Source organism: Haliaeetus leucocephalus, unplaced genomic scaffold, assembly GCF_000737465.1.
Source record: "Haliaeetus leucocephalus isolate CR32 unplaced genomic scaffold, Haliaeetus_leucocephalus-4.0 Scaffold173, whole genome shotgun sequence".
Taxonomy (NCBI): domain Eukaryota; kingdom Metazoa; phylum Chordata; class Aves; order Accipitriformes; family Accipitridae; genus Haliaeetus; species Haliaeetus leucocephalus.
In genome coordinates this window covers 1,082,635-1,143,746 of record NW_010972609.1, presented here as the reverse complement: position 1 = coordinate 1,143,746, position 61,112 = coordinate 1,082,635, and the positions used below count along the sequence as shown (strand labels likewise).

At 35.8% G+C, this 61,112-nt stretch overlaps 1 protein-coding gene across 1 annotated transcript; it reads left to right on the top strand.

Moving 5' to 3' along the window:
- The first annotated feature begins 386 nt into the window (after positions 1–386).
- On the top strand, positions 387–57,508 carry PPFIA1 (protein tyrosine phosphatase, receptor type, f polypeptide (PTPRF), interacting protein (liprin), alpha 1). Its single transcript, XM_010563680.1, has 30 exons — positions 387–908; positions 2,021–2,284; positions 21,393–21,494; positions 22,156–22,320; positions 23,191–23,265; positions 23,755–23,856; positions 24,113–24,334; positions 25,154–25,300; positions 26,265–26,399; positions 27,440–27,523; positions 28,112–28,243; positions 30,630–30,692; positions 31,987–32,066; positions 32,323–32,455; positions 33,114–33,337; positions 33,718–33,952; positions 36,862–36,891; positions 37,711–37,862; positions 38,643–38,815; positions 39,614–39,707; positions 46,098–46,179; positions 46,319–46,519; positions 47,359–47,421; positions 47,944–47,970; positions 49,804–49,979; positions 50,064–50,161; positions 51,745–51,920; positions 52,506–52,574; positions 54,389–54,554; positions 57,225–57,508. Exons 2-30 carry the CDS (start codon positions 2,021–2,023, stop codon positions 57,248–57,250), a joined length of 3,696 nt encoding a protein of 1,231 aa, XP_010561982.1. The 5' UTR covers positions 387–908; the 3' UTR covers positions 57,251–57,508.
- Positions 57,509–61,112: the final 3,604 nt, after the last annotated feature.

Here is a 61,112-nt window from a genome sequence, read left to right as displayed (position 1 = left end):
GGGGGGGGGGGAGAAAGCAGAAAAGCCCCGTCTCCTCAGCCAGCATCTTTGTTTGTCGGGCCCTGCCGCGGGGAAGAGGAGCGGCGAGTTACCGGTGCCCCCCCCCGTCTCTCTTCGGGGCCTTCCTCCCCCGCCTGTGCTTCCCGGGCGCTGCCTCCGTTCTCGGCGGGTTTGTTTTACCCCCTCGCGGCTGGATATCTCGGGTCCGGAGCATCGTCGGTGGGACCGGCCGGGCCGAGCACGGGTGGAGGACTAACGCGGAGGAAACAACAGGTCTCCCTTCTCGGCTTCCAAAGCGATACCCGCGCCTTGCTCTTGGGATTATAAATGTTTGAACTAAGACCCAGGGAACTGGAAGGAGAGCCTCCCGTTGGAATTAACAGAAGAGAAAAGAAGGGAGGCTTTTCCAAATCCTTTACGAGAAAGCTCGTGCCGACTTCCCATGCTGTCCGTACTCTCTTTAATAACGCGATTGTGACCTGAGTGGAATTTATGAGCGATGAACTATTGAAGCTTGTTGCACCACTGCATCAGACTACGGTTTTGGTTTTTTCTTTTTTTTCTTAGCACATGATTCCCCCATCCCAGCTGTTGCAGGACCTATGGGCCAGTAATAGAGGGATGGGAAGCTGAGACGGTTGATTTTCACATTCTTGTGTTCTGGGGACTTGGCTAGTTAGCTGAAGCTGCTGCTGCTTTTTACTGGATCTGCTCTTTTCTCGGCAGGTTTATTTGTTTTCACGTGCACGGGGTGTTTCAATTAAACAGATGTTGGACTAGAGCTGAATGGATGCTTTGCAATCCAAAGGGGTTTTTGGGATAACTAAAAACTACTAAAAACAGAGAAGAACTGGTACGGCAGGAAACCTGGGGCCTGTTTTCCAAGCCTTTTTATTTTATTGAGCAAGGTAAATAACATAGTGGTGTTGAAAATACAGGGCTGATGGTAGTCATGCATGAAAATGTTACAAAGCACTTCAGGCTGTTCCAAGTCCTTCAAGGGATTGAGGGGTCCCACAGTAAGGCTCGGAATAAGTTTAATTGTTCTTTAAAATGTTCAGATACGAGTGTGAAATTTAAGGCTGAGAACAAATGTTGTGGTACCTGAGAGGTTGAGTGCGCTACTTTTTCTGATTTGCCTTAGGTTCTTGTAGGTTTGTGGTGTTGAGAGAGGCTGTCTGAAGAACTTTAGAAGTCTTAGTGGTTCAGTGAGAGCATGCAGTAATTATATTAGTGGTTTTTTCCATGCTTTTTTAAAACTTGATGCCTTGGCCTCTTGTAAGGATCTGTTAGGATCTCTTAAATTCCTTCCAGTTTAACAGTACAGTACTTTTATTTATGTTGTTAACTGTATTCATACTCTGCCTTTAATTATTTTTGCTTACCTTTGCTTTTGTTATCCACAGTGACAGCTGCTACCATTTCATAATGAATTTTTTGCTTTTTATCTTCCTTTACGTGTGTATCTCCTGAATTGGACTATTTGGATTTATCACTAATTTACATGCATCACTTTTACCATAGACTTTCTACAGCCAGCATAAGCTCAAAGTACTGTTTTAGATACTATCTTTGTAAGTTTCAAGCGTTGGAAGAAGCAGATAATGAGTCTCAAAATATGCACTGTAATCAGTTACTGCTGTAAGTGTATAATTTTTGGTGGCATGCTGCATGCCTTATCTTTGTTTTTTTAAAGTTCTCAGAAGCAGTTTACTCTTAACAAAAATATAAGTCCATTAAAATGAGATCACAGTTTGAAACGTAGCTGTAAAAATCTGGTTTTGCAAGAAGTCACAAGATTCTCATTATGAAGTGATGCCTTGATTAAATTGATTGTACACCTTTTCTCCTGCAGTCTTAATGAAATAGTGGCAAGCACTAAGGTGTTGGCAACCTTTGCTGATGCTATCATTGAGAAAACTAAGTTGGTACTATGGGTAGTATCCAAAGCTCCTTTGCTTATCCTGTTTAGATTTGACTTTAAATTTATGGTCTTTGTTTTGTCTTATTTTGTTTCAAGATGATGTGTGAGGTGATGCCAACCATCAGTGAGGCAGAGATTCCCTCTGGGGGAAATGGAGGCCATGGTTCAGGTTCCCCGTTACAGTCAGATGCTGATTCCCATTTTGAGCAATTAATGGTATCCATGTTGGAAGAAAGGGATCGCCTTCTGGAAACACTAAGAGAAACTCAGGAGACGCTAGCATTGACCCAGGGCAAGCTACATGAAGTTGGTCATGAGAGAGATTCCTTGCAGAGGCAGCTCAATACTGCACTTCCACAGGTATGGACGTTTTGAAAGGAAGGTATCTTTTGATATTTGTATTCTCTGTGGTATTTTGTTGGCTTTTTGTGTATTTAATTTACTGAAGCGTCAGGTCATGTTAAGGGAAGATGAATCTAGCTTAGTACTTTCCTGAAGTACCTGTTGGTCCTTGCTCACTTTGAGAAAGATGCAAAAGCAGGGAGCATCAGCCCTTTCCCTCCAGTATGCTTTCCCAGTTTCTGGCATTTCTTTGGCTTAGCCTGAGTGTGAAGTCGTATCTACATCCTTTCGTTTAATAGAACTTCATAGACTTTCTTCTGTCACTAGTATTTTTTTTAATGTTGTTTCTAACTGCCTTATTCACGTGCTTAAGAATTACATACCGGCCATTCTGATACTGTTATGGCCTTTGATTTAAAAACCTGAAAAGTTTAAGACTGCTACCTTGTGAATACTTGCTGAGTTGTCATGGCAGTGTAGAAGCCCAAGTGTGTTGTTCAACTCATTTAGTTCTTTAGTTCCTTTTGGAGAGTTTGGATTTGTTTGTTTGTTTGTTTTTTGTCTTGTTAGGAGTTAATAATATTGACTCTGGGGGATGCAGTGTACCAACATACAGCCTGTAGTGTAAATATTTTACATAGGGCAGTAGTGCATAGTTAGGAAGGGTGATCGGTGTCTACAGAACGTCTTGGTTTTTATCCATTCTAGTTAAAAAGAATACAACTGAACTTTGAACGCTTGGAAAAGCATTTGTTTGTAGGCAAAGCAGAGGCTGCTTTCAGGTGTCAGTTAACTGTTGATAGCCTTGCACTTTCTAGCGTGGTCGGTTGTCCCAAGTATGTCATGATGATGTTATACTTGCATACATTATTCCAAGAATACTTGTTATTTTTACAAATGTTTACATATCCTTTAATATTGTAATTACTGTTTATACCCTCTAAAACAGTAGTTTTAAACCCTTCTGACCCTTCTGTTTCCACTGCTTTCGTTATAATGTAATCACTGTATGACTCTTGGTATGGTAATTGGTACTGGCAATTACTAAGGGATAGAAACTAAAAAGTAATACATGTTAATCTAGTTGTGTTACAAGGGTGTGATGGAAATCAGAAAGGAGAACTTTCCAACCTTTGCTGCTCCCTGTGTTAAATCATGTGCTGCAGGCAAAAATCATTCTTTGTTTTTTTGTTGCAATAATTGTGGCTTCTCTTTAGCCGCTATTTCAGGTCTGCTACATTAATGGATGCCATTAACCAATTGTATGATCTGTAGACTGTTATACTTGAATTTGTGGCTGAGTAGAATCACCCAAGGTCTAAACTGTACTGTTCCTCTTTTCTCTTTTAAGTTCTTAGCTTTTCTTCCTAAATCTAGTAAGCTACTTATATGTAAACATTTCTTTCTAAACGTTTCTAAAAGATTAATGCAGTTAAAAACAATTCCCATTTTGTATGGGTTCATGTGAAATCTGTAGGAAAGCAAGTCTCATAGTTCGGTTGAGAGAGAAATTTTACTGCAATTTTATATAAATATACAGCAGTGTATGTATTTTTGTAGATTGCTGTTGAAAAATACTGTTGTCGTGGTGTGAAACTATGCCACTTTTGTCCTCAGTGGTGCTTAAGCTCAAATGATTGTGGAAGGTGATGATGGTGCTTTCAAAAGTCAAAAATATTTTTATTATTCTTGCTACAATCAGAAGTAGCTGCTGTATTTGACAAGTTTTTGTTGTTGTTATGGTAAAGAGTCAGTTACTTCATAGGTGTAAATTTCTGGCGAGGAGAAACAATGTTTGTTGTTTTTTTTAAATTCTAGTAAGTGTTCACTAGGAAAACTTTGTGGTGACTGTAATACTTGAAACTATTCAAACTTTTTTGTTAATTATTTCAAGCTGAGCATTCTTTTGAACTGCTGTCTCAAATGACCCATTGTTTAGCTGTGGATTTCAAGGAGGGGTAGAAGCAGGATAACTTTAAATTTACTGACAACTGTGTTATATTTTTTTTTTTTCAGGAAAGAAGGGATTTAGTAGTGTACATTTTTTTTGAAGTTTTTTTTATCATAGTAGTTATTTTCAATTTAGTAGAAAGAGATGTGAAGATCAATTTAACTAGTTGTACAAATACCAGTATAACTGCAGGAATTACTAGGTCACTATGTAACCAATGTATTATTTTTTCCCTCAGACTTGGCATATACCTTGTAACATGTCTTTGTAGTTGATTTGGGAGTACTTTATCTTAAGGAGTATTAAATTGAATTGTTTGTAGGTACACTTTTCCTGTTTTATATTTTTAGCTGAATCAGCCAGTTAGAAAGTTCTGATGACTGATGGAAACTCCTTGTATAAAAGAAGGAATGCCAGATCGATTGCTTCTATACCAAAACTACTTCTCTGTCTTTAATATGAAGACACTCAATTTCTAATGGCATCCCTCTACTTAATTCCTTATATTCACTGAGTTTCTGTGTGTAAGGAAGAGGCTCATACTGGTGTGTGTATAGTTAAAAAATGGCAAATGGGTACTTGTGTATTTGCACATCTTTTAGATGATAAAAGTAAATGCAATTTATTCTGCAGCAGTGATGTGCATTTTCTGAAGTGACAAAGAAGCAGACTTTGTACATACAAGAGCACATACTTGTAATGTGGTGGTCAGCTAATAATTTAAAAGCCTCAGTTCTAGCTCACATAAACCTGAAACAGGTATTTAGAGTAAGAAGACTTTTGTTGTGGATGTCCAATTCACAAAGGGAAGAGCATTCCAATCGTATAGATGTGCTTTATCTGTTACATTTACACAGAGTAAAACTGACAAGTTTTTCTTGTATGGACAGCTGGAAATGAAATACATCAACATTGTCTTGATAAAATAACTGGATTCTTGGCAATGCTTTTTGTTTTCTGGGAGTTACCTTCTATTATAGCTTACCCTAGTCAAACTGTACTCTGACCTTGGAAGATGAACTTGATGAAATCAAATTGCTGTGCAAGAACTTAAAATTAATTTTACTCTTCCTGGAATTTAAATTTATACTTTGAGAACTTAGAGAACTTTTATTTTTAATGTAAACACATTCAGTTATGATTTATTTATGGTCTTAGTGGACTTAATTATGCCCTTTATGTGCCTTCTAGAGTATATTCTACAACATTCAGGGTTCAAAATTTTTAAGTTAATCTGCGAAACATGCAGGATGCTACTGCATTTAAAAGTTAAGTTTTGAACTTAAGGTAGATGAGTTCCAAGTAACTGCCACTTCTTGCTATTAAGGTATTGTAGGTTAGGGTTCATTTTGCTGGTAGAATTTCATGTAGACGTTTCTGTAAATGACAACAAGATATTTGTTTTGGATGGAGAACACTAGAGTTTAATTTACAGAGACTCTGGTACCTAGCACAAATAAAAGCACAGTTGATGAATTCACAGCAACTGTTATCGGGATGACAATTTTAATATGTATGTTAAGAATTTTATAAGCTGATGTACAAATATTATGCTTCTATAATACAACAACACTCTTATTAAGATCCATCTTAATCTTGCACTTCTAATCTTTTGGTCTTAAATTTATCATGCTTTATTTTCATTTCTGTGCAAGGTAAGTAAAATAGAAGTTTTTTCTGTATTTGTGATGGTCCTGTTCAGAATTTCTGTATTCAGCAAGGTATATATAGGGGCAGATGAGAACTTTGTCAGAGGCTGTGTGTATCTGTGTGTAAATAAGAGCACTTTACTGTAGTGTGGAGTTAAAGGTGGAAAAAAAAGCTGCCTATAATTTTGGTTTGGCTTTGGCTTTACTAGGTTGCTCATCATATCTTCATTTAAAGTGAGTCCGCAGCAAGCCATCTTTAGTTGCTTTCTATCTATAGTAAATATTTTATCACTACTGCACGCTTCAGTTAGAAATAGTGTGTGTCTGTTTGTGTTCACTTAAGTTCAGGTATGTCTCTATAGAATGATCTTCCTTAGACAATCTCAGAAATACTGTTTGATGTCTTGCTTGTAAGAAATATCTACACACTTGGTCTGAAGACTGCCCTGGTATTGTTTTATAATGATGAACTTAAGGATTTACTTGCCATTTTAATAATGGTGGTGTTTGGATTTTCTCCAGACAAGTTTTAAATAATACAGGATGTCATAGATGTAGAAATGAGTGTACGTAATGTGAAGAAAACAGTTGCAGAAAGGACATTAAGTAAAGGGCTTGCCAAACTTTGCAGCAGCTGAAATTGCCCTAGCATTTTAAGTGCAACTCCATTTACAGTATTCACAACTGTTAAGCCTTGAGGTGTCATAGCTTATACTTCTTACTCTAGCAAGATGTGGTACTGACTTCTAGATAAATGACATTAATCTTAGCAGAGAGCCATGTATCCAGAAATGCTAGAGATCCAGAAGGATTTCAGCTGTGCAAATGTATGTCAGAGCAGACGTGTCCTCCATTTCTCTCATCCCATTCTGACAGCGAAGATGAATGTGACTCTTCCTGTTGCATTTTCAGACAACTATAATTTTAGTCTTGTCTATGCTGCGTTTCAGTTGCTAAATCTTTCTTGGCTCTTACTGTTAGTAAATTACTGAATAGATTTGTCTTTATCTACACCAGTTTGTCAGATGGAGGCAGGAGTTAATGTTCAGAATTCTTCACTGACTATATCAATAAACCTCAACTTCCGTAACATTTCTTTCGTAGCAAGGCATAGAAACAGACAACTTTTGTCCAAAACCTTCAAAATATGAAGTTATCTGAAAGTATGCTCTACGACTGGGCAAAAAGAGAGAGGAATAGCTACACTTAAATAATATAATGGAGTATACTGAGGACCATGTCTCTAGCATTTGTTCTGACTTCTTAGTTTCTCATTTCAATATGTTTGGGTGAGTTTGTTTATTGAAACATCCCACCCCTACACAGCAGACAATCTGCTTGTCTGTTGTTAGCAACTTGCTGTTTATACTGTGCTTTTAATTTAGGCTACCTTGATTATAAATAGACCTTTTAGCTAGATTAAATTTAGAATTAGTTTTAAGTTTTCTTGTATTTGAGTATGGACTTTAGTGCTGTTAGGATGTCCCATCAATCCCTTTAATAAAAAGATTTTATGAAGTCTAGAACTATTGTTTTTATTTTCCTTAGTTTATATGTGGGAAGAATGTTTTGGTGATGACACAGAAATGCTTTTTGTTTGTTTTTAATAGTGGATGTAGCCCTGAAAGATGAGCTAGTGATTATTTTTTCCTACTTTTCTGTTACTATGTACAAATGTCTGATAATGTGTTTATTAATATTTGGTGTGCTGTAGTCTAACTTGCAGTCTAACAAACAGGCTGTATATAAGCTTGGGTGAAAAGAGCTATAATCAAAACAAGTTGTTTTAAAAATATAAGGTGAACTTCACATATATACTCATCTATGCTAACTCACCTGTAGCCTCTTGTACAACAGGTAGTGTTTATTCTGGTATTCTGAGAATTCTTTGTATGCAAGCCCTTCTATTTTTTCTGGGTTCTTTTTAAGAGTATAACTAAAAACTCCTTTAAAGGTACTTGTTAGCAACACTTAAAGACTGAGTTTGGCTACATAGTTGCAATTTCCATCTAGATATTTAAAAAAAAAAAAGAAAAAACTTTTTTTTTTTTTAGCAGGTAAATATGAATTAAAAATACATTTCTCCCCCCTTACAAGTTCTTAGTGTTTTAACATCCACTGGCCTCTGACTTTGGTTTCTCCTTTCTGGTATTTATTTAGGAGAGGTGGATGTTTGTTTTAGTCACTATAGGATTTGATCTTAGAATTAAGAGTGCACATTTGTTTGTGTTTTGATATATGTAGATCCCTTATGGTTAACAATGTTATCAGAGAACCTGAATCTTTGGAGAGAATATTTTAGCTGTCTATTAGTAATTTTGTTTTTTGCTCTTCCTCAGTTAGCTCTGCATCGCAGAACTCAATTAATATACTTCACATTTTAACTTCATTTTGCTTTTTTTTTTTACTTTTCCTGCTTTAAATGAATATGGCAGAGGTCTTCATGTAAGCTGCTTCTAGCAATTTAGGGAGCTTAAGTCACTTTAAGTCTGTAAGACTGACTGGTATCTGTTGACATATATTAGAAAATACTTATCATAATCTCTTGCGCATATGGATCTCAAGCCACAAACATTGAGAAGGGATAAATTTGCATTGTGTGTGTCAGGTAATCTCTATGTTATAACTTCCCAAGTGTATTTTTTGTAAGCCTGCCTGTGGAGTCTCCAAGTGTAAATGGGGAAATGTGTGGCAATTCTTGCCAGGAGAAATGCTTTCACATTCTCCAGGCTGAAAGAAGAATTATTTTGCTGTCCAGTGGAGTGAGTTTTTTATTCAACTTGACTTTTTCACAGGAGTGCATGGAAATACTGTTTCTGCATTTTGTAAACTCCAGATAACTGTGTAGTGAGCTGAATACATATCTGTAGGTCACTTGAGGAGATTACTCTTCTAGTTCATATATTCAGAATTAGAGGAGTACTATGATCACAATGCTTGTTAAAGTTAATGCTCGGTTTCATTCTGATGTGTTGTTTTCCTTTAGGTTCTCTGTAAATTGATGTGAATAGTTGGTTAACTTGTTTTTTTTGCCTATGACCTTTATCTGTTTCAGATGTTACCTTGGGTTTCGTATAAGCTCTGTGGAAAATCAGCGCCTTTTCTTCTGATCAGCATGACGTGGCTCTGTGGCCTGTTCCTACAGTGGCTAGAGCTGTAACATTTTTAGAAGAGAAGCTTTGTTGCTTAATCTTCTCTTCTGCTATTCCACAGTGGCTAGCCTTGAACTTTTCTCATGTGTTTATGTTTGTGTCTACTCAGGGATATGGTTTTTGAGGATGGTAGTGAAAATCTTAACGGGAATATAATTTTGGTTGCATCTGAAATACTATGACTTTTGATGGGTACATATGAATAAGAACAGTCAACATATCTTGTACTGTAGTTCAGCTGTTTTATGGCTATGTTTTCAGAAATGTATAGATATAGTATTTTGGTTTAGAACTTCTATGAGATGCTCCAAGATTCCTTAACAAAAAGATCCTTATACTACCAGTATTAAGCAAAATCAGATACCTTCAGGACAGATCTTAAACAAGGACCATCACTTGTTTAAAGGGCCATGTGGAAAAAAGCTTGAGAAATTTGATATGCGCATCCTTCTAGTTTTGTTGAGGAGAAAAAAGAACTTCCACTTGGAAGATAAGCAAGTGGTTTCTATTTGTTGTGATAGGAAAATGGACAGCCTTTGTGGTTTTTTTGTTTGTTTGTTTATTTTTTTTATTTTAAAAATTTTTTTCTTATTTCCCCCCCCGCCCCCCCCCTCCCCCCCCATAGAACAGTAGTCTCTGTTTGGGTATGCTCTGGACCATGCCGTGTTGTGCCTTACTCCTATTGCTAGTACATGGTAGAGTTTGGTATCTAGCTCTGTTTCACATCTAATCGTCTGGACATATTCTGAAGCACAGTGCTTGTTTGTTTGTTTGTTTTTTTTAATCCTACCTCCCATATAAATAAATCTTGAATTTGGTTCTGTTCAGTTTAAATTATGTGTAGGGAAACGTTGTTTTTAAATGCATATTTACCTTTTATAAAGAATTGCAGGGTAGAATATCTGGTAAAAATGAGTAAAGAATGTAGGCCATGAGTTAATAAACTCTTTGCTGTTGAAAGAAGTGAGATTGGTGGGTTTTTTTTTTCCCACCTCAAATTTACAGAACAGTGCACAGTATAAGGACATAATTATATAAGCTTAGGTAGCTGAATAATTTATGTAGTTAAAAAAACCAAAACAAAGCCACCTTAAGATGTGCAGCTTAAACAAAGAATTTTTGTGTTGACCTATACAAAGTTTAGACTGGCTCGATGTATAGTTCAAAGATATAACTATGAATGTTCATCTAGAGAACCTTGCAGTTGGTGAAGTTTATTCATCATTGTCTTAACATTGACCGTTTCCTGTAATGAGAAATGGTGTTTATTTTGAATTACTTGGAAAGGAATTTTGGCTGCCCAAATCCTTGGTGTAAAAGCTGAAACTTTCTTTAATGTGGAGAGGGCTCACTCAATAAAGAGGATTGTAAATTCCTGTTATTTTAATGGTACTGGATCTATGGTTATGTCAGTAAATAGTAACCAATTTTTAAGCTGTTGTAGTACTATTTCTGAATTTTCAAGTGTGATCATGAAACAAGTCACTGAAAAGGGAGAGAGATATCTGAAAGTGGACTTGCTTGTTTGTTTTATTGTATGTTTCACGGAATGCTTGATACAAAAGTTTTCTCACTGTGTAATTCAAAATTGTTTTAGAAAAGAAAATTGGGGGAAAAGGGAATTCTGCTGTATGCACCTGAAAGGACTTCTGTCTTGATCAATGGCAGAATTTAAATTGTCAATTTCTGGGTTTGAGTTGTGGATTCTCAAATGTCTTATGTGAGCCCGTCACACAAAATAGTTTAGCAATATATACTTTTGCCAATAGAATGTCATAGTCAAAACTCTCCTTTTCTTTGCACTGCTATCCATAAATGGGAAATGTGCTAGCTGAAATGGTGCTCTGTAACATGGTGGGGTTTGCAGGTCTCTATTAACCTTGCCGAATGAATAATACTGGACCTAAATTCTCTTACTAGCTGTGGTTTTCACTGTAGTTTGTGCTTGAGTAAGACTTGTGGATTTACTGTTCCCAGTGGGAACCTGAACTCTGTGTAATTTCATATTCTTTAAGGTTCTGTTGTGTATTGTGTTTAAAGTCCTGACTGACATCTCACACTTGAATCGCTTGCTTCTACTAGGATTTAAGGTGTGGGCTGTCTTTTGTGTTTTAATTTGGAAACCCAGAAATAAAAGAAACTTTTGACCCAAATCAGAGTTCATTTAAAGATTTAAATGGGATTCTGTTTTTGAAAGAGTTACCTGTAGTAATAGAAGTTCTTCAGATAATCTAATTATGGGTGTAAAGGCTAACTCTACACCTGAGAGACCAAGGTTGGAACAGCAGAGCATGTATGGAGAGCTGTCTTGGATGTATGGGTGAATCTGGTTGGGGTTTTTGCATGTTTATGCATGTCTTAGGTAAACTTCTAACTTTAGAATATCTCTTCAAAGGTCTCTCTATTTGCCATATTACATTCAGCTGAATGCCCAAAAGTTTGGTGTAAATAATTTCAGGGATGCCTTGGGATACCACTGTGAATTTTTTTTTTTTTTTAATTCCAGAGTAATGTATTTTTCATGCAGTATTATCACCTTTTTGTAGTTCATGGGGAAAAGGCTTAGAAGGTCATAACATTCTTTTGGCTTTGTGTTGAAGAGCATGAGGCAGGTGCATCTAGTAATTTATTTCATTTAGAACATGTAGCTTGAGTTTTCAGAATGTCTTTTGAGGGTGTGGTTCAACAACATTATCTTCCAAAAGCTGAGCCTTTGTTTTTAGAAATCTGGAATTACTTTACTTCATGTAAAGTGGAAATAAAAAAGCTTTTTAGGATTTTAGCTCTCACTACTTGTCCATGCAGGAAAGCAGCTGTCCTTTTCCCCTCCAGTAACCTTATTTATTCTGATACTTACATTGGTGTAACTCTGATCCCCTGTTGGAACCGTAGTCTTTAGAGACTGCATAACACTCTTCTGTATTTTGTGTAATTGTTGTAAAAGATTAAGTCCTGGGAGGTAGTAGAGGAGAAATGGGCCAAGCATGCCTTTTCTCTCAACTGAATAGGAGGCTGCAGGGTTTCCCAGTTGCATCATCTTTCCCTTGTTTGTAGCCCAGTGTGGAATAGGAGCTTCTTCCTCTCCTTAGACCAGGTTCCTCACCAATCCATCTTTTGCTTCTGCATTTCTTACTGGTTACAGTGTATTAACAGACTGTCCTTGTGCCTTTTTTTTTTTTTTCCCCCCCCCCCCCTCCTTCCCTGCCTTTTAGTGTTATTCATACCCCTGGTTTTGTTCTGTGATGTACCAGGCTTTTTGGGTTCAGGTAGTTTCGAAGTTTGGAACTGTTGACTAGGGATATCTTTTGTGGCAGGCAAAAAATTTTTTAAAAAAAACGCTTCCCCCCCCCCCCCCCAACAACTCTTTGACACTTAATCTGTGTTGCTGAGTTAAGTTTTTGTGTGTTTAAATACCAGACTTCTCTGTTCTAAGACCTAAGACTATACTCTTTTTGCATGGGCTTTAGAGTTGACTTTATTTGTAAAAATTGAGCAACTTTTCCATGGAATGGTCCAGTTGCATTTATTCCGAATATTGCTGATTTGGATATATTTAGCTTCAGTTAGCCCAGTAAATTCACTTAGCATGTAAACTGGGGTGATAGAGTACAAAGACAAATAAAATGTAAAGAGCCTGTAAGTTGAATTTCCTGCTGAAGGCATCTGTCTGTCTTCATTGAGTATTACTTGCTTAAACAAGTTTGAAATTATAAGACTGAAGTGTTCATCACTTGGCAAAAAAAAAAATAAAATATATATAATAGGAGAGCACTGAAGGGGAAGTACATGTTGATGCTTGTTTAATGAGGGTGCCTTGGCCAGCCTTATTCAGATATTCCCAAGCATTCTCTTTTAACATAGTGTGAAAAACGTACTTTACAACTACTAGCCACAGAACTAAACCTGACAACTAGAGGCCTAGATGAATGATTAGAATAGGGCAGGGCAGTACCTCAGCTGCTGCTTACAGTTTTTGCAAGCAGGAGTATCTTGTCACTGAAATAATCATGCATGACTGATCTTGTCCTGGGTCTATTTCAAAAAAATAGTGAAGTATTAGTTATGTGAGGATTAATTTTTTAAACACACTAGAACACAGTATTTAGGTTTAAACAATTTTTAATTCATAAAAGTCATAGGAATTTAATATTAAATGTCAGCTGAGCCAGAATTGTGCTATTTCTTGCGAGTGCAGTATGTTTAGAGTTGATATACAGGGAAAATGCATACTTTTCCTTGCCCAAGGAAACCGACAGTTCAGTGTTGTTTACAACTTAAAAGGTCTTGCTATAGCTTTTGTAGTAGCTGCTTAGCCTTCATAATGGGGGGTCCCAGGAAAAATACTGAACTTATTAAATTTAATCAGCATCGTGCAGTTGTTTTACAGTTTGGCATTTTTGAGGAGCATTGTATGCTGTGAAATCCTGTATAGGATCCCAGGAAATCTTGACCAGCTTTATGTGGAGAGGAGAAACTTCAGTGAAATCTCTATAGTGTCATATTAAAGATGGAGACTGGTTTTGTGCCATATCTTGTCGAACTGGTCATGCAAGATTCTTCCTCTTTAATTAAGTACAACTGTATTCTCCTTTTGCCATAGTGGGTATGGGTGTGGGTAGGTTTCTTCACTGCCATGGACTCCAAAAATGGAGATGCCTAAAGCTACAACTAAGAAGTTGTGCTACTACTTACTGTATTAGTTACTAATCAAAATAGACTAGGCTAGGGGTGCAGGAATGTGGTAATTCATATTGTGAAACCCTTAGAATTCACTGATTCGGAGTGTAACTGAGAGGCATTTGTTTTTCTAACACCTGCCCCCATGTATTGTAAACTTATTTCTGTGTTAAGGTAAATGATTCTTCTGGAATATTGGTACTTGGACTGGTACAGTATTGGGAAGGATTACTGTGTTATTGACCAGTCTCAACAGTCACAGTTCTGCACAAAGTAGCGAGACACATCCCAAGTTGAAAAGCCTGTTTTTCAATGATGACTAAAGTTTTCCTGGTACATATTTTAGCTGATTGTGTACTTTTTTTTCTCCGAGTTGAACAAGCTTGGTATGGTTTTGAATACTTTTGTGCCATATCTGCCCTTTCAGGGGACATATTCATGTACATCCAAGAGCAGCTAAGGTGGAATTCTGCATAACCACCACAATGAAAAGACTCTAGTTATGTGATGGAATAAGGTTTTCAGCCACCATTGCATATGAATAGATGCTAAGTTTCATGCAAGTCTGAAGAGCGCTTCTGTATTTCCTATGCTTGCCGCTAGGCAGCTGTTACCCTACAGCTGTTGTAGTGGTTCTAGTTTTGGACTTCCTTACTCGGAAGAGTCACAATGTTGCCTGAGTAGGGACAACATTTAAAAGTATTTTACAAAGACAAGAGAAGAAAATAGCTTAAAACTAGAAACTAGTGTTTCTAGATAGTGCTCAGTTTGTTCATTTCTTGTTAATCCTCTGTGCATTCTGTTAAATTGCAGGGTAAATCCCCCAACTGAGTATTTGGAGAAAGCCTTTGGGAAGAATTAAGTACTTTGGTATAGTTGTTCACTGGTTCGATATGTAATCTTTGATACACATCTGTAGCTTTAAAAGTAGTTTAAAAAGCTATGGTAAAAATGGGTTGTGTCCACTCCGGCTTAACTGAAAATATACCCTGTGTGATCTACCATACTTTGAACAAGCCTCAAATGCTGGCAATGATTAAGGATGATGAAAAGATTAACAAACTACCTGGAGAAATTATGGATTTTTAATCTTTCAAAGATCGCAAGGCTAGTTGCCCTACAGGAACATGCTTAGCAAACTGTAAGTTGTTAGATTGAAAGAGGAGTAACTGGATGAAATTTGCTGACTTATTTAAACAACTTCATGTTCTCTTTCCTTAATTTCACAGACTTTCACAGAAGTTGTAGGATGCAGCTGTGGCTTAGTTTTGACTTCCAGCACATTATCAGCAAACAGTCTTGTAGATATCATTTGTTGCATATACGATTATTGTATTCACTCTGTTGTATGTAGGTCTAATTAACGGTGGAGCTTAGAAGATGCTCAGAGATCAGCATGTGTACCTTGCAGTGCAAAGTACAGTATATAATCAGTGACTGTTGGCTGTCCACTGATGCACGAAGATACATTTTTGCATGAAGCTTTGCCCCTAGTGTTGTATACATAACAGCACTGTTTTGCTGGGTTTAGAAAAAATGAAATGCAAGAGTATAGGTGGTAATGATTTTGCTAGTCTGGGTGGTTTATACAGGCTGTAGTTAATGATTTGAGTGTAGGTGGCTCCTGTTCGCCCCTCTTCGACTTATGCTTTGCTCTGTGTACTAGAGTTTACAGGCTCACTTTCCAAACTGTTCGTAGTGTGTATAAAGTTTGAGCATTGATTAATGTGGTGAAAGGAGAACCTCTGATCCTTCGAGGAGTGAGAGGCTGGATCTAGCCATGTTTGGTTTCCAGTACTTTTATCCCCCACACCCTAAATATGACATGTCTATCAGAAATGTGTTAGAACAGGGAAGAGGAGCTACAAGAGGGAGAACATGGAACTGGTGCGTTTCTACCTCTCTTTTCCTGTTACTTCTGCATTCCTCTTGCAAAGCTGCCAAATACCACCCTTCCTCATTTATGTTTTCTTGCACTTCAGCAAGCAGCGCTTCCTGACAGCTGGTAGCAATGAAGTCCGTATTTAGTGTTTTGTAGTTCAGGCTCAGTGAACGCTGTGCATAAATTTAAGCAACTCACTCGGGATGGTAACTGGAAACCTATTTATTACCATGGAGACTTGGTCTTACTATAAGCTTTTCCATTTTGCTCTTGGGCATATGTTTGGTACCTACTGGCTGTGAGTTAAGAGTCCTTTTGCTCATTGCTTGTCAAACGCTAGGCAGTTGATTGTACTTTCAGCTCCAAAGAGGACTGGAAACAGCGAGTTTCATTCCAGACCAATAACATTATGCAACTGTAAACACTTTAAAACTTAATTGCCTGTTTAGGATTGAGCAGTGTTAATGACGAAGCCTAGATAGGTCAATCCAAGAAGTAAGCTTGAAGAATACTGTACTAAAAAAGAGGGCTGGAATGATAAAAAGAAACTCAGGTTTAGTATTAGTCACTGACTGTCAGTTGGCAGCAATATTCACTTGAGTTCATGCAGTGTTAACAGTTTTTGCTAAAGGAAAAAAAAGGTATGTTTTCTGAGTCAAGGAAAATATAAACTTCTGAGAGTTGACCAAAGGTGGTATTAAATGTTTTAAAATATCTCAATACCACTAGTTGGAATGTGAGAATTTTTTTAATACTAAAGAAATCTGCACCTGTGTTTTGGTAGTGGTCTTTTGAGTTCTGAAACATCTTATGCATAAGGAGAAATAGGAAAGGAGGTTGATACATTAATTATATTATAAGCTACAGTGTATTCTTACTCTAGGGGGTAGTTAGCTCTAGTTGGAAAAACAACTACTTTGAGCATGAAAAACCTTTCAATGCTCTGAAATGCAAGAGTTTGACTTAACTGTATTTTACCATGACTTTAAGTATTTTCTTACATCCCCTTTTAAGTTGTTGGGGTTTTTGAAAACAAAAAATAAACTTACTTCATAGAACTGATTCTCTTAATGCTTGAAATAAGTTATATGTTTCCAGGTTAGAAAATTGAGGCTGCTTGATACTTAATGGAAATTAATTTCACTAGGTGAAAAGCAAAATATTTTTCTTTACCCAGTCTAGGCTGATTTTTCTCTTTCCCATTAGCACATGCCAGGGGTCTGGAAAGGTTGAAAGCAATCTGATATATTAGGCGGAACAGGCAGAGCATAATTTGTGTTGGTTGTTGTTTCTTCTGGATTTGTTGTTGTTAAAGTGTGTATAACTGTGTTTTCTTGGAAGGCTGGATTTGATGATTAAAACATGTCAATTCTTTCCGGTTTAAACTCTAAATACCCTTGAACTATTTCCTAATTCTGACTGTTAGCTTAAAAAAACCCTAACCTAAACTGGTATGACTTAATAGGTACAAAAATTTGCTTGCTAGGAACTTCCAGATGTATTGGGGATATTGGTCACTGTGTGCTACCTAAGGCCCTTAGGTTTGAAATGAAGAGGCTATGAAATACCCTGTTAAGCGTAGATATTTAGGTTTTCTTTGTTTTGTTTAAGACTGTGTATTTGTCATTTTCATGCATGCATCATTTGGAATAATTGTGGTTTATATGTAGTGTAAATAATGTGATGGAAACTTATCTCAGGTTCCATTGGTTTCTCATCCCTGATGGCCTGCACTTTCTCCAGTTGTTCTTATGCTCTCTTCAGCTTCTCAGATTTTTGAGTGGGTTGTTTAATATGCAGGCTATGGAACAGAATGTTAACAGTAAAACAAAGTATTACTTGGATATTAAACAGATAAATTCCACTCATATTTCTGGCAGAGATTGTCCTAAAGATGCAACAGTCGCATCTTCATCCTTGTATTGCCAGATGATACTACTTTAATAGTATTTCATATTTTCTTTGATGAATTTAAAATAGGTTTCTTTTTATGTCTTCATCCTTTAAATAAGCTTTCTGGTCATGTTGTTGCCTGTAATCCATGATTCCTTATCCACTGAAGAGTGGTGTGGCATTTTATTGTGGAATAATCTTTTTTGCTTGAGTAAATTCCAAACAAACTTACAGTTCTTTGTCTGTAGAGCGTGTACTATCTATAAATTACACTTGTAATAAACACAAAGAGAACCTGAAAGCTGTAATGTTCCTGGACCGAGATCTCGCAAGTAACCAAATGGCTTGTCAGCTAGACACCAGCAGATCCAACTTTTGGAAGGATGTTTATGTTGTGGCCTCTAAAATACTAAAGGTTGATGGTCGGTTCTGAAGGTTGATGTAAAAGAAACTATTGCTTTAAAAAAGTCACAGAGTTTGTGGACAACCACCCCCCCCCCCCCCCCCAAATGTATTACTGAACAACAGCAAACTTAATGGCTCAGTTTAGCTTTTTGTTGAGTTATTTATTTCTGGCAGCAAGAGTGTCATACTTGGAATGATTCAGTTGGTTCAGAAAGTTACTTTCTTCAGTAAACATTTCAGTTTAGCTTACAGTATGTGTGTTTGTCAGTATGTTCTAATCAACAGGGGATATTTACTTAGTATATTTGGCACTTTCTGACCGATTCTTGCAAGTGCTCTAAAGTGCTTATTCTGAGTCCCGTTCTTGTCAGTCTTCAGAGTTGGGTATTTATTATTTTGATGGCAGCCAGAAGCAGAGCAGAACTTCATTCTGATGTTCTCAATCTTCTTCTTAATTACAGAAAAGTAATACAGCTTTGTGAATAAGTAGGAAAGTTTCTCAGGGTTTTTCTTTTTCCTTTAATTCTTTCTGTACGTTCATCTAATGCCAAAGAAGAAATTATGAGACAACTCAAAGTTTTTTGAGATGATAAAGTTGTAAATAGTTTTTCTGCTTTTGAACTGCTTGAGAAGATCACAAATTGTCTACTGTTGAAGGTGAGTATTAAAACTAGAAAGGACATGTCTTTTGGCAGTGTCAACTGAAACTAAGGACATTCGAGTGTTCTTTATTAGGCAGTTTATGGGACTCAAAGCAACTATACTTTGTCAAAATAAACAGCAATGGAGGTATTATGCAATGCCAGAAATACATGGCAGTCTTTTTATGCAGCAGCAATATAAATTCCTGTGTGAATTGTTCTTTTTTGGGTCATCTGACAGTGTGATGGTTCATGTCATAATTATGGTATATTTGTGCTAAAATTTATATTTGCACAGAAGTATGCAATGGAATAGAACTGTATGTACTATAATTATTTGAAGAGTGAATAGCCTTCATTTCGAATATACAGCTGTTTTTCAGAAGGTGAAGCTCATACATGTCTTAGATTAAAAAATGTGTATTAATGCTATATAGTGAGAAAGATAATGAAACAGCTTCTGGTAGTCTTTACTGTTTTCTTTATCCTGTTCTCAAGACTTGAGGTAGAGACTGGAAAAGTATAGAATGTTCCATGTCAGCCTGATGTCCTTTGGAGAATTGTGAAATGTTGATGCTTGTAAATGTTGATGTTGGCATTTTGAGGGTATTTTTATTTTGAAAAGGGCAAAAACACCACCAAGAAAATAAGTTCATATCAAGCTCTTTTGTGAATACTTTGAGTCTATTAGTACTTCTAGTAGTTTCAGAAGTACTTAATTATCAAATACATAAAGATAAGCAGGGAAGGCCTGTGAAATACTGCAGTGAAATATTTATGAGAGCGTAATTATTAAATTTTTTAATTTTTTTTTTTTTTTTTTTAGCAATTGAAAAAGGAAAAGGAATTAAGGCTTTTTTGCAGTCATTTGCTGATTAACTAGGGGAACTATACTGAATCTTTTTTTTCCAGTGAGCAAATTTTTATTTAGAAAGAGGGATTATGGAGGTGGATTCTGCATCTGTGATAGTGGTATTACTATCTTTTTCATAGCAACTTTTAAAAGCCTAATACGTTAGTAAAAGCCTAATACATTAGTAATTCCAAAGGAGTTCACTGTAGGTATATGTTGTGCAACAGTATTTTTTCTCTTTTCAGTCACATGTATGTTTTAGAATAAAGTTTACCAAATTAATCTTGGAATTTGCAGACAGCGTCTTTTGACTATGTCTGCTTATTTTAACTGCATGTTAAAATTTGCAGATGTGCCAGTATAATTAGTTGATGTGTCCTTTTGTTTTTAAGCATTTGTTTTCTGTCACTTTGAATTTTACTACAAAACAACTCCATCTTAAGCTTTTACTTGATCTGCAGCTGCTGTCTGTTAAGCAGTATATGTCACAGAGTTTGGAAAATTTAGAGAAGCAGTGTTTGTGCACTCGGTGTATTTCCACAGTATTATGTTGTTCTTAGTTGGCCGTTTGTCTTGTTCATCTTGTCTTTATCATCACCAGTTCAGCTGTACTAATCTACTGTTTATTAGACATGACTCTTGTTTATTAGAGGGTTTTCCTTATTTGAGACAATAGAGAAGACTAATTTATTTACTAGCATTTCGATGTTTTCTTATACAAGTGCTTCTGAAGCGTTCACCGGCCATTGGAGTGATGGATGCATATTTATTTTCACATCCTAAGTTGCACTGATGATGCAGGATGTTTTTTTTCCCTGTTTCCTACAAAGCCGTCTTCTAAAGCATAGAATTCTTCACATTCACATTTACTGTTAATAATAATTTTTATTGTGGTTCAGATTACAACTTAAATTTTGCCAGAGTAAGTAGGTAGATAAGGTTATGTCAGTATTTGCTTATAAATGTGGTGTATAGTTACATCTTTTATTCTATCCAGGGTATGCTCACTGAGTTGATAGAAGATTTAAATGCCTTTTATGTTGAGTATTTTTAGTGAGGCTGTTGACAGAGAGTGGAAATGGTTTAGGATGTACTGGCTCCTTCAGATATACAGTACAATCGTATCTTCCTGACAGAAACCCCAAAATGTAGAAATACATTCTTTAATATTGACTGGTCTCAGTGTTCACAGTAGTAATAAAGATACAGTTACTGCTGTGAGTTAGCTTAGTTCCTGTTGCCTGATGACTTTGTACTCTATGTACTATTTCACTTTAGTTGAGTTTTGTTCAGTGAAAGCTTTATTGAATTTGAAGGGAAAGGCTTTTGAGGGCTTTGAGCCCAAGGGCTCAGCTTTTAGAAAATTCTGATTCTAATCCTCCGAGATTTCTGGCAGAACTGTAGGGAAAGGGCTGTTTCAGTTCTGTTTTGTGAGATATGAAAGTAGGTATAAATGAAATTCCTGTATGTAGCTTAAGTAGAGAAATACAGTAGCAGAGCTTCAAGAATGCTCTATTACTGTAAAGAAGTAACCTGTGTATTCTGGTAGATGCCAGGGTTATGCATTGTTTCTCACAATTAAGTACAGACTTGAAATTTGTCATGATTTGCTGGCTTCTGTATTTTACTGTGCTTAGTGCTCTGTTTTTTCGTATCTCCCTCAGTAGTCATTTAAAAAAAAAAAACAAAACCAACCACCACCAACCAACTTTTTGAAACCATAACAAAGTGCATTACAAATAGGTCTTTCCCTTTGCTTACCAGGGATACCCCAACTCAGATAATTGCCTTGAGAGACAAGGAGTTTTCAGAAGTACTGGTCAAACATCTTTTATCTTTACAGTTGACAGTGTAACGATTTTAAGTGTTTAGTCATGCTAAGCAGGCTTAAGTTTGTACAACTGTATTTGCTTTAGACATCCGAAATGAATACTTCAAGAAATCATGTCAAGTGTTCATAGGAATCCACTCTCGCTATATTCTGATATTTCATGTGCTTATATTTCTGCCTGGTTTATTTCAGGAATTTGCAGCGCTTACAAAAGAGCTAAATGTATGCCGGGAGCAGCTGCTTGAAAGGGAAGAAGAAATCGCTGAACTGAAAGCAGAAAGAAATAATACAAGGGTTAGTTCCTTGTCTTCTCCAAGATGACCCTTGTTAAAGCATCCAACTACATGGAGAAAAACATTGAATGTTGAATTTGAACAGCTAAAAGTATTTTTTCCCTGGTATTTGCATGAGTCCCCCTGGAAGTGCAAATATGTGTTAAGGAAGTTTGGAAGCTTATGCATAGCTCCCAATACTGCTGTGCAGGGTCGGGAAAAGCTTGTAAGACTGCACTGCTATCTGTCATTCAGCTTTCTTGTTAAAGTTTGTAATCATTCAACACCCAAGATCAGAGGAATAGAGTGGGCAAACTGTAGTGATCTGTTCCAGCAGCTTATGCTGCTGCCAGCAGAACAGTTGCTCTCCGATTTAGAGCATTTCCTATGTGTATCCTTCTGACAAGTGTGCAGTTCCTCAGACTGGTGGTGGAACTGAAAAGACCTGGTTAAGTAGAAACCTCATTTCAAAACTAGACTGGAAGAGAGGGGTAGGAAACGCGTCAGCTCTGATACAACTTCAAACATGGGTGAAATGTTAAAAACAGGTCCTTATGCTTGATGCTGTACTCTTTGGCTCTCAGATTTGAAGTTTAGAACTCAAAACTTGATGTTTTAGGAGGCAAAGTTTTCTGCAGCTATGCAGAACAGGAATAAACTTCGTTCCTTTTTTTTTTTTTTAGCTATTACTGGAACATTTGGAGTGTCTTGTCTCCAGGCATGAGCGATCTCTCAGAATGACTGTTGTAAAGAGACAAGCTCAGTCTCCAGCAGGAGTTTCTAGTGAAGTAGAAGTTCTCAAAGCACTAAAATCTTTATTTGAGCACCATAAAGCCCTTGATGAAAAGGTAATGAAATATGGTATCTAACATCTCTTCCTGTCCCCTCTGTCTTTTGTGTGGACCATGCAGTTGCTCATACTAAAGTTGTAGAGGTGTCTGAAGTTTCTCTGTATTAAGAGAGGCTTTGCTGTAACTGCATCAGTAAGTGCTCTCCTAAATTAATATGTTGCACTAAAGCAAGGTGCTGTAGTTTATGCTAGTACTTCATTAACTGTGCTAATGTAAGCTAAGCATGATTCAGGGGCAATATATTTGTTGTAGGAATGCATACAGTTGCTTACATGTATAATATCAGGATTTAGCCTTTTGATTATGTAATACAAGAAATGGACTAGAGAGAACTGGAGGAATCTGCTTACACTGTGATATAAAGTAAAGCTGAATTAAAGGAACTCCACCCTTTAGTTGTGTCTGATGTTGGCAGCAGGATATGCAAGTGGTAAAGTTTACTTTGAATTTTACTGCCAACTCAGTTTGCCTAACTTTTGTGACCCTTGTGTATAAAGTCTGGCAAATTATTTTAAGTAGAATTCTGCCTCTTCTTTCATGTTGTAAATAAGCAGAAGCATACTCACTCTGTGCCTTACAAAAGGATAAGCAAATTCTGGATATGTTTAATTCTTGCCTAAATGTACAGGTCATGCTGAGATATGATTTGCTTGTGATAAAAAAGGAAAAGCTATATTTTAAGATATGCATTGTTTCTCTAGGAGGTTTTTTGTAGCATATGTTGTAATTCGTACTGATTCAAGATCAACCAGGTCTCTAAGTGTAAATGAAATAGTGTCATTTATTATCTGAAACTGCATGGCAATAAGTGAAATTGATTTCTTTTTAATTTGAATGATTTAAAATTATTTGGAATTACCCTTTCAGGTAAGGGAGAGGTTACGAGTAGCACTTGAAAGATGTAGCTTATTGGAAGAAGAACTAGGTACTACGCATAAAGAGGTAGGTTTCTTTTTTTTAAAAGAAGTCTTCATGTGTGCATGGTGGGTGTCTTAGTCAATATTTGTACACAGTAATTTATTCAGTTATTAAGGTTCACTTTCACTTTTTATGTTTGATTTTTTTTTTTTTTTTTTTTTCCAAATGGGATAACTATAATTTTTAACTTGATCACTGTGAAAGAGCAGGAAAGGAGAAAAAAAGCAAAACCAAACAAAAAAACCCACCCCAACCCCCTGCCCATTCCCCCCGCCCCCTCCAACCCAACCAAAAAACCCCAACAAAACAACAAAAAGAGTTCCTGTGGCTTTAAAATAAGAATTTTTGGGTTGCAGTGGCATAAGTTTTTGAGTGCCTGTACCATATTTTATTAATACATACCTTGCAGTAGAATCAGTAATTGTTGTTTCGCTTTTGCAGCTGTTCCTTATATAATTGGTGAGAAAGGAATTGACTTGAAACATATGTATGTAAACTTTTATTTTCTTTTAGTTAATGATTCTGAAAGAGCAAAATAATCAGAAGAAAACACTTCCAGATGGGATGCTGGATATAAATCATGAACAAGAAAATACACCAACTACAAATGGGAAGGTACAGCCATTTGCTTTTTTTTTTGGCTGATGTCTGATTTTTAATCATTCACTATAATATTTTAATTTTAAACTATAATAAAATATTTTTGAGGGATGATTTAATTCAAAATTCTCAGTTACCACAATTCTGATTTTTGCAGTCTATCCAATAATAAAATTATCTTGGGGAAGGGGTGCTTACAGGTAAGTAACAGTTTGTTTTTCAAATTTCTGTGTAACATGCAAATTCTTTTTTTTTTTTTCCTGTTTAATAGCGATCCTCTGATGGTTCTTTATGCCATGATGAAAACCTTGCTAAAGTGATTGAACTCCAAGACATTATAGATAAGCAAAACAAAGAGCAGACACAAATGAAGGAACGTCTTACTGCTTTGTCTAGCAGAGTAACAGAGCTGGAAGAAGATCTTGACACAGCTAGAAAAGACTTAATAAAATCTGAAGAAATGAATACAAAGTTACAGAGAGATGTACGAGAGGTGAGGAATAAACTGTCAAAATTCGGGTACTCACAAATGCAACTGCTCTATGAAATTTTCAGTGTCACTGATGCTCAGTCACAGCTTTATGCTTTTGAATATCTTTGCTTTGATAGGTGAGAGGAAAATAGTTTAGGGCATGATGGTGCTATTTTTTGTTTAAAAAACCAGTTGCTTAAGAAAATTTGTCTTCGGAATAAATCTATGACTAACTAGATACTTCACAAATATATTAAATTAGAGATTTAGCATTGTGAACTTTAACGTGTTCTTGAAAAGATGCTAGATCTTACCATAAATGCTAAGGTTATTCATGAGTAAGTTTGAATTTTTTAATTTTAAAGATGTTTGTAGTTGAGGAGTTCAATTTCAGTGGTGTGATTGACAGTTCCTGTTACTGATCAATCACTAACCTCCAAGGTCCTATGTATTGCAGTGTACTGTATCTTTATGAAATAGAAAGGGAGCTTAGTTAAATCCAAGAACACTCTCTGACCGTCCCCAGGAAGTAAAGATTTGCTGTGTTTGTGCCATTGAAAATGTAAGTAGCAGATCTGTGGTGTAATATAATAAAGACCAATCTTTTGAAGCGTTCACTGTTTAACACCCCCCCCCCCCCCCCCAAAAAAAACCCCAAACCAAAGTCATTGAACTTGTAAGGTTAAGACTATTCTTTTAACTTCATTTTTTACTGAAATAACAGAGTATATCTGATTTTTAAAAAAATCATTATTATTTTTGGTCTGTCGGTTTTCCCCCCAGTTTGATCGCTCAGTAATTATCCCTTATATTCTAAATTTTGTCTTATTTCTTTCATAGACTATGGCCCAAAAGGAAGACATGGAAGAGAGAATTACAACTCTTGAGAAACGCTACCTCGCTGCACAACGTGAAGCTACATCTGTGCATGACCTCAATGATAAACTTGAAAATGAAATTGCCACTAAAGACTCCATGCATCGACAGGTTGTAATTTGAAATAAGATAAAGTACATTTTGCTCAGCATAAAACTAATGTAAATAATTAATGTACATACTGTACTAAAGCACTTTGCTTTTAGGAAGATAAATATCATCTGTAATATGCTATTGTTAGCAATTGTTTTTCAGTAACTGGAGGAGTGCATTGTGCGGAGTTTTACCCTGGAAATGAAGATGAGACAGTTTACTGGGGGGGGAAATGGTTTTGAGCGTTTTAGTGCACTTGATCATGGTGCAGCAGGGCTGTTGTCCCTATTAATTGTTGACTTTTTTAAGTTGTTATATGTGTATCCAACCATCTTTAGTTTCATGTGTGAGAATTACTCATTCTAAACTAAAACAGTCTTTATATTTGTGTAGTGTGTGGTGATTTTTATAGCCTATAACAGAAATAAATGTTGCCTTACTGTGGGAGGAAATCTGACGTATGCTTGACATGAAGTAGTCCTGCTTTATAAACCAGAAATGGTGGTTTAGCCAATCACTTTCTAACTAGAGGCAGGCAACTCTTAGTCAACAAGTCCCTTTTAGTAAAATTCTTAAAAGAAGTTGTACATGCTTTAAATTAAAATAAATTTTGCAATAATATCCATAGTGTTATTTAAAATATGAAAGATTTTTTTCCTTGATGTAACTCAAAATCTTAGCACAGCCTTGACATAGAAAATTCACAACTTGTTCTGTGCTGCTTCCCATACCGTAACTGTTTATTTGGTGATATAGCTGCTTTCAAAATACACAAAATTGTCTGCAGAAAACCATCTGTAGAGAAAAAAATTTTCTCATGTAATTGAAGGGGAGGATGCAACATCTTTGGTTACAAAACCAGTTTTGGACAGTTTGTTCTCCATAGGTCTAGTAAAGGCAGTAATCTTTATCCTTACCTTCCTCTGATGAAAATTAATTACCATTTTAACACTAAGCATTTGCTGATCATAATCCTGTGTAGAGTGAAGATAAGAATAGACAATTGCAAGAACGACTGGAACTAGCTGAACAAAAGCTGCAGCAGACTTTGAGAAAAGCTGAAACTTTGCCGGAGGTGGAAGCTGAGCTGGCACAGAGAGTTGCTGCACTTTCAAAGGTGAGTTGGTTGGACAGTGTCCTCAAGGTTCTCTTTTCTGTTGGTGTCCTGCTACACAAATCTGTTTTTAGTGTTGGTTACATTGTGTTTCTGTTTTTCCCCCAACTAGTTCAGAAAATGTTTCTGTTTTTCTGCATTTTCTGTTCATCTCTCTAAACATGCTCTGATTTACTTTTTTTTTTTCCCTTTTTTAAAAATTTCTGCTCTTTGGAACTTGAGCAGGTTTTCTGTTAACTCTTACCTTATGAAAATGTCTCTCTGAATTATTTTGTTGCTATTTATTAAACTACATTCAATAATAGGCACGAAGTCTTCTAAAACAAGAACTATTTCTGAAGGGGAAACCCAAATTTCTTCCACTGTTAACCAAGAATGTGGGGAGAGAGAAGTAATGGTACTCAATAAGATTTTTAGAAGGCTGCAAATTGAATAATGAAGTCTGAATTATATGTAGTAACTACAGATGAGCCTTTTCAAGTGCGTGTGTGTGTTTTCTTCTGGAGTCTTAGTTTCATTTCTTTCCCTGTTATCTTTCCTGTCCCTAACTGGCTTTGTAGTCTGACCTTTTGTCTCCTGGGAACTCTGCTGCTAAAGATGCTAAAGTATTGGAACTTACCACCAAGCTTAGGAAGGTAGAATTTGTATATTAGTCCTTGTTTCTGCTTGCTGCTTTCTGCTTTGTCATGATTACTAACAAAGGGTCATATTGTCTAGGCTAGTGAGGAAAAGCTGAAAATGCTTTTTTTTTTTTAAATTTATTTTTTAATTTGTGGGGATATGAATGAACTTCTGCTGTTGCAAGCTCATTTGCAAGTAGTAGTTGATTCATGGTACTTAGGGGTGAGAGGCTTCATCATTTTGTTACTTACCATATGAACTCTTACTAGGTTCTTTTAGTGACAGAAAGGCATCTCTTCTGCATTGTGTATTACCATAAATGGCAGTTGCGCAAAGCATGTTAGATACATTATTGTGCTTCTGTGCTTTTGCAACCTTTTTTTAAAAAAACCCAAATTCTAATTTTGTTTTCAAATTGACAGGCTGAGGAAAGACATGGCAATATAGAGGAACGATTGAGACAGATGGAAGCACAGCTAGAAGAAAAGAATCAAGAACTGCAAAGGGTACTGTACATACTTTTGGCAAAGATAAAAAGCTGAAAGAAATAATCTAATCCCCTTCATAGCTGCCGACCATTCAGCAAAGCTGTTTTTATTTATCATCTCTAAACTAAAGCCAGAGTTTAGACTGGCTGATAGTTGAGAGATTTGAGCCACTGTACTATGGCTAACCTTAAATCTCAAGAAAAAGCTGAGTCTCCAATGGAAGTTTGAAAATATGTTTGGAAATACCTAACTGCTGGTCATATTTTCTGATGAGGACACAGATCAAAAACTTGCTGAATTAAATGACTATGGAAAAATTGGTTCCTGGGTTATAAATAATGGAACTGGTTCTGAAGTCTGCTTTTTTTAAAGTGTAAGCTCAGATTTTCAAGCTTCTGATCTCGGAACAGTTATTAAAGTCTTAAGTGTCCCTTATACTCCCTTGCAGAGTCATGGAAGCTACATGCAGTATTCCTTATTCCCTTCAAAAAATATTTCTATCAAAGAAAATGCATTTGGATTCAAGAAAGCTTACTGTTTTTACAACCTGGAAATTGTTAGACATTGTAAATTTTAAGTTATTTCAGTAGCTTTTATGTATCTTAGGCTAGACAGAGAGAGAAGATGAATGAAGAGCATAATAAACGTTTGTCAGAAACTGTTGATAAGCTTCTGTCTGAATCTAATGAAAGGCTTCAGCTTCATCTCAAGGAGAGGATGGCTGCCTTGGAAGATAAGGTAACAAGTCACATTCCAGCATATACATTAATTAGATGTTCAACATTCTGTAGTGATCTGTGTATTTTGCAATGTGTCTGTAACTTCAGTAAGTAAATACAAAATCCTTATTAATAAGTAGTTTCTGTTAAGGCTCTTTTTCTAGTGTGGATTTTGAAAATATGTTCCTAAAATTCTTTTTTTTTTTTTTTTGAGGTTGTCCCTGGGCATTGTACTACAGTGCTGAGAAGGCATCTTTTAAGAAGCTTTATTCTTTCTTAGCTGACTGGTGTGGACTCATAAATAGGGTCATCCAGTGTAATACAGGAAGTCTAAAGAATTAGGACTAGAACTTCGACCTTTTCAGTTCAGTTTCTTTTATTTCCCACTGCTTTTGTCTGTACCAGTTATCCTGAGTCATTGTGGGATTCTTGCAAGCTGAAACAATCTTGCATTTTCTTCCCAGGTAGATAATTTTGAGACAGGTTATGTGAATGTAAATGGGCTGTCCCTGTGTTGTCAGTGCAAATCTCAGATCCTTCCTCTGTATTCAATTCATCTTCTAACTTGTGACATACTTTACTCTGTTTCTTTCCTTTTTGCTTTTGGATCTAGGTCCTGACGGATTTTTCTTCCATGCATGCCTTTAAGTTAGATTCCCTTATTTTCCATCGAACAAAGCAGTGTCTTCTAAAGTAGCGCTTTACTTGATGGTGACTTTGAATTGCTTTGTCTTGGATTAAAAAAATACTTTGTTTCTTTTACTGGAGAGTGAAATGACCATCTGGGGAAATGTTTCAATAAAAGCTGAGTGGCTTTTGTTTTAAAGTCATGGCAATAAAATGCTTCAGTTGCAATATATAACGATGTATTCAGACTTTTATTAAATGTTTGCTTTCTCTTTCATACATGTCAACTCAGTTCTCATCCCTAAACCATCAGTCAGGTATCTGACATGTCCTTCCAGAATTCCAGGACTGTGCTTCCCTTAGATCATTACAAAGATGTAGTTTGTTCTTTCCCCTGCTTTTGCACTCTTGGAGCTGCGAGGAATGGAGTAGTGCAGAACAAATATAGGTCCTACTGATTCTCGTCCTTTCAGTTAGTGATAAAGGTGCTTATCATCTGGCACCTAAGGTTGCAAACTTTGTCTTCTGGTTTTTAGTTAACATCACTATTTCCAAGATCACCAACTGCTCCTAATACTTCAGAAATTCTTGTTATGGGCCTTGTTATGACATCAACAAGGCTGCTCTAACAGTGTTTATAAATTCAGTTTCTGAGAAGCAGCTGACTGCTTTTTTGTTTGTTTTTTTTAAATAAAATGCTTGAATGTTGTGGGGGTGTCTCAGGGTTGACCCTAACTCCTGTTTACCTTCCAAACCCTAACTATGTAGATGAATAATGAGGAAAATCTAGTTGCCCTTTGCTGTGAGTAACAGCTTCTAGAAAAGCATTCTTGCTGTGGCTTCCAGCTCATTCTTTTATGATAAGTTGGGAAAAAACATGCAGGTAAAATGTTAAGACTTTCTTCTGATCACTTGGGCTTTTTTCCCAGAATGATTAGTTTGTTCATGTATGAAACTTTATTTGCATCTTAAACGTGTGATAATGGTATTACTTATCTCAAGGAAATGTGCTTAGCAGAACTTTTTTGACAATGGTGGAAATGGAAAAGAAAGTGATCCAGTTATAAGTTTCCTGTTAGAAGGGGAATCTCTCTCTCTTTTTTTTTTTTCTTTTCCCTTGGTATCACATACTACAGTCTAATATAATAGTTGAAATTCTTTTTGATTGTTGTAGCTCTCAAATGTTTCTTAATTCTCAGATGATTCTTAGTCTAAATTTGGAAACTGCTTTGAGTAGAGATTGTAGTAGTCATAAGTATTTATATTTACTGGAGTTGTTTAGAAATAAAGATGACAGCTTTGATGTTAATGAAGGCTCTTAAGTCAGTGAATGTTGCAGTTCTAGAGGTACAGTACATCCAAGAAATTACTGTGTAGTAGTTTTGTAGGTCAGGCAAGTGAAAATAAAATGAAAACCTAATGATAACAGGCAGTAATGCCTTAGTAACCACTCAGTGAATTACTTTGAATTATTTTAGCTGCCTAATTATTTTCTTTTTTTTTCTTTTTACTAGCTTTGTCAGAGCTTTGAAAGGCTAGTATTAGTATTAAATTTTTATGGAACTTGTACTCTTACTAAATCCATTATTTAGAAGGCTGTACACCTGAAAGGATAAACCTTCAACTATAATCAAAGTGAAATGATGTAAGCAATAAAGTATCTGTAACTTAAGATGCATCTGTATAGTGTTGACTGAATTTTTTTGATACTTATGTTGGTTATGGTTTGAGTTAGAAGCTTTTATGAGTAACATAATTTGTGATATGTTTTATTTTAGAATTCACTTCTTCGAGAAATTGAAAATGCAAAAAAACAAGTAGAGGAACTTCAGCATGAAAAGGTATAATACACATTTCTGAAATATTATATTGGAAAATAATTGCTGCATTGCTACATAGCAGGACCAGATTTGAATTCCCCCATAAAACTTAACATTACCTGGTCTGTTTAAAAGTAGGGAGCTGTTATTGCTCATTTTATGGTATTGTGTGCCTCAGTTTTATGATGATTTTATAGGTAATACATAGCTTTTTTTACTCAAAGACTTAGCATGCTTCTGAATATGTAAAGTGGCTGGATATGTTGGCAACTTGCCAAAGTTTAAGGATTGTGCAGAATTTTTATACTGTTTTATGTATGACCTTGAACAGTAAAAAGAAAAGAGAAATACTTTTAATGTTGGGTATTTTCCCATAAGTTTTTTGTTAAAGCATTGGGTATCATGAAATGTTCTTGTTCGACTGATAAAATTGTTTTAAAGTTTTAAGAATTGAGGGGCAGGGAGAGAAATATTTATTAGACTTGGCTGCTCCTTTGCAATAGCAGCTGTCTGGTCTTTTGCTTGTCCTGGAACTGACAAGTTCTCTTCTTGAATAATAGTGGTAGGGCCTTTCATTTCTTTGCATTCTTAAGCAGTGGCAATTAATTTTGTTGTCACACTATCTGTTCTGAAATAATACTTGTTATTGCTTATTAAATCACAGGTGTACTGCATCTCCCCAAATCATTCTAGTAAGTAGCTAGGTCAAACTGTAGAGGCTGTGCTTCTGTAATAAAATGAATAACGCATTCAGAATATTTTGCAGAATGTGCTTTGAATTTTTGTATGTGTAGGCCAGCAGTTTTCACACAAGGCACAGATGTTCATCATCAGCCACTTTTTATTAGTCTTTCATTGTTTTCTCATTCATTGGATTTCTCTGTTGTTAAATTCTCAGTTTCTAGAGCATGTAAAAAATGTCCAAGTTAAAAGTGAATGCATTTAGAACCTTTTGTGCACAGAGCCTGAAAAATCTTCTTGTTTCTTATTAAATATTATCACTTAATTATAGTAAAGTTAGTAATATGTGAATTTGATTTCGTAGCTGTTTTTAAAATATATATTGTCATTACCTACAGTCACAGTGTAGAGAGACAACAGAATTATTCTTGGATGCCCTTTTGTGATGGTGCTGTATTGTGTGTAGCGAAAATCATTTTTACGTTTTATGTCATTGAAGGGTATGTTTTAAAATATGTTATTTCTGAGTTTCACAGAAATGAGATCAAAAAACTAAATGTTAGTTTATAAATCGGTATTTGACACTGATTTTTTTAAGTGTATTGTTATGTATTTTATCTTTTTATTTTTACAGGATCAGCTTGTATTAAATGTTGAAGCATTAAGGGCTGAAAATGACCAAGTGAGACTCAGAGCCACATCACTTCATCATAGGTATCAGCACTTAATTGTAGTTTATTTTTTTCTAATTTCTTTAAAGTCACTTTTGCTAAATATAATATTGTCTATTATAACTGAAAATACTTTAGTTATAACTATAAAATGTATTCTTGATAGAGCATATAAAACAGTTTTTATACTCCTTAAAAAAATTGGCACTGGTGGGACAAGAAGAATCATTTGGGTGGGTTTTTTTTGTTTTCCCCTTCCCCCTACCTTCATAAGGATAAAATGTTTCTTCATGTTCTAGCCGACCAGATTTCAGATACCCTATCACATCTTCGTCTGTGCCTGATAGTCATACAGACTCCTATGGCACCTCATCAGTGCTAAGGCGTCCCCAGAAAGGACGTTTGGCAGCTCTCAGAGATGAACCTTCAAAGGTAATAGAACTCTGAAATCAAAATGAAAATAGAACTTTGGCAACAAAATAGATTAAATGAGGCTAATCTATGGCAAGGAGTTTTTGGAATAGGACTACATAGCAATAAACTGCTAGATTTTATATATCCTGTTTTACAAACTAGTGCACGGCTACTAGTCTTTTTAATTGTTAGCAAGTAATTGCAAAATTATAATTTTGAAGTCCAATTTGTTTTAAGTACGATAAGCCTGTAAAATACAATTTAAAACAGTCCTACTTTTATGTCTATACACTAAATTAACATGTTACTGTTCTGCAAGCAATTTCAAGTCCCTTTCAGGACATATAACTTCTCATTACATAAACCTGATTCCAAAATACCCATTGGATGTGATAGCAAAATTCTACTCTTAATTTATAGCGTATATAGCCAAGATATGTGATGTTTTAATTTATTCAATGGGCCTGTCCATTTTTAAATTTGACTAAAATGTAAGATGCAAAGTTTTCTACATTATAGCTTTTTTTACGTTTCTCTAAACATTGCTGTCTTGATGGATGCATTCAGCATGTAAGTGGGCTTTTAAAAAATTATTTTAAACATCTTGAAAAACAGTAGAAATGTCACATTTTTCCCATTTGAGTTTGGAATTTTTTTTTTTAATTAATTCTCTTAGGTTCAAACTCTGAACGAGCAGGACTGGGAGCGAGCCCAGCAAGCAAGTGTATTGGCAAATGTGGCACAAGCATTTGAAAGTGATGTTGATGTCTCAGATGTTGAGGATGATAGGGAGACTATATTCAGCTCAGTTGATCTGCTATCACCAAGTGGTCAGGCTGATGCTCAAACTTTGGCCATGATGCTTCAAGAACAGCTGGATGCAATCAACAAAGAGATTAGGTATGGTCTATCTGCTGTTAAGGTTTTGATAAAAATGAGTTTCTGTGACACTAGAAATCCTTTTTGTGTGGTTACTTGGAAAATGGTGGTTGCCCATTCAGTTTCCTGGTGGCGGGATTGACAGAAGTAACTAGTTTGCTTCAGGTTCTCTGTCTTCAGCCCTATTTATGGAAGGGATTGTGTATTACTAGTTTGACAGAATCCCCTGCATGGTGGTAATAGCCGTAGCGTTTACCACTTTTTTCAGATTGGATTAGAAGATTTTTCAGTGTGGCTGTCTTGTCTGATGGGCATTAGAAAGAAGCAGTACCTGAGTCAGCCATTCTGTTTATATGGTACTTGTCTGAATGTCATGTTCCTTTGAAACTTTTTTCTTTTAGACTTATACAAGAAGAAAAGGAAAACACAGAGCAGCGTGCAGAGGAGATTGAAAGCAGAGTGGGTAGTGGAAGTTTGGATGCCCATGGCCGTTTCAGGTCCATGAGCTCCATTCCTCCTCCCTACGCAAGTGGTTCACTTGCTGGTTCTTCACCGCCTGGCAGTGGCCGCTCTACCCCAAGGCGGATTCCACATAGTCCGGCTCGGGAAGTGGACAGACTAGGTATCATGACACTGGTAAGTATCCATTAACTTTCATTTTTGGAAGAGTGTTCCTTTTCTCTAGGAAATCAGTTGTTTGATTTCCCCTTCCCTTCCGTCTTACTCAGCTGTATTTTTCCTTTCTCTAGGTTTTTCTACTGCTTCCTTTCAACTTCTATAAAAAGTGTAAGATACAGTTATAATGATTAGGAAAAACGTTCAGAACTCAAGTCTATTATTTGGTCAACATCTCATGCCTAAGTATTCCTTCTGTTGTTATGGTCTTTCTTCTGACTCCTCTTCCTAGAAGAAATAATATTTTCTTTTCAACCCCTGGTACAGCAACCACTTTTTCCCCCGCTTTAAACTTTATTTTTAGCGGTCCACTATTCCACTAAATATTCAGCTAAAAAGTGATTTGCATATATTGCATTAATGTTGAAGATTGTGAAGGTATCACAGCTGTTTTAATATTAATGAGTGCTAGTGTCTTGTTTTAGCCAGTTAAGAGTGGTAGGTAAAAGAAGTATCTGTTAGACCTAGTAGCTGATGAAGTAGTAGCTCGGGCTTAGCAGTTCAGCGAGTAGAGAAAGATGGATCCATTCTTTTGACATTCTTACGACTGCTTAGAAAAATTAATACTTCTAGGAGCTGCTTTATGCCTGTAAACCTATCTGTAAAAACAAGATACAAGTCTTCCACTTTCTTGTTTTTACATAAATGTTAAGCAAACCTAACAGTTTCTCATATTTAGGATACCTTTCACTAAGGAGCATTCTGGATATGGGTATTATTTGCAAGCACTCTTCAGGAAGAGCTCCTTCTGTAATTTAGTTATATATATATATATAGCCTTATCTCCAGATTTGCATATGCATTTGGAAGCTGTACTTACTAGTTGTCTGTGCAACACCATACTTACTATACCTTATTGTCTTGGATTACTGTACTTTTATCATGCCTATATCATGCCGATTGGTAGACAAGGGATGATATCCATCACTGTAAGAGCAGGTGGACTGTAAATGACTGACTTGGCTCATTTAGGTCTCTTATAGGTGTGTTTAAAAGTAAGTATTTCGGCTAACTGCTTTTGCTGGCTTTTTAAGATGGATGTGTATGTATACCAAAAAGTCTATTTTTTTTTATAATGGAAAAAAAAAAAAAATCATTATACTAGCTCTAGCCACATATCCAGGGCCAAGCACACTTCTTTTACAGAAACTAACAAATTTCAAAATGTGGAGTGCTTTAGAATATAAAGTTTCCCAGTAATAAGTAGTTAAACCAAGTACTTCTCTTACAGAAAACCATATACAAATTTAAGTAGCTATTTTCATGAAAACTAGATCAGAAGAATCTGTGTCTTGTATTAAAATCTAATGTAACTGAACAAAAGTAAACTGTAATTAAGTCACTTTAGATCATAAGAATTGTGAATCAAAGACACTGGATCCGTTTTTTGCAGTTGCATTTCTCTGATGTTTTCATACCTAGCAACTGATTTGTGAAAGCATGAAAACAAGAAGGTATGCTTCTAGAATTACAGAACAAGAGCTTTCTAGAAACTTTCAAAATGGCTATTATGAATTATCAGACTGAATGAGTTCTTGTGGGTTTTTTTCCGATGATTTAGTAGAAAGTTGGCAACATTAGCTTAATGCTAACTGCAGTAGTGGTGTTAGGCAGTTCAGTTAGCAGGAAAATGCCTCATGATTAAAATTAATTAAAAAGCATCAACATGATAAATTGTGAAACCTGGAGCTCTCTTGAACAGTAAGTTCTTGTGGACAGTTTTCATTTCATGTGGTAAATATTTTCATTTTTATGGGTTATCAAATTTAATAGCTGAAAGACCCAGCAAGGGTAAAATGAGTCATCTGTGCCTTGTCGAAGAACTTGGGGAGGGACTAGATGTTATTTAAAGGTCCCTTCCAACCCAGACTCTTCTAGGATTCTCTACAGTCAGATTGAACAAAACTTTACATAGTAATGTTGCATAGTTTACATGTATTCTAAATAAAAAAATTATTAAAAGTTGTCATTTATGGAAGGGGAACAACACACAATTCCCCAACTGCAGAGGGGACTGACTTTATTTTTGGTTACAGCCTTTTGAAATAATTTTTTGCCAAATGCAATGATAACTGTTAAACAGATTATCTAAATTAAACTTTTGTCAGCATCAGTCAGAGTAACTTGATAACTTGTTTACGTGAATCAAGGTTGCTGCCTTGCTCTGTGCACTGGCAGAGGTGAGAAGTACCTAGGAAGTGAGGTACAGTGGCTTCTGGAGTAGATGGAGGATAAAATAAAACCGATGGTAGACTCTTGCTGAAACATTCCAGCACTTTAAACTTAGTAAAAAGAACAGAATAGTGTTACTGTATAGAAATCAGCTATTGTTGGCACTCTGTCTTTTGAAGTATGGCTGCTTTTTATGCTATGTAGGAAACAACTGCAGAAATCGCTAAGGTGTGAGAAGAGACTAGTGCAGACAATGTATTAAGCCTGCTGTGGCCACCATGTAGGTTAGATAGTTCAAGGCAAGTTCTTGATACATGACTGGAAATCCTCTCACCTTTTAAAAGCAACACCTTACACCCCTGTGTGCTTGACTGGTTTTCTTGCTGAAGATAATGCACATTTTGTGTGCTAATTTGCCTATGATACTAATACATTCAAATATCGACGGTACTTTTGTAGATAACCAACTATAAGTCTTGATTATTTTTTTTCTTCCCTTTCCGCTCTTCAGGGATGCATTTAAGTAATCTGTGATTTGAAGAGTACTTCATACTGTGTACCTTTCTCTGTGCCATTGCTGTAACTGTTATTTATATTATCCCTAGTATGTTTTGTCTGTACTAGTTGTTTCAGTCTGTGCTACAGTTTACAATAAATACAGCTTTTCCAAATTTCTTTTCTTTGCATGCATCTATCAGCCTAGCGATTTAAGGAAACATCGTAGAAAGGTAAAAATCTTTAGTTTATTTACTGTTGTGCGTCTTCATCTCCTTCCCTGTCCCCAAACTGATTGATGGATAACAAGAACATAAAAGAAAGCATTTGCAGGGTAACTCTATAATAAAGCAAGATTATATGCTCTTTGATATTAAATGTAAAATGGTTTATCTTCTTAACATAAGTGTGGGCTTGTTTTTTGTGGGTTGTTTTGTTTTTTTTTTTCTTGTTTGACTTTTTTGCTGGTGTGGGGGGCTGTTGCATTGGTTTCTGTTTGTAACCACTATTTTGCAATCTTCATGAAACAATATGTAATTTTAAATATCTGTTAGTGTTCACACAAATAAGTCTTAATTTCTGTTATTCAAACTTTGAGATAAACTGTAGCCACAGGTATGTAGAAACTGACTTCGTAGAATCTTGCTAGTGATTGTCTAAACACATAACAGTGAGAATTAGGATGCCTTCTTTTCACAGGATCCTCTGGTTTTCTGTCTCTGCACTGGCTTAAACTGAAGTCAGGTATATTAGTTTTATGGTGGTGAAGACATTACTTTAGTTCTTAGCTCTATGAGTGAATAAAAGATGAATGCTTACTTGCTCATTTCACTAGCTAAGACTGAAATTTAGTAGTTTGTCACTGAAGGTAACAGAAAATCCAGAAAATAGTTAAACCAAAATGAGGCAACTGCAGAATGGTAAGGGCAAGAGTAATGCTTTAACACTGAAACAATTGATTTTTCCTTTCAGTATTTTGTGTAGTGTTGACATTGCATTCATGTTTTGCCATTTCCAACTAACCCCTCAGGTTTTCATTTGTTTTCCATTAGTCTCCAGCTTCTAGAGAAGAGGTACGAGATGATAAAGCCACAATAAAATGTGAAACATCACCACCTTCTTCACCTCGATCTTTGCGTTTGGACAGAGTCCAAAAAGGAGCTTTGCATACAGTGAGCCATGAAGATATCAGGGACATAAGAAAGTAAGTAGCTGTGAATAAGTCAGACCTACCAGTAATTTAGTATTTCAGATTATCAGAATGAAATCCTAAATCTGCAAAGCTGTTCAGCCTATAGGGTTTTAGTCTAGATATTGAAGTGTTTCTCAGAAGTAAGGACTATGAAGACATAAGTGGGTGATTATGTTACATAAACAGTAAGAATACAGATTTTGTTAATGATCAGAAATAGCTTTATGTGAAGAATTCTTCTGGTACTCAAGGTCTGTGTTAAGTTTGCTTCAGAAATGCAAGATGTACAATTCCAATCTTCTTTTATAGACTGGAATTTAGCTATGAATTCAGAAATAAGTTGCAAAATTACCATCATTTTGGTTGACAGATGTTCTTTTCAAAGTTCCTAAATATCTGGGATGGATTCCACTCAAGTATTTCAAACTTCTGTTGTCTAGCTCAATTTGTCAGGAACTTGTGTTGTCAACTTTGGCCTCTGTGAATTGCACTTTAAACACTTGAATTCTTGTTTCTTAAAGTGAGAATTGACTTGTTACATGCTACAGTATATGAATATTCTATCCCTTCCTTTCTTGCATGGTTTAGTTGTTTCCACTGTTTTTTCTGTTTAATGACATGTATTTTGGTAGATACGTTTCTTTTCATGACTCATTAAAAGCTGAAATTAGATGTCATTAATGAGTTACTGAGCTTTTGTTAACTTGCACAGAAACCTGAACTTGTCTCTCACTATGTTATGCCAGTGAATTTGTTGTACATGTGCTCCTTTATAACTCCTTTTTTGTAAAGTTCAACAGGCTCGCAAGATGGGCAAACAAGTAATCCTAGTAGCAGTAATAGTAGCCAAGATTCTCTTCATAAAGCCCCCAAAAAGAAGGGGATTAAATCCTCTATTGGCCGCTTGTTTGGCAAGAAAGAAAAGGGACGACCTGGACAAGCAAGCAAGGAAACATTAGGACAAGGTTGGTTTGCCCCCTTTTTTTTTTTTTTTTTTTTTTTTTTTTGGCACAGTAAAAGAGAGAGTGAAAGACTGAATTTTATGATGTGTGTATCAGTCTGTGCATATTTATGATTATTTTGATGCTTATGTACAGCATTTTTTGGAACTAGCGACACTGAATCTTCTGTAGGTCCTTCTATGAATGTAGGATCCAAGTTCAACTAGTCATGTATTGCTGTCTTTTAGTCTCAAGTAGCCAGGTTATTGAACCTTACTGAATTGTTACAGCTTGTTTTGTGAAGCAAAAATTTAAACTGTATCTCAGAAGGGAAAGAGGCTTTTGTTAGTATTAACACCAACAGTCATGTCTTCAGTTTGTACCCAAAGGAACTCTCTTGAAACGAACCCAGGTGGCTTAGGAAATACTACGGTTACCTTTCTCTCTTGTGTAAATCTTTGCATAAAGCAGTATCCTTGATGTTGACACCAACCATAAGTGATATGGGAACACTAATAATTCACCTTACAGGTGGTTGAAACATGAGATTCTCTGTGTGACTCCAGCTGGTTTTAGACAGCACCTATTTGAGTCCATAGCAATCTGATTTTCCTATGTTTATGCACCATTGTGATGGGTATGTATTCAACTAGAGAATGACGTGGTAGATGGTCTTGGAGGTTTGGCTTTGTACATTTCTGATCAGTAGTATTACAAAGGATTAAATAGTTTTGTTCAAGAAAGCAGTAGTGATTTTTGAGTTACAACTGGCCAGAACTGAGAAGATAACAAGACTGGTTTTTGTTTTGGGTTTTTTTGTAGTTGGCATGGCAGAAGCAGATAGTTCCTCTCAGGATGCATTAGGTCTCAGCAAGCTTGGAGGTCAGGCAGAAAAAAACAGGAAAATGCAGAAAAAGTAAGTTATCAAATATTTTTAATCCTCTGTTGTTAAGGTATTGCTTTGTTTAAAAATGTTTTGTTTTCTTTTTTTGTTTTGTTTTGTTTTCAGGTGTTTTTGCCTAGTATGGTGCTATGGCTAATAAGCCTCTAGAATTTTTTTTACTATTTTTTTCCACAACTTTAATGGTAGCATATGTCGTGGTAACTTTGAAATGAATTTCAATGCTGAAAATTTATTGTTGAAATGCTGTAATAAACAAACATGGAGATAAAATTGGACTCTTATCAAACCCTCCCCCAAATTTGTTATATTTAGTACCTGCTTTGGGTTTAATTCATTTGGAAGATTTCCCAAAGTTGCCTTTGGCTGTTACTTGCTCTGGAGTGTGAAAGAGTTGACAGAATGAAAGCACGAGATGTTCTGTACAGACATCCTTCTGTATGCATTTGCTGGTTCCTTTCTAGCAGGTGACTGAAAGTGTTTCCTTTTGTGTTGCAGCTGCTAACTGCTGCTGCGTTCACCGATTTTTTCACTTCTATTTAAGGTTGTCTTTGTGTTTTCTCTCATACATTTTAACAGCTGAAATCTTTTTTCCTTGCACTATATAACCCTGACTTCCTCTTTTTTTTATAAATTGTGACTATTTCCTTTGTAATGGCACCTTCTAGGTACGCAGTTACCTTTTACTAGTCACAAGAATTTTTTCAGTGTGTGTCCAAGAAAATCTTTACTTTACTGTTCAACTTTTGAGTATCTATTGCATGCTTTGTTGTTCCCAGACTTGGAAAAGATGAAGCAAAGACTATAATCATAGGTGAAGAATAGATATCGCTACTAGTAGAAATCTTGACTTGATACTTATATGGTAATACAGGAAACACTCAAATTTATGTAAATAGGATCAGGCATTCTTTGCATTTTTCCACTCAAAGCTGAGCCATATACCTTGAACTTTTGTTGCTTCTGTTCTATTCAGCTGTCTTTACTCTGTGTCAAAAAAGCTGACCAAGATCAGACATGCCTTGCTTTTTTACTTGCCTTCTGAAGACAGAATAGTGAATGTTGAAAAGAAAGTGGGCTAATTTTCTCTTTGTGAGAGATTTCTTGCAGTACCTAAGCTCTATTAACAAATAAGAGTAATGCCTGGTGACTGCTAATGAAAACCAGCAGTGTGTTGGTTTGAAAAGTCAGAATGGAATGTGGTTTTGTTTGTATAACAGAACACTCAGCTGTTTTTCTTCAGACTGTTACACTGAAGGCAATCGTACCTTATTATGATCTGGTATTTTCCCTTTTCTACAGATCTTTAAAGTCGTACCACATCTTGGTTGAATAAATAGTTCTAGTCTGGTCATATCTAAATAGTGGTAGGCCTGTTCTTTGAACAATATAGATCTTTCTCAATACCAGCAACAAATTTAATTCTACAGTAAAACAGTCTATACTGTCTTGCTTTAATAAATACAAAAATGCAGTTGCAGATAAATCATGACTTTTCTTTGTAAACATTCTGCCTTTCAAAAATTTCCTGATATTACTTAAAGTATACCTCATGGCTGCATGTTGTTGGTTGCTTAAAAGGCAAGTGTCTCTGTTAGACAAATGAAAACTTTTAGTTTGAAATTGCCTTGCCTAGCTATTAAATACGGGTATGTGCTTATTCACAGGAAGGTATCTACAATTCAGATATTTCAGTGAAAGTGGGTATGAAACAGGAATGTGTTGATGAAGACACGTATCCTAATGTTTATTTTTATTACTCTTACTGCTGAGAGCAGCAGCAGAACCCTTTGAACTTCCATGAGAAATAAATCTTACCATTTTAAAAATCCCAGCAAGATACTTTAATCCAGCTGTTTCAGAATCCTGACAGGTATTCTGAAGATAGGAAGCAATATTATCACAAAGTGTCAAAGATCCCTTGCTGCCTTCTTGAGAAGTTCATTACGAAAAAGTGATAAAACTGCTCTGAATTGCTTTTCACTTTGATATTGGAGGAGGGTGGTGGTAAAACAAATTCTCAAGGCTGACTGTTCACTTATAAAATCCTGTATTCAGCAAAAAATTCCAGTTACCTGAATGCTTGGAACAATGGCAGCTATTTCTATTTATAGCTGTCTCTAATCCCTATTTGCTTGCTTATCTCTGATTTCTGCATGCATGCACACAAACAGGCTGAGGGCAGTATTCAATGTCTTTACTAACAAAAACCTATTTATAGTTACAGAACGAAATTACAGTATACATTATTTGTCTGTTTTTGTATGCCTTTGAGTTCAGTTTAATCCTAGTTTTATATTTTTCCTTCATTGTTTTATTTTCCTTTTGTTTACCATTTGATGTGGTAGTGCAAAATCAGGGTAAGTTTGTATTTATTTTATTAGGATTGTTGTGAAATTATGATAAATCTCATTTGGATTTTTTAGCAATATATTAAAAGCTCTAACTTTTTCAAAAAAATTGTAATCATGAGAGGAGATACTAGATTCAAAAGAATTTATTGTGAAAATGTGTTGCTGAAATAAATCCAGTGTCATCTAGTTCAGTGTGAATGCTAGTTCAATGTCTTGTCTTAATTTGCATGGTGTGAATTTTTATAATGGAAATATTAAACCATACTTAGATGGCATTAGTTCTGTAATTTGGGGTTTGAAAGTTGTTTAGCAATAGTAGATATTTGTGGCAATTCATTTCCAAGGTAGATGTATTTCTGTAAAACCATTGCTCTTTGTTTACTAAATTTAAGTTGGTTTTAGTGTCTTGTTCATGCTGTTCATCATCTTGGTGAGCTGTACTGTTGACAGTGTTTGCCACAACTGTATTTGTGCTTTTCTGTGTACAACACAACAAACTTAATACTGTATTAATCAAAAAGGAAGGCAACCCTAAATTTAAGATAACTCTTCTTAAAAAAAGTTATACACAAAAAGTTTATTACATACTTTTAATCAATATATAATAGGGATATAACTTTCCACTGATGCTCTGCCTGAAACTAGTCTTTTTATCTCGTGTTTTACTACTGTTGCCCTTCAGTTTCTACACCTTGCAGCTCTGTCATTTCCATCACTGTCACTCTCTTCACCACCTTCTCTACAGTGTTTTCTCTACTCTGAACTTCTTCCAAATCAGTTGTCTTCAGTTCCATCCAAGAAATCTGGAATACAGCAGTCCCCTTTGGCTACAAGTTCTGGATTTATCCATTCCCATGCTGTCTTAATCCAGTGACAAAGTGATGTAGCTCCAGGCTGCTTTGTTTTCCTTGTGGGGTTAGCATATGCTTGCCTGCCAAGAGCCATTCTAAATACAAATACTTCAGATGGTCTTTAAAGGGCCTTGTGTGTTCACTACACCAAACACCTGCAGTTTTGACATCATTTCTCATCCCAGATGACCACAATTTCTTTGTTCTCCACAGCTGGCATTAGATGCCTTTTGAACATGTCTAACAACAAGTGTTCCCCCCTTGCAGCAGCACATTTGGTCTCCCATTCCAAGTGATGTTCAGCCAACTTTTTATTAAGTCTGTAGACATCTATCCCTTGGTTTTGTCACCTAAGGGTTATTGCAGTAGCCAGCTACTCCTTTGACATTCTTTTATCCTTCACAGTGCCAGCTTTATACCATCTGTTAACACTGCCAACACTAGTGCGATATTTTTTTTCCTCACTAAGATATGAGGCTGGATTTTGCACCCACTTCTTAAATGGTATAATTGGATGGCCTGTGAAACTAAACCGGCATGTCAGTTGTGATCTTTACATAATCTGATCATGTATTGCTGGAATGCAGCAAGTTTCTTGGTAAAGTTGGAATGGAATTGCTGGAAAAGTGAAGTTCCCTGCTATAGGAAAACTTGCATCATTTGCAGATAAAACAGCAGCTGCCTTTGAATTCTTCCCATGAGATGTTTTGTCCCTGTGTTGTCTTGAGCTTTCAGTTTAATGATTCCTCATGCAAGGAAGTTTCTGTCTCTTCTTGCATATGATTAAATTCCACAGTTAATTTTCTACTTCATGGATGTGTTCCTCTTTGGATCCATTGAATAATTTCTGCATAAAGTTATCTCTTAAACATTTTTGATTTGTTTCTATTTCTACATGTTTGCCTCCATCACGTAACACTTCCTTCCAGCCACACAATTGTTTTCTGCATGCAATACCACCATGAGTTTAAAGTTTGCATCATAACCTCACCTTATGCTTTTGATACGTTCCCTGTACTGCTCATCTCCAAATGATTTGCTGTTTCATGGTTAACCTGAAGTACGCAGGGAGACTTATAAAACTTTCAGAAATTACACTCCAGTTCTCTGAATTACATACAATACCCCAAGCAGCTTTATAAGCTGGGGAGAGGCAGGGATCGCATGCTCTTTTTGGGTCACCCTAGTCAAAACAGAGGCTATTCTGGGCATGTCTGTGCTCTTTCATCACTAGTGGGCCTCCCCCGCTGCACAGTCATGTTACCACAACCACCAAAAAGGAAGACAAAGACACCAAATTTGAAGTTAAACTACTTGGAAAAAACATTGTATTCCTTTCTGTGTCAAATACAGTATTAAGCATTTTATTCTGTTCTTACCAAGCAGTATTTTTTTAATATCTTGCTAACTTTTTTTTCTCATTTTCTAATCTTTAAACAACAAAGTGCAACAAAGCTAAATGTGTTCAGGGCTAGTGATTTGTGGGATTAATGTCATGTGTTCTGCAGTAGCAGGAAAATAGCTCATCCTTTATTCCTAATTTAGAATTATATATATCTTTTTTGAAGTGTACAAATACGTATTAGCTCTTATGGTCTTCTCTTCTTTGTTAATAAATCTAGCTATTGAGCTGCTAACTGCTGAACACTATTTCCACCTTAATTGTTGGGTCTTAAAATGGGTACATTAGAACGATTATTTTTAAGAAGTTATCTGGCAGTTCCTTCCTTCCTCCCCTTTTTTCATTCCTGGGCAGTACATTTAATTAGGATGAAGTATTGGGAGGCTCTTCTAGAGCAATAGGAGTTTATTGCCATGCAGGTGGAGAAGTACTGTCTATTGATAAAACAGTTGCTAGTATATTTATTGATTACTGAATTGATTATATTTTTATATTTAGTTATCTACCAATATAACATGAAGATCCTAGGTATGCTAGCTTGTCTAAAAGAGCTGAATACTGCATATCTGTTTTGCAGTAGTAGCAAAGAAAGCTACTAGTCTGTCAGTGACCCCTTTTCAAGATGGTTTGTGTGGTAGTTTTTTAACATCTGTAACTTCTAAATATTTTATGATCTTGCATCTATTCAACAATACAGTTCTGAAGGCAGGGAGATTTTGTTTGGTTTAAATTGTGAGAAAATGATAAATATATAATGTAGGATCTTCAAACTGTAGTATTGCTGCTTCTCTTCTTAATTCTACACTTGCAGGTATGAATAAAAAGCATTAAACAGTAAAAATTGTCCAGTTAGATGAAGTTGTTTTTTTTTAAACTTCTGAGGAGAGTGAGTGGAGACTTAACCATATACAACCAGTTTTCAAAAGCAGCTTAAATACACTTTTTTCAGACTTTATCCTTTTTTTTTCCACACAGACGTATCCAAGCAGCATTGCATGCTTGTACCCGCAACACTAGTTTTTGTCTCTTGGTTTATTGAACATTTTTGGCAGCTATTTATAGGGATCTTGTGAGCTTCCATTGTTTCTGTAAGCTGAATTGTCAATATTAAACTTCACTCTCTTCTGTTTCAGAATAACAAAGGAAATGGTGTCATCATAGGAGATGAAAGCTGGGTTTCACTACATAGCCTTTCAGAATATAATTGCCAAAGTGTGGGTCTCTGAATATAATGGTTGTCTGAAGCTATGCCTGAAATTCTGACAGGCTCACTGTTGCAAACTGAAATTCACCAATTAAATGATTACTGTCCCAATTTCCAGCCTCGACAGCTTGATGGGACAGTACTGTTTCGATGGCATGGGTATCTGATGTACTCATACATTTCCACAGGTTTCAAATCTGCATGTTGAGGAAAAATGACTACTTTGGTTCAGACTTAATTTGCTGAACAGAAAATTGCAGCAACTGAAGATCTGATTGACAAATAAGTCTGACATCTTCACTTTGTGTTGGCAGTGTTGGTTAGAGTGTCAGTAGCAGTTTCAGACACAAATTTCTGAAAGGCAAGATCCAGCATCTCTGCCACTCTGAAATTTCCTATCTGGTTCAGCTTACATCACTACGTAGTCCTTGTACGTGTGCTGTGGCTGCCTTAGTGGGTATATCATACAAGGCTGAGAAAGGGAGAAAGCGAACTATTGGAAAGAAGATAGTAAACCGAATGCAGTGTTTAAATGGTAACATCTAGTTATAACTAGTTTCTCTTTGTTATTAATAGCTGTTTCTGTCATTGTAGGCATGAGTTGCTAGAGGAAGCCAGAAGACAAGGTTTGCCTTTTGCACAGTGGGATGGGCCTACTGTTGTTGTGTGGTTGGAGGTAAGTGGTGCTTCCAAAATAAATAATTAACACACACACCCCCCCTCCAGTGTACAGACTTCTGAAGAATCTAAGGTTTTGGAGCCAGGAATGTTTTCCAGATCCTGCTTACTTCCTTTTTTTTTTTTTTGTGTTTCAGTTGTGGGTTGGGATGCCAGCCTGGTATGTGGCTGCTTGCCGAGCAAATGTGAAAAGTGGTGCTATCATGTCAGCCTTGTCTGATACAGAAATACAGCGTGAAATTGGAATTAGTAATCCTCTGCACAGACTGAAGCTGAGGCTGGCCATTCAGGAAATCATGTCACTAACGAGTCCATCTGCCCCTCCCACCTCAAGGACGGTAAGGAAAGTGACCTAGCATTAAACATCTTTTAGAACCATTAGAATTTCCAAAAATTCTACCATAACCATGTAACTGAAAGGACTTGAGCTTCAAATAAGAATTTCTGGAAACATTACATTGTAGAGGAACACGTGTTTTAAATATAGGCTGTTTCTTCCTTTCATGGAAATTAAATGAAGGAATAACTACATTGTCTTTCTTAAGGGAAAGAGAAGTATATATCAGTGTAAGTATATAATCCAAAATATTTAGAGTACATGTTATTTGCTTCATCTTTTGGCCTCAGAAGAATTTATAACACAGATGAAACACACATGTGCATACAGAAATTTGTAAAGTAGTTGGAGGCTCTTTTAATCCTTGTATAAGGCCATTAACTCCAGATAATGATACAGACTACATAAACTAGGAGTCCACCTGTCTCTATACTATAGTAAATTTAGACACTTAAGGTTAGCATGAATTCCCTCTCATGAGTCTCTCTGCCCTGCATTCTAGAGTTATTTCTGAGATTCCTGGGGTTACGTATTAGACTACAAATGCATTTTTCGGATTAGAGCAGAGTCAAGTGTTTGCCCATTAATTACATCAGTGTAAGCTGTTTATCTCATTCAGTTTTGTTAATATCTTTGAAGAAAAGTGATCCATGTTAATAGGCTTTTATTCCATGCCATTACTTTCAATAGATATACCTATACTTAAGACTTTAGAAACCATTGCTTTTGCCCATGCCTGCTCCTTACATGTACCGATTGCTTATATGTTCTGCAACCTTTCCTCTTTGTTACTGCTTTCCTTTCACTGGATGGGATTGGTTCCCTGTGGGGTCATATTAGACCACGGGAAATGTCTGGGTAACACATGAAGAAATGGAAAATCTTACAGCCACACAACAAACGGTTAGTTTACAGTGTTGCCACTTCTGTTCCTTAGAGTGCTTTTCCCACTTTCTGAACATTTGAATCAAGTGCCTTTTTTTCTTTTTCTTTTTTTTTTCCTTCACATTAATGCATTAAAATTGTGGATCATTGCTTCTTCTAATTATTAACCTTGTAACCTGCATATTGATAGTTTTTTTTTCCAGAAGGGGAAAAAAAAAAATCAACATTGATAAGATCGTAAACAAAACTCTTTCTAATCTGTAAAATGGAGCTCCGATTTGATTAACTAATAGACAAATTGAATTATTTGTGCAGAAATTTCTTCTCTCCAGAAAACTTAATCAGTAGATGGGTTTTGCAACCTCTCATATGAAATAAGTGCCTTGTATATTTTTTCACAATGCATGATGCTTGCTTTATCTAGACTTTTTTGGTATGCAGTAGACTTAGAGTCTTGCAGTGTGTCTTTAACTTTGATATTCTTACTAAACTTAAATACTAATACGTATGTGTTCTTTTGCTTTTCTAACCACGTAACAGGAAGATGAGGAGGGAAGCTGGGCTCAGGTTGGAAACTTTATGTAATATTATAGACTATATGTAAGCTGTCACAATAATTAGAGCATGAAAGAATCTGTTTTTCCTTTATAGCAGTTTCTCTTAGTGACTCTTGGTGTGGCTTGGGGATTGGGAGAGGGGGATACTACAGGCTTATTTATCTCTGTATAATACATGCTTGGAAGATACACTTTTATATTTAGGCAATTTAAATATTAGAATATTTTCTGGAACTCCCAAGATTTGGTGGTTCATCATTGAAAACTTGTGAAATACTTTGTTACATAGTACATGACAAAAAAGCTATGCATAAAGATTTTTAATAATAGGGCTGTCAGGGGAAGAATATTCAGAAGTCTTTGTTGTCATTATTTTTCGGAAATATTTATCCTCTAGCTTATGAATCACCAAAATGTAGTTACTCTTTCTTAATAAGCATTGTTGTATTCTATGCATTGAACATACTAGATCAAATTTTTAAATTATTTCATGACAAAGTGTGGAGTGTTTTGGTGGGGGATGGCTCTCTGGGAAGCCAGAAGTTCAACAAGAATATCTGCCATGTGCAGAAAGTCCTTGTTCAACCTGGCCGCTATCACAGGTGTGCTACAAGACATACTGAGCCTAGATAGTTAAGCAGATTTCTGTGCACTAATTCTGTAATCCTCCTTGATTAATTGTTTTCCCTTAAAGTGGTGACAAATCCTAATTGTATCTTCAGGTATTGAGATAGTTGAGTATTTTATATAGGGATATAAACAAAACTTAGGCTTTGCCTGTGACCTGTATCTTTGGACAGTATAGTCTATTCTTGCTTGGCTGCACTCCAGCCTGAACCTGTTTAAGTCCCATTAACTACATCTCAGATACTCATGTGCAGATTGTCGATGGTAACAATCATAGCTTGTCTCTCTGTTAAAAGAGTAACATGCTCTTTCAGTCTGCTATCTAGCGATGGCTTGAAGGAATGCGTTTCTATGTGACCTTGCTCCTTTCTAGAAAAAGCTTCCTCTAGAGGGGAAATAAAGCTTTTGAATTTTAATTGCACAGTAAAAATGAATTATTACCCTTGACTTTTGAGAAAAAAAAAAAAGAACTGCTGGGTTTTGTTGTTCAAGGAATGATTAGATGCATAGTTTCAGACTCCCTTATTTTTATAAGTTTTCTCCAAAAAATGCCTGATTTGCTGGTCAAAACTACAGTGAAGGAAGTGGGGTTTTTGTGGGTTTGCTTGTTTGTTTGCTCGTTTGTTCTATTTGTTTGGGGGCTTTTGTTTTTAGGATAAGGACTAGCATTTAGAATTGCTTTTTCTTCAGTAGTGGGTTTTTATCTTTTTTTGCTTACTTGATTGGGATCACTTGCTGAAAACAGTTAAGTATTAAAAAAAACAAAGCCCTGCAGTTGTGTTTTGGTTTTTTTTATATCCTGTATTTATATGGTCCTGTGAAAAATAAGAATCCCCCCCCCGCCCAGTTTTCAAGAGATACAGGTTTTTTTAGCATCTTAACAAAATGAAATTCTATGGCTCTTGCTATCAAAACAGTAGATTAGTCTTTTTTATTTTTATTAGTTTTTGAATATTTTTTCATATTCTTTAACATTAAATAAAGTCAGTTTTACTTGCTGATCGGAATATCTAAACTTGCTTTTCTTCATGAGGTTGACTTCTTCAGAAAACATACATGTAGTATTCAATATTTTTATTTGCTTATCTTTACAGCTTAAGAATTAAGTAAGCATTGTTTTATGTTTTACTTTTTTCTTTAAAATACGTTGTCTAAAAAAGCTTTTCTCTTTTATTTCTCATTTTAATAAGCTTATTCATTCATCTTTTAAAAACAGACGTTAGCATATGGTGATATGAACCATGAGTGGATCGGCAATGAATGGCTCCCTAGTCTGGGGCTCCCTCAGTATCGCAGCTATTTCATGGAATGTCTTGTTGATGCTCGAATGCTGGATCATTTAACTAAAAAAGATCTGCGTGGGCAACTTAAAATGGTGGACAGCTTTCACAGGTAAATAGATTTAAGTTGGAAACCTAACTTACAATAAATGTTTCTGTATCTGTTTTTTTCTAAAAAATTTTTTTTTCTAAACAGAAACAGTTTTCAGTGTGGCATTATGTGCCTACGAAGACTGAATTATGATCGAAAAGAACTTGAAAGAAAAAGAGAAGAAAGCCAGAATGAAATTAAGGGTTAGTGCGTTATCTTCATCTTGGTCTGATTCTAACGTGTTTTTGCTGATCTGCCTCAAAAATTTATTGGAGGGGAAAAAAAGGGGCATTAGAGGGAGGAATTATTTATAAAATATGAAGTGTTAAATAGAGCAGATGTGTCTGGATGCAGAACCCAAACAGTGAATCATGAAACACATCATTAAATCATTCAGTCATGCAGAGATGTGCTACAAATGCAGACATTTTTGAAACTCTTACTGCTCTGAAGTTTGAAACAAAACTAAATGTTTTAGGAGAATGAAGGTTTTCACAGTATTTTTCTCATAGAAATTTTGTCCCCTGTCTAATACCAGAAGTCTTTTCTGACAGCTTAGACTAAAATTTCAGGGTTACCTTGTACAGAATTTGCTTAGAAGACTCTATGCTTGCTCTTCCCCTTTTAAACTGTTGATACCTTTTGGTGGTTATTCTACTCATTGTGCCCGAGAATGTTCCCAGGAATTGCAACTAACTGGCATGAAACAAGCCTGTGTTGTGGCTGGTAGGCTTTTTTTTAGCCTCCTAAATGGTATGGCTGCATCTATTGCCTTTAGGGCGTAGCTCCTTGGAACATAAAACTGTTCGATTCCTCCTGGGAATTGTTTGGGAAGAATGCTAGTTGACACAAGCCAGAAACATGCTGTGGATCGTCATAACAGTTCGATTGGTATAGGCATTCCTGAGTAGTGTAAAAAAACCTACTTGTACGAACATAGTTTTTGACATTTGGGCTGAACCTGTAAATGCTACTCTACAATGTTTTTTACTTGAAAAAGTTTGAAGATAAAAGTATACTGATTGTTGAATTGTTACAGTAAGAAATGCCTTCCAGCAAACTTCTAATATGTTTACTTTCCACTTTAAATTTATGATTGTGGAAGGGTGCAGTAGTATGCATACACAAGCTGAAGGTAAGTCTGCATTACTAAATTGAACACCTTCAGAACTTAAAGGTAGACAAGATTATAAAACTAATAAATAATAAAGCTTTAAACAATAATAAATAAAGCTTTCTGTTCAAATTCAGTAGGAAGTGCATGAAAAACTGCTACAAGATTTTTCTCTTGAGTAGTAAAATTTTTTCCTCAAATATTTAATCTGTCTTGCTTGAGGTCCAAGCCCCTAAGTGGCTGTGTAAAATAGAAGACCCTGTCTTCCCTATCTGCATGAACACTATGCCCAGCTGAACTTGTCTCCTAACTGTGACTGCAGCCTCCCTCTAGGCAGAGGGAGGAGATTGAGCAAGGACTATTCCTTCTGGGTGCAAGGAAAGCCACTGTATGGAAAGGATCGAACACGGAGCAGTGCAGTCTTAAGCATGAAGTTTTGTTGCCAATTCAGAGCATTTCACGCACACCAAAAAGGCAGGGGCAGATTAGATCGCAACCTAAATGTTAAATAACAAAATTCCTTGAGGGCTACTACTTAACAGAATTTATGATGAATTGTGTATATGTGAAAATCAGTCTTGACACCAGCATACAGATCAAGAAAGGACTCTGTTTTATTTGTTCAGAAAAGTGTGTCATATAAAGTGGGCAACTTTTTTTTTTCCTCCATAGATGTCCTTGTCTGGAGCAATGAAAGAATGATCCATTGGGTAGTGTCCATTGGTCTTAAAGAATATGCGAATAACCTTATAGAGAGCGGAGTTCATGGTGCACTTGTGGCCTTAGATGAATCATTTGATTACAATGCATTAGCTCTCTTATTACAAATACCCACTCAAAACACACAGGTAAGCAAGAAGTAGTTACTTGATGGCTGATAGGGTTTTTCTCCCCTCTAGGAAGGTTAAAAATGGAACTGACTGGTTTTTTTCTAGGTAAGTGCCTGTCTTTCTATTCCCAGCTCTAGAAACTTTAGAAATGGAAAGCTGTCCATTATCCTGTAAGAGAAAAACATAGAACTATGCTTTTCTTACTGTTTTCTAATTGTTAGTAACAATTCTGGTTGATAAATTTGCTCGAACAAAAGATATTGTTTGAATATTTTCCTCATAGCCCATCTTCACAACAATTAGTGTAAAACTCATCAGGTTTATTGTTTGCTAGTTTTTATTCTGAAATAATTAAGTTTGAAGCAGAAATCAAGAATTTTCATATCACAACAAAGGGAATGGGGAGCTGTTAAGTCTTCCTTAAATTTTTAATAAGTTACAACTTTAATTTGAAATTAACTTTTCATGTATTGAGTATGTTTATTAATCTGATAAGAGGTTATTAAACAATTTGGGTTATATTACATTTTAAAAATTACTATAGGTTACTAATTACTAATCTTTTGGAATTAACTTCCATTTCTTTTGTACTACAAACTTTAGGCTCGTGCTGTTCTGGAGAGGGAATTTAATAACCTCCTTGCTTTGGGCACTGACAGAAGACTTGATGAAGTAAGTTACTTGAGCTGTTGACCCATTTTATGGTACTGGGAACTTTATCAGAACTGTTAAGTGAAAGAATTTAGCTTGAACCTCTTTAAGCTTTTTATTGACAGAATAGCGGCAGAAACCTTAACTTGAAATTCTTTGTCTTGGAAAGTTTTTGAATATGGCAATTTCTGTGTATTTAGGTAAGATAACGTTGAATGTGAAAGTATTGAGATGATTTGCAAGTTTGTTTTCTGTAGCTTGGACGGTTAAGATCTAATAGCAACACTTTGGGCTGAATCTTCTATCCAAAATGTGGGAAAATTAGTGACCAGTGTTGCAGATGAACAAGCTATAATAAAGACACTGTATACCATGCTTCAAAACTTCGTCCTAACGAGCAGTATTTCAAATAATTTCGAGTGTCTTTCAAGAAAGCTTGTGGTGTTAATATCTGTTGTTGATACCTGTTGATCCTGGTATAGATGACCATCAGGTATGTTTGCACATCAGAGTAATTTCTATTGGGCAGTCTGTGATCTTGCAGTAATGAGTCATTCAAATGTAATGAGTAGAAAACCAACAAACTAGGTGTGAGACTTCTGTAGTCCCTGTGAACCTGTAGTATAAAGGAGAGAGTGTTACATCTTTAACCTTTTAAGTTGCTGTAATTTAAGTTGGTGTGAGGAAGAGCGCAGGGGAAGTGTGAAAGTGCTGACTTAAAACGGCTTTTGGATCAGTGAGGTGAAGCATATACCAGTATGCTGAAGCAGGAGGCTGCTATGACAAACCTTGATTGTTTTTTTTTTTTGTTCATCTTTTGCCTAATGGACTTGTTTCATCCCTTCTGTGGCACATCCTGACAGCTCTGTTCTCAGTATGCATCCCTACTAAGGTTTTAATAACATCATCAGAAAGCAGCTTGATAGTTTTCCAAGGTATTTTTCCTTAGGGATTTCAAACTGCAAGAGAAGGAGTTTTGAGGGAACAGATGTTTGCTGTGTTCTAGCAGCACAGGGCAGTTTGATCACAAAGATCTCTTCAAACAATGAGGATACTTGTCTTCTAATTCTAAAAGGGGATAAATTTTAGGTAAAATGGCATTCAAAGGATCAAACTGTTTCTAAAGGCGAGGTTGGCAAATGGAGATGCACTATGGGTGTATTTGCATTGACACAATACCTTCACTGCAAAAGACATTTTTGGAAGTGGGACTTAAACTATTGTATTTTTGAAGTGGAATATTACTTCAAAGATGCAGATGCATTAATGGGGGGAAAATGCACCTGGGTAATTACAAGTTAAGTTTACCTAAGTGCTTAAGCAAAACACTGCACAGCAATATAGTTTTTAATACACTTTTTTTCCTCACTGTCACTTCCTGTAATTTGTAGGATGAGAAGGCACAATAGCTGTATCATCATTCCTGTAAGACAGAATTGAAGGTTAAAAGCAATTGTTCGAACTAAGCCTCTATATGTCAGTGTTCCCAAAGCAGCTTTTATGATCTGCTCCACTCTACATATCCCCTAAGAATGAGTGATGTGACACTTACGAATTACTGCAAATCATAAAGTACAAACATTTGAAGTACAAACATTTTTCTAAATGTGCCAAGCATGTGAATTTCCATAGTTACTGAGCTGAAGAGCCTACACTCTAGCAGGTGAACACAGATTGTTGCAAATGAAGACCTCTGCTGCTGTTGCACCTGAGCCATTCTGAAAATCAACTCATTTCAGCGGTGATACATTTACTTAAGAATGTCAGTAATCCTTTTAATGTCAGTAACAATCCTACATTTTTTGAATTGCTAATGATGTTTATCAATATAACAGGATGATGATAAGAGCTTTAGGAGAGCACCTTCATGGAGAAAGAAGTTTAGACCAAAGGACATAAGAGGTTTAGCTGCTGGATCAGCAGAGACTCTTCCTGCAAATTTCAGAGTTACAACCTCAATGTCTTCACCCTCTATGCAGCCAAAGAAGATGCAGATTGATGGTATTGATTTTGTATTATTTTAAGCATGATGCACTTTTTTGCTTGAAATTACGGGGGAATTAAGTTCAAATTACCTTTTTTGCTGCATAAAAGCATCTGCCTTGTGCATGGTTGTATATATAACACTGTGTTTAACCATAGAGTGCTTTATAATTTCAGGAAGCTGTAATAGATGTGGAGTTTCTTTTTACTTCACTGGAATAACAAAATGAGAATTATAGTTAGAGATAAATTTATGTTAAACTAGGAAAATAAAATTACATTTTAGTAGAAGTCTTCTAATCATGTGATGCATAATTTCTAATTAGCAGCAATTAGACCAATGTAAGTCCCACTTCTGAAATGCAGTAAAATACATTCAAAAATTATGTGAGTAAACTCTGTCGGATAATTTTGAGATTATTAAAACTTGAGTAAAAGGTGCATTACTGCCCCTGCAGTGGTCATTTAAGTATTGATCGTACTTGAAATCACTACTTCAGTTATGGCTGTGTACTTAACGATCTATATGTATACGTGTGCACGTGCACACACACAGAGACATGTATTAAAAAAAAAAACCACCAAACACCCCACCTGGAAGTGGAGGTTGATCACCTGTTACATGAGGTATCTTGTCTGCTTAAAAACAGTCTTTTTAGTACCATGAGAATAAATTTTCACTTGAATTTGTTTTACAAAACGCAAGTAAAAATAAATGGAAAAAGTATTTAATTGGAACAGACAGGATGAGCAACTTCCGCCTAATCTGTCAGAGTTGTCTCAGGTTCTGAAAATTATATTTATGAATAAAGCTCAAAGAAACGACCTTTGCATCTGATGTTACTCTCTAAAATGTGAGCTGTTTTAAATTTTAAGTATTGTCACTTCCACGTGAATTCTGGAAAATATTTTGTGCTAAATTCTGTAAGTTAAAATAAGTGAAGTCTTTACCATGTAGGAACCCCTTTCATTTCATGATATAAAAAACCAGAAAAATATATACACTATATAAAATGGAAAACAAATTACTTATAAAACTACGTTTGCCAATTTCTGTGTCCTAGTTGGCATGCAGATTTTCTTAGAATTCTTTTTGTTAGCCACTGAAACTGGAAGTGGTTAATATATAAACTGTAAAATAAATTCTGCTTTTCTAACTTGTAGCCTTAGAGTTGGGTGAGTACAGTAGCTGTAATCACATTGCTGTGATTTTTTTTTTTTTTTAAACTAACATGCATGCTGTGTTCTGCATGTCTTCCCATGCTTCTTGAAATAGGCAGTGTATCAGGAACACAAAGATTGGATTCTGCTACAGTAAGGACCTACTCCTGTTAAAGCCTTCTCCTGGTGAGTAAAGTTGATAGGTATAATAGTAAAGCAGCTATTTATGAAATAAAATGTCAGGTATTTTAATACAGTGAATTTACACAGTTATGAAACTGTTTCAAGTTTTCAGGGCAGATTGTTATATTGAAAATCTGGAGATTATTTCCTACAATGAAGACTGAGTGTTTTAAATATTTACTTTTGTAAAGATTGTATTCTTTTGAGGGTTTGTTTTTAAACAGCCTCAAAAAGGACCCATGCTACATAGCTATGTAGAAAGTGTTGAAATCAAAGGTTGGCTGAAACAGCTAGTGAAAGTGGGGAGGAGGGAAGGGAACTAAATTAGGCATGTAAAGGAAAAAATAATTGAGTGTGTGACACTGCAGTTCAGATTATTGATCTTTCAGAGCCTTTGCTTGGTCAAAGTTATCCCACTACAATGTACTTCAATATTGAATTGTTATAGGGGTAATGGCATAGTTCTCCAATTCTTGGATACTTCATGCCACTGTGATTGCTTAGGCTGTCTGGTTGGATTTAGCTACCTGCAGCCTAAATTTGAGTAGCTGTGAGCAGTGCTGACAATAAGGCAGCTTGATAACTCAAGGGTGTTTAGCACAAAATACATGTATTCTGGCTTATGAATGATTTTTCTTCAGCAGCCTCTGGTGTAATTTCTCGTGGAACAGTATTTCTCATTTTGCAAACAAGTCTGGAAACTAGATTTTTTTTTTTTTTTTTACTTTATTGCATTTAAAAAAAAAAAAATCCAGTGAATCTTTTTGTCGCTAGCTGGTATCTTCTATGGGCTATAAATTGCCTGTTTCTTCTGCTTACAGCTTCTTTCCCTTCTTACCAGTAACATCCCTACCTCGTAGGGATTGGCTGTAATATTGGCTGCCTTTTCTTCAAATACTGAACCTTTTTGCATATACAAGTTTAGTTCCAAAGAGTTCTTACGTATGAAATGTTGAGAAGGGAAATTCTTGCACGTAGCAACTTGGATCAGGTGGATCTGTCAGTTCATAATCTCAGGGCTATCTTAAAATCTTTTTAGTTTCAAGATGTTGGAGTTGTAAGTCTTGCCCTCCCCCACCGGTCCAGGATTTTCTACAGTCAGATGACCTAGGATAAAAATCTTCGAAGTAGAAATATTTGACCTCATGTGCTTTACTTTGTGTTGCAACTGAAGATTACAGAAGGCAATGAAATTGTATACGTCATGGCATGGCAATAATTCAATGCATGACTGCTACACTACTGAGCTGTTTGTGAGAAACTTAGAATGAAATGTTTTTAAAAAAACTGCTAATGGATTTTGTTTTTTCTTTTTGTGTGTTTTTTGTTTTGTTGTTTTTACAGTTTACCCACACTATTTCTACCGGTGATATGCAGCATTTTGAACATTTGGAACCCTTAACCTGTTAATACTTGTTAAATGGACACTTTGAGATATTTTATTACAGAGTTTTTAATTAGCAAATAAATTCATGAGTACTATAGAGAAAATATTTTAGAATCTAAATGTTTCTTATATTTATGTGACTTCTCATTTATATAGTTACTTACTTTTTCTGTTTCTATTCAGTCTACAAATCAAATCATTGCTGATTTTTATTCTAATTTTAGTCTTTCCAACTGAATGTACTGTAATGCTTGTATGTATATGTCCCTATAAGTAATATAGGGGTTTTGTAAATTATGCAGTTACTGTAATTATCATTGTTTTTTAATAATGAAACTGAAGGTGAAAAGGATTTTAATACCTTTGTAAAAGTATCATGACACCAAGCAGTATATATTTTGTCTTTTGAAAATGTTAGCTTAGATCTGAAAACAAGTCCAACTTTTTTTCAGGTTAAACATATGTTGTTGTAGAAGGTATGGTACATGATTGTTCTTCTTTTCAGAACTGTACCTTTCCACAAAGAGGATTTCTCAAGTAGTGGGAATTTGTCTTTATTTAAAATATAACTTGTTTTAAAAGCTGAGAGGAACTATAACACTACGGAACACGTTTTAGAAGTGATTGACTCGGTCATAACACTCTCTGCTGTATTTGTATAGTGTATCTTCACAGTGACTGAAAACAAGCCATAAACCAAGACCCGGTTGTTTTTTGGGTGTTTTTTTGTTTGTTTGTTTTTTTCCTTAACTGAGGAAGATAGACTTCATAATAATTCCTGGTGATAGTCCACAGGCCACAGAGAGTTTTTGTCCTAGATCTTTTTGATTGAAAACACTTGTGGAAAGATGCTGGTGAAACTAGTTTTAATGGACCAATCATGAAGCACTGCAGTCTCATGTCAAATGAGTAGTGAAAGATGAAGGTACAATGGGCTGAAAACTAAAGCAGTGCAACTTCTAATAAAGGCCTTACTTTTCTTATGTAAGTCATCTTTTGTGTTTTGTAAACTTGTTCTAAAGAGTTGTCTGGACTTTAATTTTGATGGTTGTAGCCATTTTGGACTGTATGAGTAGCAAATGTATCCAACACTTGTAAATGGCATATTAAAAAGCCAGCAAGGATCTGTTCAGATGGTGCATTATTTATTATGCAACAATATATATAGCATGTCTTTTTTCTTATTTTGTTTTCCACTTTTAACTTGCTTGTAAAACTGAAATTCATTGTTACTGTTCTGTTTTTCTATTAATCTTTTGTGTATTTTCAGATTATGTAACAATATGTACAGTCTACTTTTGAACTATTTTTATCACAGTATTATTTATTGCTTTCTTTCAATAAAGTACTGATGCATTTTCCACTGCCAATAAAACACTATTGAAAAGCTAAGATCTAATTGTATGCAGGCAGATACTTTTGCAGTGAGTGGATATTGTCAATAAAGCATCTTAATGATTGTTTGCTGCCCTGTAGACCTTGTTTCAAATGATGACTTTTCTCCAGTAGAAAAATGTTCCGTTAGATGTGACATTTTCTTTGGAATAGTTCAAGTTCACATGCGTTAATCAGTTTTTGAAAACCAGTTTTCCGAAGAAAACTGCTTTATTGCCTACTTCTGCTCATAGTTAGAGCTATGATTTACTTATAAAAATAGTAACAAAAGCTATCACACAACTTCAGTGTATTCTGGTCCATGTGATGAAGATTGAAGTGCTGTTCTATATAGCAGCAACAGTTGCTTTGTTAATAAAATGAGATTATGACCGTAGTGGTATTTGGGGAGAAATGTGGGAGTCGAGGGAACCAATACAAAATTGGGTCACAATAGGGCTGTTTATGTCAATTTTAATATATTTGTAACCCATTTCTTGTGTAGAAGAGAAGACAGAAGGAAAAAGTTACAGAATAATTGAAGCAGTAGTGAAGCATATTTCATCATGTCCTCTAGATCAACAGCAGGATGTGGAATGCATGGAATGGAGAAATATTGTGATTGATGCTTTAAACATTGTTCAATAATGCATCTCTTTGTCTAGCTTGTCTATATGAGTTGCTATCTGATCATTTGCAGTCTCTTATATTTTCAGAGAATCTATCTTTCTAGAAAAAGCGAAAATGAAACTGCAGAAGGAGATCCTGACTCACTGTTCAGCTAAACTTCACTGTTTAGAAGAAAATTGCATAGACGTTTCTGGTCACTGATGTGATAGTAGGTGTTCAAAGTCATGTATTGTTGCTTCTCAAAAGTGAAAACAACGCGGAATAGACTTGTAAAATGTGAAAATAAAATACGTTTATTATTTTAAGGCTGTAAAACCTTAACTGTTATGGAACAATGGAATTGACATGAGAGCTAGAATAAATGAGTGAAATAGAAAAAGCTTTCACGAACTGGCAAAACTGTGTGTTGACTTCCTTTGGAATTATACAGCAAAGCTATCTCAGAGAAATAGAGAAAAACACTTCTCACTCAATTTTAATAAACCCCCCGCAGAAAGAAAAACATGCAAGTGCATGTGTAAAAGGCATATGGGTATGTTACTGTAATCTTTAAATAAATCTTGGTTAAATACAACTTTTTGTAAATTGCCAAATGTCTTTAAAGGCTTTAGTTGGAAAGAGTGCTATAAAAATTAAAGTCTGTGTTTTATCTGCAGTAAGGAGATGGTAGAATTATCTGAGAGAACTTTAAACTTGCAATTTTGCATGTTTAGAGGGCAGGGAATCTCAAAACAGATGTTGTAACTTACTTCATCTCTGTAAATTAAAAGATGAGAAGTTGCTTTTGCACTGTCTTATGGACAGTAGTGATTTATCATGCCAAAACTCAGAGCAGAGCACATGTGAAGTAGTTCAAAGCGGAAGTTATGCTTGGAACTGGGTACACTAAAGATTGGGAGGGAGGGGCAGCTAAATTAATATTCAGGTAAATAAAAATTGACACAACATAATGTTTGAGGGGTGATATTTTTGTTGGAATTAAAGAGTTACTTTGCCTTTAAAAGGAAAGTGTTTTCACATCTTGATAATTCGATTTTCAGGGTTGCAGTTTTGGTGCACTGCTTAAACTCGAAGTTATTCTAAATTTTATTAATTTCATTTTTTTGAATAGTAGTTTTTGGAAAAAAAAAATTGCAGTCTAATTTAGGTAGCAGCACCTTGTGGTTTTATATGGCACGTAGGAATGGATGGATGAAAAGTGATACGTAAATATGGTTGGCATTCCTACCTGTAAATGTGCCGAAGGGCACAGCAGCTGAGCTAGGAGGAATGCCGAAAGGATCAAGGTTCTCTGAGCCTGCTTTCTTCTCTAGCAGACATCTTTTTAAGAGTGAGTTTAGCCCAATTTTTAAAATATGCTGTGTTTGGTTTATAGGGTAAATTGCCTTACGCTTAATACAGGAAGAAAATAATTGAGCCTATTTACACTGTGAAGTGACTGTGGTTGGCTTTAGGTGACTGGAGGTAGCTGACCCACTGAGACTGGGACTGAGTCATGTTCCTCTCCCCAAAGCTTGTGAAACTGGTTCACCTGGATTTTTTTATCTTGCCATTTATTACAGATTGAATTTGTGTATTTATTTGTAATATTTTTTGCTAGAGCTGTCATTCCTTGGAGTGTTTCCCCTCCTCCAAAAGATACGCAGTAACAGTGGGCAAACAAATACCTCCTAAAGTATTAAGGCAGCGTTTCAAAACCCAGTTATTTTCCTTCTGGCATCTGTTTAATTCAGATACCCAGTGAACACTCACATGCGAACCTTTTTGCCCACAAGCGAAGGAAACCCCCTCAAGACGACGGTAGTCGCAATTTCCAAAACGTGACGGTGCAAAAGTGAGTA

Excerpts from the sequence above, each read along its gene's own strand:
- PPFIA1 (XM_010563680.1), top strand. The coding sequence starts at position 2,021 with ATGATGTGTGAGGTGATGCCAACCATCAGTGAGGCAGAGATTCCCTCT. Across the intron at positions 27,524-28,111 it reads AGAATCAAGAACTGCAAAGG|GCTAGACAGAGAGAGAAGAT; the intron begins GTACTGTACATA and ends TATGTATCTTAG. Across the intron at positions 49,980-50,063 it reads ATGGTGGACAGCTTTCACAG|AAACAGTTTTCAGTGTGGCA; the intron begins GTAAATAGATTT and ends TTTTCTAAACAG.